Source organism: Oncorhynchus kisutch, linkage group LG1 (assembly GCF_002021735.2).
Source record: "Oncorhynchus kisutch isolate 150728-3 linkage group LG1, Okis_V2, whole genome shotgun sequence".
Taxonomy (NCBI): domain Eukaryota; kingdom Metazoa; phylum Chordata; class Actinopteri; order Salmoniformes; family Salmonidae; genus Oncorhynchus; species Oncorhynchus kisutch.
This window is the reverse complement of record NC_034174.2, coordinates 896,860-968,948: the sequence shown is the minus strand read 5'-3', so window position 1 is coordinate 968,948 and position 72,089 is coordinate 896,860. Positions and strand designations below refer to the sequence as shown.

At 44.3% G+C, this 72,089-nt stretch overlaps 1 protein-coding gene across 3 annotated transcripts; it reads right to left on the bottom strand.

The window, feature by feature from the left end:
* Nucleotides 1-18,307: 18,307 nt before the first annotated feature.
* On the bottom strand, nucleotides 18,308-58,635 carry acad9 (acyl-CoA dehydrogenase family, member 9). Of its 3 annotated transcripts, XM_031792155.1 has the most exons (17): nucleotides 58,157-58,635; nucleotides 57,765-57,858; nucleotides 57,540-57,641; nucleotides 57,279-57,385; nucleotides 57,082-57,182; nucleotides 55,955-56,033; nucleotides 55,650-55,824; nucleotides 51,275-51,348; nucleotides 47,764-47,839; nucleotides 47,483-47,673; nucleotides 44,726-44,854; nucleotides 40,841-40,920; nucleotides 39,767-39,893; nucleotides 34,769-34,846; nucleotides 30,819-30,947; nucleotides 20,181-20,253; nucleotides 18,308-18,802 (listed from the first exon to the last, which is right to left on the bottom strand). In XM_031792155.1, the coding sequence occupies exons 1-17, from the start codon at nucleotides 58,325-58,327 to the stop codon at nucleotides 18,702-18,704; spliced, it is 1,887 nt and encodes a 628-aa protein (XP_031648015.1). In that variant the 5' UTR covers nucleotides 58,328-58,635; the 3' UTR covers nucleotides 18,308-18,701. The 3 variants fall into 3 exon arrangements, with proteins under 3 accessions (XP_031648015.1, XP_031652334.1, XP_031656561.1); XM_031796474.1 differs by lacking the exon at nucleotides 34,769-34,846 and having other exon boundaries at nucleotides 58,157-58,603; XM_031800701.1 differs by lacking the exon at nucleotides 44,726-44,854 and having other exon boundaries at nucleotides 58,157-58,593.
* Nucleotides 58,636-72,089: the final 13,454 nt, after the last annotated feature.

The window sequence follows — 72,089 nt, the reverse complement described above, 5'->3', positions numbered from 1 at the left end:
CCATAGATGGGTTAGCTGACAACTTCATGGAAAGAATGTGCATGGGGAAGAAGTCAACGTGTTGTCATGACTCTGGATGGCCAGATTGCTAGCAAGAATTTGTTGATTCAGCTATTTCAGCCACACCCGTTGCGGACAGGTGTGTAAAATCAAGCACCCAGCCATGCAATCTCCATAGACAAACATGCTGCAAATACTGTGTCCAAAATACCAGTATTTTTTACTGCAGTAATCTTGCAGTGTAACTGCAGTTAGAGTGCAGTATAACTGCAGTTATTTTGCAATTACTGCATCTCCAAAATACCACAGTCGACTGCAGTTACTGCAATCTGTTTTTGTAAGGTAAGTGCTCAGTGACTTTCAACGTGGCATTGTCATAGGATGCCACCTTTCTAACAAGTCAGTTTGTCAAATTTCTGCTCTGCTAGAGCTGCCCTCTGTGAACTGTAAGTGCTGTTATTGTGAAGTGGAAATGTCTATGAGCAACAACAGCTCAGCCAGGAAGTGGTAGGCCACACAAGCTCACAGAAAGGGACCGCTGAGTGCTGAAGCGCGTAGTGCGTAAAAATCGTCTTAACTCGGTTGCAACACTCACTACCGAGTTCCAACTGCATCTGGGAGCAACGTCAGCACAAGAACTGTTCATCGGGAGCTTTATGAAATGGGTTTCCATGGCTGAGCAGCCGCACACAAACCTAAGATCACCATGCTCAATGCAAAGGGTCGGCTGAAGTGGTGTAAAGTTTGCTGCCATTGGACTCTAGAGCAGTGAAAACGTGTTCTCTGGAGTGATGAATCACGCTTCACTATCTGGCAGTCTGAAGGACAAATCTGGGTTTGGCGGATACCAGGAGAACGCTACCTGCACCAATGCATAGTGCCAACTGTAAAGTTTGGTGGAGGAGGAATAATGGTCTGGGGATGTTTTTCATGGTTCGGGCCCATTAGTTCCAGTTAAGGGAAATCTAAATGCTAATAATTACATTCTAGACTATTCTGTGCTTCCAACTTTGTGGCAACAGTTTGGGGAAGGCCTCCGTTGATATGATTTAAAATAAAATAGCATGTCAGTGTTGAGCTAAACTGAGTGAGCTCAACTGTGAACAGTCCCAAAAGTGGATTGACAGAAAACCAGACCATATAACCAGACCATATAATGGCGACTCGTACATTGTGCCCCTGGCCTGAGAGGATGTTAGTTCAACATGTAGCAAGCTGTAGTAACATTAGGCTAATGTTAACCAGCTGGCTAATTGTTGCCCATGAAAGGAAGTTAGGCTAGCTAGCAAGCATTTTAGCCAGGTAGCTTAGGACAACAAAAATTTAAAGCGTGTACTGTATGACAGAGTGATAGACCATTTCGTCAACATGAAAGAGAGGAGGATGGCATTGGCATTTTTCTACAAGTAGGATGAGTCAACATGTTTTTTCGACTTTCACACATAAATCAGTACCATGGACAGCCACATCATACGTGACCGACTGGCTCGATTCGGTCTTATGTAGCAAAATTTGAAATGGTGTTTTATACATTGGATAAAAGTAGACTGGTATATCAAATCAAATCAAATTTTATTTGTCACATACACATGGTTAGCAGATGTTAATGCGAGTGTAGCGAAATGCTTGTGCTTCTAGTTCCGACAATGCAGTAATAATCTAGCTAAGAATTCCAAAACTACTACATTATAGACACAGTGTAAGGGGATAAAGAATATGTACATAAAGATATATGAATGAGTGATGGTACAGAGCGGCATAGGCAAGATACAGTAGATGGTATTGAGTGCAGTATATACATATGAGATGAGTATGTAAACAAAGTGGCATAGTTAAAGTGGCTAGTGATACATGTATTACATAAAGATGCAGTAGATGATATAGAGTACAGTATATACATATACATATGAGATGAATAATGTAGGGTATGTAAACATTATATTAGGTAGCGTTGTTTAAAGTGGCTAGTGATATATTTGACATCGTTTCCCATCAATTCCGATTATTAATGTGGCTGGAGTTGAGTCAGTGTGTTGGCAGCAGCCACTCAATGTTAGTGGTGGCTGTTTAACAGACTTCACTACCCTCTGGAGAGCCTTACGGTTGTGGGCGGAGCAGTTGCTGTACCAGGCGGTGATACAGCCCGACAGGATGCTCTCGATTGTGCATCTGTAGAAGTTTGTGAGTGCTTTTGGTGACAAGCCGAATTTCTTCAGCCTCCTGAGGTTGAAGAGGCGCTGCTGCGCCTTCTTCACGATGCTGTCTGTGTGGGTGGACCAATTCAGTTTGTCTGTGATGTGTACGCCGAGGAACTTAAAACTTACTACCCTCTCCACTACTGTTCCATCAATGTGGATAGGGGGGTGTTCCCTCTGCTGTTTCCTGAAGTCCACAATCATCTCCTTAGTTTTGTTGACGTTGAGTGTGAGGTTATTTTCCTGACACCACACTCCGAGGGCCCTCACCTCCTCCCTGTAGGCCGTCTCGTCGTTGTTGGTAATCAAGCCTACCACTGTTGTGTCGTCCGCAAACTTGATGATTGAGTTGGAGGCGTGCGTGGCCACGCAGTCGTGGGAGTACAGGAGTACAGGAGAGGGCTCAGAACGCACCCTTGTGGGGCCCCAGTGTTGAGGATCAGTGGCGTGGAGATGTTGTTGCCTACCCTCACCACCTGGGGGCGGCCCGTCAGGAAGTCCAGTACCCAGTTGCACAGGGCGGGGTCGAGACCCAGGGTCTCGAGCTAGATGACGAGCTTGGAGGGCACTATGGTGTTAAATGCCGAGCTGTAGTCGATGAACAGCATTCTCAAATAGGTATTCCTCTTGTCCAGATGGGTTAGGGCAGTGTGCAGTGTTGTTGAGATTGCATCGTCTGTGGACCTATTTGGGAGGTAAGCAAATTGGAGTGGGTCTAGGGTGTCAGGTAGGGTGGAGGTGATATGGTCCTTGACTAGTCTCTCAAAGCACTTCATGATGACGGAAGTGAGTGCTACGGGGCGGTAGTCGTTTAGCTCAGTTACCTTAGCTTTCTTGGGAACAGGAACAATGGTGGCCCTCTTGAAGCATGTGGGAACAACAGACTGGGATAGGGATTGATTGAATATGTCCGTAAACACACCAGCCAGCTGGTCTGCGCATGCTCTGAGGGCGCGGCTGGGGATGCCGTCTGGGCCTGCAGCCTTGCGAGGGTTGACACGTTTAAATGTTTTCCTCACGTCGGCTGCAGTGAAGGAGAGTCCGCATGTTTTAGTTGCGGGCCGTGTCAGTGGCACTGTATTGTCCTCAAAGCGGGCAAAAAAGTTATTTAGTCTGCCTGGGAGCAAGACATCCTGGTCCGTGACTGGGCTGATTTTCTTTTTGTAATCCGTGATTGACTGTAGACCCTGCCACATACCTCTTGTGTCTGAGCCGTTGAATTGAGATTCTACTTTGTCTCTATACTGACGCTTAGCTTGTTTGATTGCCTTGCGAAGGGAATAGTTACACTGTTTGTATTTGGTCATGTTTCCGGTCACCTTGCCCTGATTAAAAGCAGTGGTTCGGGCTTTCAGTTTCACGCGAATGCTGCACGGTTTCTGGTTTGGGAATGTTTTAATCGTTGCTATGGGAACGACATCTTCAACGCACGTTCTAATGAACTCGCACACCGAATCAGCGTATTCGTCAATGTTGTTGTCTGACGCAATACGAAACATATCCCATTCCACGTGATGGAAGCAGTCTTGGAGTGTGGAATCAGATTGGTCGGACCAGCGTTGAACAGACCTCAGCGCCGGAGCTTCTTGTTTTAGTTTCTGTCTGTAGGCAGGGATCAACAAAATGAAGTCGTGGTCAGCTTTTCCGAAAGGAGGGCGGGGCAGGGCCTTATATGCGTCGCGGAAGTTAGAATAGCAGTGATCCAAGGTTTTTCCAGCCCTGGTTGCGCAATCGATATGCTGATAACATTTAGGGAGTCTTGTTTTCAGATTAGCCTTGTTAAAATCCCCAGCTACAATGAATGCAGCCTCCGGATAAATGGATTCCAGTTTGCAAAGAGTCAAATAAAGTTCGTTCAGAGCCATCGATGTGTCTGCTTGGGGGGGAATATATACGGCTGTGATTATAATCGAAGAGAATTCCCTTGGTAGATAATGCGGTCGACATTTGATTGTGAGGAATTCTAAATCAGGTGAACAGAAGGACTTGAATACCTGTATGTTGTTATGATCACACCACGTCACGTTAACCATGAAGCATACGCCCCCGCCCCTCTTCTTACCAGAAAGATGTTTGTTTCTGTCTGCGCGATGCGTGGAGAAACCAGTTGGCTGCACCGACTCCGATAGCGTCTCTCCAGTCTCAGCCTCCAGTATTTATGCTGCAGCAGTTTATGTGTCGGGGGGCTAGGGTCAGTTTGTTATATAAGGAGTACCTCTCCTGTCCTATTCGGTGTCCTGTGTGAATCTAAGTGTGCGTTCTCTAATTCTCTCTTTCTCTCTCTCTCTCGGAGGACCTGAGCCCTAGGACCATGCCCCAGGACTACCTGACATGATGACTCCTTGCTGTCCCCAGTCCACCTGGCCGTGCTGCTGCTCCAGTTTCAACTGTTCTGCCTTATTATTATTATTCGAACATGCTGGTCATTTATGAACATTTGAACATCTTGGCCATGTTCTGTTATAATCTCCACCCGGCACAGCCAGAAGAGGACTGGCCACCCCACATAGCCTGGTTCCTCTCTAGGTTTCTTCCTAGGTTTTGGCCTTTCTAGGGAGTTTTTCCTAGCCACCGTGCTTCCACACCTGCATTGCTTGCTGTTTGGGGTTTTAGGCTGGGTTTCTGTACAGCACTTTGAGATATCAGCTGATGTACGGCTATATAAATAAATTTGATTTGATTTGATCCAGTGAGCCATGTTTCCGTGAAGCAAAGAACGTTACAGTCTCTGATGTCCCTCTGGAATATTACCCTTGCTCGGATTTCATCAACCTTGTTGTCAAGAGACTGGACAATGGTGAGAAGAATGCTAGGGAGTGGTGCACGATGTGCCCGTCTCCGGAGTCTGACCAGAAGACCGCTCCGTTTCCCCCTTTTACGAAGTCGTTTTTTTCGGTCGCCGGCTGGGATCCATTCCGTTGTCCTGGGTGAAAGGCAGAACACAGGATCCGCTTCGCGAAAGTCATATTCTTGGTCGTACTGATGGTGAGTTGACGCTGCTCTTATGTTCAGTAGTTCTTCTCAACTGTATGTAATGAAACCTAAGATGACCTGGGGTACTAATGTAAGAAATAACACGTAAAAAACAAAAAACGGCATAGTTTCCTAGGAACGCGAAGCGAGGCGGCCATCTCTGTCGGCGCCAGACCGAGCAATATCGAAGAGTGTCACGCCCTGGTCTTAGTATTTTGTGTTTTCTTTATTTATTTTGGTCAGGCCAGTGTGTGACATGGGTTTTGTAGGTATTGGGATTGTGGTATAGTGGGGTTATCTAGAAAAGTCTATGGTTGCCTGAAGTGGTTCTCAATCAGAGGCAGGTGTTTATCGTTGTCTCTGATTGGGAACCATATTTAGGCAGCCATATTCTTTGAGTGTTTGGTGGGTGATTGTTCCTGTCTCTGTGTTTGTTTACACCAGATAGGTTGTTTAGGTTTTTGCGTTACGTTTCTTGTTTTGTATTGTTCGTGTTTATTCGTTTATTAAACATGTATCAAAATGACCACGCTGCATTTTGGTCCGCCTCTCCATCATCGGAAGAAAACCCTAACAAAGAGCCCTCACTGCTGCTTGTTCAGCCTACTTTTCCAAATGAATTGAGAATAAAAACAATCCATTATTTATTTGTCTGAAAGCGAACTAAAAAGCAGCATTCTCAAAGAGAGGACGGCCTTCACTTCAGCAACGATGAATTCATTAACGTCTTCGATGAAAATATCAAATTACTCCTCTTTAATCTGCGTATTTCTCCAAAAGCTGTCCTGAGTCTGCCCAGAACTGTCAGTACACACGCTTTTTTAATCCTATAAGTCTTTACTGAAGACTCATCTCTTCAGTTAGTCCTATGATTGAGTCTGGCCCAGGTGTGCGAAGGTGAAAGGCAAGGCACTGGAGTGACGAACCGCCCTTGCTGGCTCCCCTCTCTCCAATGGGATTCTCTGCCTCTGACCCTTACAGGGGTTTAGTCACTAGCTTACTAGTACTCTTCCATGCCGTCCCTAGGAGGGTACGGCAGGTCGTGCCAGGATTTTTTCGCTACACTCGACATGAGTGGGTTGAGTCTAACACTAACAACACCTGCTACCCTGTACATGTGACTATTAAACACTGTACCCTGTAATAACACCTGCAACACTGTACATGTGACTATTAAACACTGTAATAACACCTGTAACCCTGTACATGTGACTATAAAACACTGTAATAACACCTGTAACCCTGTACATGTGACTATTAAACACTGTAATAACATCTGTAACCCTGTACATGTGACTATAAAACACTGTAATAACACCTGTAACCCTGTACATGTGACTATTAAACACTGTACCCTGTAATAACACCTGTAACCCTGTACATGTGACTATTAAACACTGTAATAACACCTGCAACCCTGTACATGTGACTATTAAACACTGTACCCTGTAATAACACCTGCAATCCAGTACATGTGACTATTAAACACTGTAATAACACCTACAACCCTGTACATGTGACTATAAAACACTGTAATAACACCTGCAACCCTGTACATGTGACAATTAAACACTGTACCCTGTAATAACACCTGCAACCCTGTACATGTGACTATAAAATACTGTAATAACACCTGCAACCCTGTACATGTGACTATAAAACACTGTAATAACACCTGCAACCCTGTACATGTGACTATTAAAACACTAATAACACCTGCAACCCTGTACATGTGACTATTAAACACTGTACCCTGTAATAACACCTGTAACCCTGTACATGTGACTATAAACACTGTACCCTGTAATAACACCTGTAACCCTGTACATGTGACGATAAAACACTGTATCCTGTAATGACACCTGTAACCCTGTACATGTGACTATTAAACACTGTAATAACACCTGTAACCCTGTACATGTGACTATAAAACACTGTAATAACACCTGTAACCCTGTACATGTGACTATTAAACACTGTACCCTGTAATAACACCTGTAACCCTGTACATGTGACTATTAAACACTGTAATAACACCTGCAACCCTGTACATGTGACTATTAAACACTGTACCCTGTAATAACACCTGCAATCCAGTACATGTGACTATTAAACACTGTAATAACACCTACAACCCTGTACATGTGACTATAAAACACTGTAATAACACCTGCAACCCTGTACATGTGACAATTAAACACTGTACCCTGTAATAACACCTGCAACCCTGTACATGTGACTATAAAATACTGTAATAACACCTGCAACCCTGTACATGTGACTATAAAACACTGTAATAACACCTGCAACCCTGTACATGTGACTATTAAAACACTAATAACACCTGCAACCCTGTACATGTGACTATTAAACACTGTACCCTGTAATAACACCTGTAACCCTGTACATGTGACTATAAACACTGTACCCTGTAATAACACCTGTAACCCTGTACATGTGACGATAAAACACTGTATCCTGTAATGACACCTGTAACCCTGTACATGTGACTATTAAACACTGTAATAACACCTGTAACCCTGTACATGTGACTATAAAACACTGTAATAACACCTGTAACCCTGTACATGTGACTATTAAACACTGTACCCTGTAATAACACCTGTAACCCTGTACATGTGACTATTAAACACTGTAATAACACCTGCAACCCTGTACATGTGACTATTAAACACTGTACCCTGTAATAACACCTGTAACCCTGTACATGTGACTATTAAACACTGTCATAACACCTGCAACCCTGTACATGTGAATATTAAACACTGTAATAACACCTGCAACCCAGTACATGTGACTATAAAACACTGTAATAACACCTGTAACCCTGTACATGTGACTATAAAACACTGTAATAACACCTGCAACCCTGTACATGTGACTATTAAACACTGTAATAACACCTGCATCCCTGTACATGTGACTATTAAACACTGTAATAACACCTGCAATCCAGTACATGTGACTATTAAACACTGTAATAACACCTGCAATCCAGTACATGTGACTATTAAAACACTAATAACACCTGCAACCCTGTACATGTGACTATAAAACACTGTAATAACACCTGTAACCCTGTACATGTGACTATAAAACACTGTAATAACACCTGCAACCCTGTACATGTGACTATAAAACACTGTAATAACACCTGTAACCCTGTACATGTGACTATAAAACACTGTAATAACACCTGCAACCCTGTACATGTGACTATTAAACACTGTAATAACACCTGCATCCCTGTACATGTGACTATTAAACACTGTAATAACACCTGCAATCCAGTACATGTGACTATTAAACACTGTAATAACACCTGCAATCCAGTACATGTGACTATTAAAACACTAATAACACCTGCAACCCTGTACATGTGACTATAAAACACTGTAATAACACCTGTAACCCTGTACATGTGACTATAAAACACTGTAATAACACCTGCAACCCTGTACATGTGACTATTAAACACTGTAATAACACCTGCATCCCTGTACATGTGACTATTAAACACTGTAATAACACCTGCAATCCAGTACATGTGACTATTAAACACTGTAATAACACCTACAACCCTGTACATGTGACTATAAAACACTGTAATAACACCTGCAACCCTGTACATGTGACAATTAAACACTGTACCCTGTAATAACACCTGCAACCCTGTACATGTGACTATAAAATACTGTAATAACACCTGCAACCCTGTACATGTGACTATTAAAACACTAATAACACCTGCAACCCTGTACATGTGACTATAAAACACTGTAATAACACCTGCAATCCTGTACATGTGACTATTAAACACTGTACCCTGTAATAACACCTGTAACCCTGTACATGTGACTATTAAACACTGTACCCTGTAATAACACCTGTAACCCTGTACATGTGACTATTAAACACTGTACCCTGTAATAACACCTGCAACCCTGTACATGTGACTATTAAATACTGTAATAACACCTGTAACCCTGTACATGTGACTATTACACTGTAATAACACCTGCTACCCTGTACATGTGAATATTAAACACTGTACCCTGTAATAACACCTGCAACCCTGTACATGTGACTGTAAAACACTGTAATAACACATGTAACCCTGTACATGTGACTATTAAACACTGTAATAACACCTGTAACCCTGTACATGTGACTATAAAACACTGTACCCTGTAATAACACCTGTAACCCTGTACATGTGACGATAAAACACTGTAATAACACCTGTAACCCTGTACATGTGACTATTAAACACTGTAATAACACCTGCAACCCTGTACATGTGACTATAAAACACTGTAATGACACCTGTAACCCTGTACATGTGACTATAAAACACTGTAATAACACCTGTAACCCTGTACATGTGACTATTAAACACTGTACCCTGTAATAACACCTGCAACCCTGTACATGTGACTATTAAACACTGTAATAACACCTGTAACCCTGTACATGTGACTATAAAACACTGTACCCTGCAATAACACCTGCAACCCTGTACATGTGACTATTAAACACTGTAATAACACCTGTAACTCTGTACATGTGACTATAAAACACTGTAATAACACCTGCAACCCTGTGCATGTGACTATAAAACACTGTAATAACACCTGTAACCCTGTACATGTGACTATAAAACACTGTAATAACACCTGTAACCCTGTACATGTGACTATTAAACACTGTACCCTGTAATAACACCTGCAACCCTGTACATGTGACTATTAAACACTGTAATAACACCTGTAACCCTGTACATGTGACTATAAAACACTGTACCCTGCAATAACACCTGCAACCCTGTACATGTGACTATTAAACACTGTAATAACACCTGTAACTCTGTACATGTGACTATAAAACACTGTAATAACACCTGCAACCCTGTGCATGTGACTATAAAACACTGTAATAACACCTGTAACCCTGTACATGTGACTATAAAACACTGTACCCTGTAATAACACCTGTAACCCTGTACATGTGGCTATAAAACACTGTACCCTGTAATAACACCTGTAACCCTGTACATGTGACAATAAAACACTGTATCCTGTAATGACACCTGTAACCCTGTACATGTGACTATTAAACACTGTAATAACACCTGTAACCCTGTACATGTGACTATAAAACACTGTACCCTGCAATAACACCTGCAACCCTGTACATGTGACTATTAAACATTGTAATAACACCTGTAACCCTGTACATGTGACTATAAAACACTGTAATAACACCTACAACCCTGTACATGTGACTATTAAACACTGTACCCTGTAATAACACCTGCAACCCTGTACATGTGACTATAAAACACTGTAATAACACCTGCAACCCTGTACATGTGACTATTAAACACTGTAATAACACCTGTAACCCTGTACATGTGACTATAAAACACTGTAATAACACCTACAACCCTGTACATGTGACTATTAAACACTGTACCCTGTAATAACACCTGCAACCCTGTACATGTGACTATAAAACACTGTAATAACACCTGCAACCCTGTACATGTGACTATTAAACACTGTAATAACACCTGTAACCCTGTACATGTGACTATAAAACACTGTATCCTGTAATGACACCTGTAACCCTGTACATGTGACTATTAAACACTGTACCCTGTAATAACACCTGTAACCCTGTACATGTGACTATTAAACACTGTAATAACACCTGTAACCCTGTACATGTGACTATTAAACACTGTAATAACACCTGTAACCCTGTACATGTGACTATTAAACACTGTAATAACACCTGTAACCCTGTACATGTGACTATTAAACACTGTACCCTGTAATAACACCTGTAACCCTGTACATGTGACTATTAAACACTGTAATAACACCTGTAACCCTGTACATGTGACTATTAAACACTGTAATAACACCTGCAAGCCTGTATATGTGACTATAAAACACTGTAATAACACCTGCAACCCTGTACATGTGACTATAAAACACTGTACCCTGTAATAACACCTGTAACCCTGTACATGTGACTATGAAACACTGTATCCTGTAATGACACCTGTAACCCTGTACATGTGACTATTAAACACTGTAATAACACCTGTAACCCTGTACATGTGACTATAAAACACTGTATCCTGTAATGACACCTGCAACCCTGTACATGTGACTATTAAACACTGTACCCTGTAATAACACCTGTAACCCTGTACATGTGACTATTAAACACTGTCATAACACCTGCAACCCTGTACATGTGAATATTAAACACTGTAATAACACCTGCAACCCTGTATATGTGACTATAAAACACTGTAATAACACCTGCAACCCTGTACATGTGACTATTAAACACTGTAATAACACCTGCAACCCAGTACATGTGACTATAAAACACTGTAATAACACCTGCAACCCTGTATATGTGACTATTAAACACTGTACAATGTAATAACACCTGCAACCCTGTACATGTGACTATAAAACACTGTAATAACACCTGCAATCCAGTACATGTGACTATTAAAACACTAATAACACCTGCTACCCTGTACATGTGACTATTAAACACTGTACCCTGTAATAACACCTGCAACCCTGTACATGTGACTATTAAACACTGTACCCTGTAATAACACCTGCAACCCTGTACATGTGACTATTAAACACTGTAATAACACCTACAACCCTGTACATGTGACTATAAAACACTGTAATAACACCTGCAACCCTGTACATGTGACTATAAAACACTGTACCCTGTAATAACACCTGCAACCCTGTACATGTGACTATTACACTGTAATAACACCTGCAACCCTGTACATGTGACTATTAAACACTGTAATAACACCTGCAACCCTGTACATGTGACTATAAAACACTGTAATAACACCTGCAACCCTGTACATGTGACTATAAAACACTGTAATGACACCTGTAACCCTGTACATGTGACTATTAAACACTGTAAAAACACCTGTAACCCTGTACATGTGACTATTAAACACTGTAATAACACCTGTAACCCTGTACATGTGACTATAAAACACTGTACCCTGTAATAACACCTGTAACCCTGTACATGTGACGATAAAACACTGTAATAACACCTGTAACCCGGTACATGTGACTATTAAACACTGTAATAACACCTGCAACCCTGTACATGTTACTATAAAACACTGTAATAACACCTGCAACCCTGTACATGTGACTATAAAACACTGTAATGACACCTGTAACCCTGTACATGTGACTATTAAACACTGTAATAACACCTACAACCCTGTACATGTGACTATTAAACACTGTAATAACACCTACAACCCTGTACATGTGACTATTAAACACTGTACCCTGTAATAACACCTGCAACCCTGTACATGTGACTATAAAACACTGTAATAACACCTGCAACCCTGTACATGTGACTATTAAACACTGTAATAACACCTACAACCCTGTACATGTGACTATTAAACACTGTACCCTGTAATAACACCTGCAACCCTGTACATGTGACTATAAAACACTGTAATAACACCTGCAACCCTGTACATGTGACTATAAAACACTGTAATGACACCTGTAACCCTGTACATGTGACTATTAAACACTGTAATAACACCTGTAACCCTGTACATGTGACTATTAAACACTGTAATAACACCTGCAACCCTGTACATGTGACAATTAAACACTGTACCCTGTAATAACACCTGTAACCCTGTACATGTGAATATTAAACACTGTCATAACACCTGCAACCCTGTACACGTGAATATTAAACACTGTAATAACACCTGCAACCCTGTACATGTGACTATAAAATACTGTAATAACACCTGCAACCCTGTACATGTGACTATAAAACACTGTAATAACACCTGCAACCCTGTACATGTGACTATTAAACACTGTAATAACTCCTACAACCCTGTACATGTGACTATTGAACACTGTACCCTGTAATAACACCTGCAACCCTGTACATGTGACTATTACACTGTAATAACACCTGCAACCCTGTACATGTGACTATTAAACACTGTAATAACACCTGCAACCCTGTACATGTGACTATAAAACACTGTAATAACACCTGCAACCCTGTACATGTGACTATAAAACACTGTAATAACACCTGCAACCCTGTACATGTGACTATAAAACACTGTAATGACACCTGTAACCCTGTACATGTGACTATTAAACACTGTAAAAACACCTGTAACCCTGTACATGTGACTATTAAACACTGTAATAACACCTGTAACCCTGTACATGTGACTATAAAACACTGTACCCTGTAATAACACCTGTAACCCTGTACATGTGACGATAAAACACTGTAATAACACCTGTAATCCTGTACATGTGACTATTAAACACTGTAATAACACCTGCAACCCTGTACATGTTACTATAAAACACTGTAATAACACCTGCAACCCTGTACATGTGACTATAAAACACTGTAATGACACCTGTAACCCTGTACATGTGACTATTAAACACTGTCATAACACCTGTAACCCTGTACATGTGACTATAAAACACTGTAATAACACCTGCAACCCTGTACATGTGCCAATTAAACACTGTACCCTGTAATAACACCTGCAACCCTGTACATGTGACTATAAAATACTGTAATAACACCTGCAAACCTGTACATGTGACTATAAAACACTGTAATAACACCTGCTACCCTGTACATGTGACTATTAAACACTGTACCCTGTAATAACACCTGCAACCCTGTACATGTGACTATTAAACACTGTAATAACACCTGCAACCCTGTACATGTGACTATTAAACACTGTAATAACACCTACAACCCTGTACATGTGACTATTAAACACTGTACCCTGTAATAACACCTGCAACCCTGTACATGTGACTATAAAACACTGTAAAAACACCTGTAACCCTGTACATGTGACTATTAAACACTGTAATAACACCTGTAACCCTGTACATGTGACTATTAAACACTGTACCCTGTAATAACACCTGTAACCCTGTACATGTGACTATTAAACACTGTACCCTGTAATAAACACCTGTAACCCTGTACATGTGACTATTAAACACTGTACCCTGTAATAACACCTGTAACCCTGTACATGTGACTATTATACACTGTACCCTGTAATAACACCTGTGACCCTGTACATGTGACTATTACACTGTAATAACACCTGCAACCCTGTACATGTGACTATTAAACACTGTACCCTGTAATAACACCTGTGACCCTGTACATGTGACTATTATACACTGTACCCTGTAATAACACCTGTGACCCTGTACATGTGACTATTACACTGTAATAACACCTGTAACCCTGTACATGTGACTATTAAACACTGTACCCTGTAATAACACCTGTGACCCTGTACATGTGACTATTATACACTGTACCCTGTAATAACACCTGTGACCCTGTACATGTGACTATTACACTGTAATAACTCCTGTACATGTGACTATTAAACACTGAATCTAAATATCTGAATCCGAGCTGCCTCATGGATGGCGCCAACCCAGGGAAGCTGCAGGACATGCTAAAGGATCGACCAATGAAATACTTTCTCAGAAAGCCTGGCCTCACCTCACCAGCCTCTAGTCAGACAGTTTTCTCTGCTACCACATGGCAAGCAGTACCGGAGCGCCAAGTCTAGGTCCGAAAGGCTTCTTAACAGCTTTGTTGATGAGATCACGTTGTTTGCGCTGGGACCGTTCCTGGACCCGTCTGAGCTGGGACGACAACACCATCCCCCAACAACTTTCCTTCCACAACAAGCATCACGTCACGTACCCTCACAACCTTTAACATACAGACTAACATTATGTTCACAAGATAATCATAACAGTAGAGACATAAAGATGACTTCAAAAGTATCGATTAGAAATGGGAAATAGGGTCTGTAACCGATGGCTATAGGAGCCGTCTCAGGTCTATCCAGCCTAAAGGCCCATAATGCATAAGTGTGATGTCACTTCCTGCAGGGAGTTCCTGAAGCAGAGGTCCTTTCAGTACTAGAGGTTGGCTCCGCCCCTAACGGAAGAGGAGAGTCCATATCTACTAGAAACCCACCACCCCCTATGACATCAGACAGTCAGCCGGCCAATGACAGCCATCCAGGGATGTCACCTTGAGTCCCAAATGGCCCCTCATTCCCTACATGATGCACGACTTCGGAGACGCTATCGGAGTCGGTTGAGCCAGCTGGTTTCTCCAAGCATCGCGCCGACAGAAACAAACATCTTTCTGGTAAGAAGAGGGGCGGGGGCGTATGCCTTATGGCTAACGAGACGTGGTGTGGTCACAAAAGCATACAGGAACTCAAGTCCTTCTGTTCACCTGATTTAGAATTCCTCACAATCAAATGTCGACCGCATTATCTACCAAGGGAATTCTCTTCGATTATAATCACAGCCGTATATATTCCCCCCCAAGCAGACACATTGATGGCTCTGAACGAACTTTATTTGACTCTTTGCAAACTGGAATCCATACATCCTGAGGCTGAATTCATTGTAGCTGGGGATTTTAACAAGGCTGATCTGAAAACAAGACTCCCTAAATTGTATCAGCATATCAATTGCGCAACCAGGGCTGGAAAAACCTTGGATCACTGCTATTCTAACTTCCGCAACGCATATAAGGCCCTGCCCTGCCCTCCTTTCGGAAAAGCTGACCACGAATCCATTTTGTTGATCCCTGCCTACAGACAGAAACTAAAACAAGAAGCTCCCACGCTGAGGTCTGTTCAATGCTGGTCCGACCAATCTGATTCCACACTCCAAGACTGCTTCCATCACGTTGACTGGGATATGTTTCGTATTGCGTCAGACAACAACATTGACGAATACGCTGATTCGGTGTGCGAGTTCATTAGAACGTGAAGATGTCGTTCCCATAGCAACGATTAAAACATTCCCAAACCAGAAACCGTGGATTGATGGCAGCATTCGCGTGAAACTGAAAGCGCGAACTACTGCTTTTAATCAGGGCAAGGTGACCGGAAACATGACCGAATACAAACAGTGTAACTATTCCCTCCGCAAGGCAATCAAGCTAAGCGTCAGTATAGAGACAAAGTAGAATCTCAATTCAACGGCTCAGACACAAGAGGTATGTGGCAGGGTCTACAGTCAATCACGGATTACAAAAAGAAAACTAGCCCCGTCACGGACCAGGATGTCTTGCTCCCAGGCAGACTAAATAACTTTTTTGCCCGCTTTGAGGACAATACAGTGCCACTGACACGGCCTGCAACCAAAACATGCAGCCTCTCCTTCACTGCAGCCGAGGTGAGTAAAACATTTAAACGTGTGAACCCTCGCAAGGCTGCAGGCCCAAACGGCATCCCCAGCCGCGCCCTCAGAGCATGCGCAGACCAGCTGGCTGGTGTGTTTACGGACATATTCAATCAATCCCTATCCCAGTCTGCTGTTCCCACATGCTTCAAGAGGGCCACCATTGTTCCTGTTCCCAAGAAAGCTAAGGTAACTGAGCTAAACGACAACCGCCCCGTAGTGAGAATGCTGTTCATCGACTACAGCTCGGCATTTAACACCATAGTACCCTCCAAGCTCGTCATCAAGCTCGAGACCTTGGGCCTCGACCCCGCCCTGTGCAACTGGGTACTAGACTTCCTGACGGGCCGCCCCCAGGTGGTGAGTGTAGGCAACAACATCTCCACCCCGCTGATCCTCAACACTGGGGCCCCACAAGGGTGCGTTCTGAGCCCTCTCCTGTACTCCCTGTTCACCCACGACTGCGTGGCCACGCACGCCTCCAACTCAATCATCAAGTTTGCAGACGACACAACAGTGGTAGGCTTGATTACCAAAAACGACGAGACGGCCTACAGGGAGGAGGTGAGGGCCCTCGGAGTGTGGTGTCAGGAAAATAACCTCACACTCAACGTCAACAAAACTAAGGAGATGATTGTGGACTCCAGGAAACGGCAGAGGGAACACCCCCCTATCCACATCGATGGAACAGTAGTGGAGAGGGTAGCAAGTTATAAGTTCCTCGGCATACACATCACAGACAAACTGAATTGGTCCACCCACACAGACAGCATCGTGAAGAAGGCGCAGCAGCGCCTCTTCAACCTCAGGAGGCTGAAGAAATTAGTCTTGTCACCAAAAGCACTCACAAACTTCTACAGATGCACAATCGAGAGCATCCTGGCGGGCTGTATCACCGCCTGGTACGGCAACTGCTCCGCCCACAACCGTAAGGCTCTCCAGAGGGTAGTGAGGTCTGCACAACGCATCACCGGGGGCAAACTACCTGCCCTCCAGGACACCTACACCACCCGATGTCACAGGAAGGCCATAAAGATCATCAAGGACCACAACCACCTGAGCCACTGCCTGTTCACCCCGCTATCATCCAGAAGGCGAGGTCAGTACAGGTATATCAAAGCTGGGACCGAGAGACTGAAAAACAGCTTCTATCTCAAGGCCATCAGACTGTTAAACAGCCACCACTAACATTGAGTGGCTGCTGCCAACACACTAACTCAACTCGTCACTTTAATAATGGGAATTGATGGGAAATGTAAAATATATCACTAGCCACTTTAAACAATGCTACCCAATATAATGTTTACATACCCTACATTATTTATCTCATATGTATACGTATATACTGTACTCTATATCATCTACTGCATCTTTATGTAATACATGTATCACTAGCCACTATAAACTATGCCACTTTGTTTACATACTCATCTCATATGTATATACTGTACTCGATACCATCTACTGTATCTTGCCTATGCCGCTCTGTACCATCACTCATTCATATATCTTTATGTACATATTCTTTATCCCCTTACACTTGTGTGTATAAGACAGTAGTTTTGGAATTGTTAGTTAGATTACTTGTTGGTTATTACTGCATTGTCGGAACTAGAAGCACAAGCATTTCGCTACACTCGCATTAACATCTGCTAACCATGTGTATGTGACAAATAAAATTGGATTTGATTCGATTCGACTTATTGTTCAGGGAACAGAGTACCATTTCGGACCAACATCCGACTGAAACCACACTATGAATACAAGAAGCACTTTGGATGAAAGAAATCAACACTTTAATAGAATAAATGGCCAGTAACCTACAACCACTGTTCACTTCAACCAAAGTACCATCAGTAAAACAAGGTCATTATATTCAATCGTAGTTATAAATGATATACAGAATTAAATGAACATCATATCAAGAGTTGCTTCAGAACTGAGGAGTTAGTTATTGCTAGTTAACAATACAAAAGTAGAGGCATGTAGCCATGGATGGAAATTTAGGGTCACAGGACCCCGAGGTCAGTCTCTAGTGGCCCCCTAATGCCTTTACAGTGCCCCACTTTTAGGTTGCTACATATGGCTCTGGCCCAAAGTAGTGCACTGCATAGGGAATAGGACACCATGTTTCCTCCAGTCAGAGTTCTGTTATTCTGTTCAGGTTCTAGAAGGTTCTGTCCAGAGGGTGGGAACAGACATAGGTTCTCTTCTCCAGAACCTCCCTGGCGATCTTCTTAATGTTCTCATCTTGGTTCTCAGGTGAGTCTGAAACAAAATAACATTCATTAGCCTACACACAAACTACCTTAATTACACACACACACTAGCCTACAACTATTGATCTGATAAAACAATATACAGATGTTTTTTCTCTGAGGACGTTGTGTAGACGATTTTCTTTCTGACAGACGTTGTGTAACCGATTCTCTCTCTCTCTCTGAGGACGTTGTGTAACCGATTCTCTCTCTCTGAGGACGTTGTGTAACCGATTCTCTCTCTCTCTCTCTGAGGACGTTGTGTAACCGATTCTCTCTCTCTCTCTCTGAGGATGTTGTGTAACCGATTCTCTGTCTCTCTCTGAGGACGTTGTGTAACCGATTCACTCTCTCTCTCTCTCTGAGGACGTTGTGTAACAGATTCTCTCTCTCTCTCTCCGAGGACGTTGTGTAACAGATTCTCTCTCTCTCTCTCCGAGGACGTTGTGTAACCGATTCTCTCTCTCTCTCTGAGGACGTTGTGTAACCGATTCACTCTCTGAGGACGTTGTGTAACCGATTCTCTCTCTCTCTCTGAGGACGTTGTGTAACCGTTTCTCTCTCTCTCTGAGGACGTTGTGTAACCGTTTCTCTCTCTCTCTGAGGACCTTGTGTAACCGATTCTCTCTCTCTGAGGACCTTGTGTAACCGATTCTCTTTCTGAGGACGTTGTGTAACCGATTCTCTCTCTGAGGACGTTGTGTAACCGATTCTCTCTCTGAGGACCTTGTGTAACCGATTCTCTCTCTGAGGACGTTGTGTAACCGATTCTCTCTCTGAGGACCTTGTGTAACCGATTCTCTCTCTCTGAGGACGTTGTGTAACCGATTCTCTTTCTGAGGACGTTGTGTAACCGATTCTCTTTCTGAGGACGTTGTGTAACCGATTCTCTCTCTGAGGACGTTGTGTAACAGATTCTCTCTCTCTGAGGACGTTGTGTAACCGATTCTCTCTCTGAGGACGTTGTGTAACCGATTCTCTCTCTGAGGACGTTGTGTAACCGATTCTCTCTCTGAGGACGTTGTGTCACCGATTCTCTCTCTGAGGACGTTGTGTAATTGAAACAAAACATATATGAGAGTTCACAAATTATAATAGCTGCGACAATTATATGTTAATATATGGATCACACGTGATGCTGTGACTGGCTGGCTGTGTATTGAGGTCACCGAGCCGACAAGGAAAAAAAAAACTTCCAATGAGCCCTTGAGCAAGGCACTTAACCCTAATGGCTCCAGGGTCACTGTTGGAGGTGTCAGGGATAGTTGGGATAATGCAAAAATACACGAGTACATGTGTGAACTAGGATAAATGTAAGCACCCCACAATGACCTCATCAAAAGTAGTGCACTATAAAGGGAATAGGGTGCCGACTCTGTCCTACTCACTCCTCTGTAGCTGAGTTAGCCAGTAGTTGTTCTTGAAGAAGGCGTCGGTGCAGAACGTGTTAGCCAGCAGCACCTAGAACAATAGAAGCTCTCACATAGTTCATCAGAATATGAGGAAGGCAAACAATTAAACAACCAAAACTAAATGGAAGAAATCATACTACGCTGTTGATTAGTGTAGCAACCAATAAGCTTCAAGACATATGAATAATAAAACACAAAATATTACCATGTTGTTAGATCCTACTGCATGTTTTATTCTATTTTATTTACCCTTTATTTAACTAGGCAAGTCAGTTAAGAACAAATTCTTATTTTCAATGACGCCCTACCCCCACGCTGGGCCAATTGTTCGCCACCATATGGGACTCCCAAACACGGCCGGATGCGATTCAGCCTTACTGATACAGTATACTTCCTGATACAGCGGTAATATTGATACTGTATACATACTGATACAGCGGTAATATTGATACTGTATACATACTGATACAGTATACTTCCCGATACAGCGGTAATATTGATACTGTATACATACTGATACTGTATACTTCCTGATACAGCGGTAATATTGATACTGTATACATACCGATACAGCGGTAATATTGATACTGTATACATACTGATACTGTATACTTCCTGATACAGCGGTAATACTGATACTGTGTACATACTGATACGGCGGTAATACTGATATTGTATACATACTGATACTGTATAATTCCTGATACAGCGGTAATATTGATACTGTATACATACTGATACTGTATAATTCCCGATACAACAGTAATACTGATACTGTATACATCCTGATACAGCGGTAATATTGATACTGTATACATACTGATACAGTATACTTCCTGATACAGCGGTAATATTGATACTGTATACATAATGATACTGTATACTTCCTGATACAGCGGTAATATTGATACTGTATACATAATGATACAGTATACTTCCTGATACAGCGGTAATATTGATACTGTATAAATAATGATACTGTATACTTCCTGATACAGCGGTAATATTGATACTGTATACATACTGATACTGTTTACTTCCTGATACAGCTGTAATATTGATACTGTATACATAATGATACTGTATACTTCCTGATACAGCGGTAATATTGATACTGTATACATACTGATACTGTTTACTTCCTGATACAGCTGTAATATTGATACTGTATACATAATGATACTGTATACTTCCTGATACAGCGGTAATATCGATACTGCAGACATACTGATACTGTATACAGCGGTAATATTGATACTGTATACATACTGATACAGTATACTTCCTGATACAGCGGTAATATTGATACTGTATACATACTGATACAGCGGTAATATTGATACTGTATACATACTGATACTGTATACTGTATACTTCCTGATACAGCGGCAGCGTAGCCTAGTGGTTAGAGCGTTGGACTAGTAACCGGAAGGTTGCGAGTTCAAACCCCCGAGCTGACAAGGTACAAATCTGTCGTTCTGCCCCTGAACAGGCAGTTAACCCACTGTTCCCAGGCCGTCATTGAAAATAAGAATATGTTCTTAACTGACTTGCCTGGTTAAATAAAGGTTAAAAAAATAAAATAAAAATAAAAAATATTGATACTGTATACATACTGATACAGTGGTAATATTGATACTGTATACATACTGATACTGTATACTTTCTGATACTGTGGCAATACTGATACTGTATACATACTGATAGTGTATACTTCCTGATACAGTGGTAATATCGATACTGCAGACATACTGATACTGTTTACTTCCTGATAGTGGTAATATTGATACTGTATACATCCTGATACAGAGGTAATATTGATACTGTATACATACTGAGTGTATACTTCCTGATACAGTGGTAATATTGATACGGTATACATACTGATACTGTATACTTCCTGATACAGCGGTAATATCGATACTGCAGACATACTGATACTGTATACAGCGGTAATATTGGTACTGTATACATACTGATCCTGTACACTTCCTGATACAGCGGTAATATCGATACTGCATACATACTGATACTGTATACTTCCTGATGCAGTGGTAATATTGATACTGTATACATACTGATACTGTATACTTCCTGATACAGTGGTAATATGGATACTGTATACATACTGTTCAAAATGGCGCTGGAAGAAATGGCAGCAGTTTTACGGGCGCCCAACCAATTGTGCTATAATCATTTTTTCCCCGCGTTATTTGTAACTTATTTTGTACATAATGTTTCTGCAACCGCATAATGTTTCTGCAACTTATGACAGAAAAGAGCTTCTGGATATCAGGACAGCGATCACTCACCTCGGATTAGACAGACTTTTTCTACAACAACGACGATGCACAAGACATTCTCCAAACACCCCACAGGACCCACATCCCCGTTATTTGCAAGAGGAAGCGACGCAGGTACAGAGGACAAAGAGCCGGATGCCTGGTCAGGACCCGGAGAAGGCGAGTGGGAAAGCTGCCTTTACCATCAATATTACTCGCCAACGTGTAATCATCGGACAATAAATTAGATGAGGTTCGATCCCGGATATCCTACCAACGGGACATCAAAAACGAATATCCTATGTTTCACGGAATCGTGGCTGCATGACGACATGGATATTCAGCTAACGGGATATACGCTGCACCGGCAGGATAGAACAGCACACTCCGTAAGACGAGGGGGGGGCGGTCTATGTATATTTGTAAACAACAGCTGGTGCACGAAATCTAAGGAATTCTCTAGATTTTGCTCACCTGAAGAAGTATATTGTGATAAATTGCAGGCCACACTACTTGCCTAGCGAGTTCTCAGCTTTTCGTGGCTGTTTATTTAGTACCACAGACAGATGCTGGCACGAAGACCGCACTCTGTCAGCTGTATAAGGAAATAAGCAAACAGGAAACCACTCACCCAGAGGCGGCGCTCCTAGAGGCCGGAGACTTTAATGCAGGGAAACCTAAATCAGTTCTACCAAATTTCTATCAACATGCTAAATGTGCAACCAGAGGGAAAACAATTGTAGATCACCCGTACTCCACACACAGAGACGTGTACAAAGCTCTCCCTCGCCTTCCATTTGGTAAATCCGACCGCAACTCTATCCTCCTGATTCCAGTGACCTGGTCTATAAAAAAAGTGGTCATATGAAGCAGATGCTAAGCTACAGGACTGTTTTGCTCTGACAGACTGGAACATGTTCTGGGATTCTTCCAATGGCATTGAGGAGTACACCACATCAGTCAATAGGTGCATTGAGGACGACATCCCCACAGTGACTGTACGTACATACCCCAACCAGAAGCCATGGATTACAGGCAACATTCGCACTGAGCTAAAGGGTAGAGCTGCCGTTTTCAAGGTGCGGGACTCTAACCCGGACGCTTACAAGAAATCCTGCTTTGCCCTGCGACGAACCATCAAATAGGCAAAGCGTCAACACAGGGCTAAGATTGAATCATACTACACCGGCTCCGACGCTCACTTCTATGCTTGCTTCGAGGCAAGCAAGACTGAAGAATGCATGAGAGCATCAGCTGTTCCAGGTGACTGTGATCACGCTCTCCGTAGCCGACGTGAGTATGACCTTTAAACAGGTCAACATACACAAGGTTGCGGGGCCAGACGGATTACCAGGACGTGTGCTCCGGGCATGTGCTGACCAACTGGCAGGTGTCTTCACTGACATTTTCAACATGTCCCTGGTTGAGTCTGTAATACCAACATATTTCAAGCAGACCACCATAGTCCCTGTGCCCAAGAACACAAAGGCAACCTGCCTAAATGACTACAGACCCGTAACGTTCACGTCCGTAGCCATGAAGTGCTTTGAAAGGTTGGCAATGGTGCACATCAACACCATTATCCCAGAAACCCTAGACCCACTCCAATTTGCAATCCGCCCAAACAGATCCACAGATGATGCAAACTCTATTGCACTCCACACTGCCCTTTCCCAACTGGACAAAAGGAACACCTATGTGAGAATGCTATTCATTGACTACAGCTCAGCATTCAACACCATAGTACCCTTAAAGCTCATCACTAAGCTAAGGAACCTGGGACTAAACACCTCCCTCTGCAACTGGATCCTGGACTTTCTGACGGGCCACCCCCCAGGTGGTGAGGGTAGGTAGCAACACATCTGGCATGCTGATCCTCAACACTGGAGCTCCCCAGGGGTGCGTGCTCAGTTCCCTCCTGTACTCCCTGTTCACCCACGACTGCATGGCCAGGCACGACTCCAACACCATCATTAAGTTTGCAGACGACACAACAGTGGTAGGCCTGATCACAGTCAACGACGAGACAGCCTATTAGGAGGAGGTCAGAGACCTAGCCGTGTGGTGCCAGAATAACAACCTATATCTCAACATAGCCAAGACTAAGGAGATGATTGTGGACTCCCGAGCACGCCCCCATTCTCATCGACGGGGCTGTAATGGAGCAGGTTGAGCGCTTCAAGGTCCTTGGTGTCCACATCAACAACAAACTAGAATGGTCCAAGCACACCAAGACAGTCGTGAAGAGGGCACGACAAAGCCTATTCCCCCTCAGGAAACTAAAAAGATTTGGCATGGGTCCTGAGATCCTCAAAAGGTTCTACAGCTGCAACATCGAGAGCATCCTGACTGGTTGCATCACTGTCTGGTACGGCAATTTCTCGGCCTCTGACCGCAAGCCACTACAGAGGGTAGTGCATACGGCCCAGTACATCACTGGGGCTAAGCTGCCTGCCATCCAGGACCTCTACACCAGGCGGTGTCAGAGGAAGACCATAAAAATTGTAAAAGACCGCAGCTACCCCAGTCATAGGCTATTCTCTCTACTACCGCATGGCAAGCGGTACCGGAGCGCCAAGTCTAGGACAAAAAGGCTTCTCAACAGTTTTTACCCCCAAGCCATAAGACTCCTGAACAGGTAATCAAATGGCTACCTGGACTATTTGCATTGTGTGCCCCCCCCAACCCCTCTTTGACGCTGCTGCTACTCTCTGCTTATGATATATGCATAGTCACTTTAACTATACATTCAAGTACATATGTACATTCTACCTCAATTGGGCAGACGAACCAGTGCTCCCGCACATTGGCTAACCGGGCTATCTGCATTGTGTCCCACCACCCACCACCCCCTCTTTTACGCTACTGCTACTCTCTGTTCATCATATATGCATAGTCACTTTAACCATATCTACATGTACATAGTACCTCAATCAGCCTGACTAACCGGTGCCTGTATATAGCCTCTCTACTGTTATAGCCTCGCTACTGTATATAGCCTCAATACAGTTCTAGGTTCTCTACTGTATATAGCCTCGCTAACGTATATAGCCTCGCTACTGTATATAGCCTCGCTACTGTATATAGCCTCGCTACTGTATATAGCCTCGCTACGGTTATAGCCTCTACTGTATATAGCCTCTACTGTATATAGCCTCTACTGTATATAGCCTCTACTGTCCACTGGCTCCAGGTCATCTATATGTCTTTGCTAGGTAAAGCTCCGCCTTATCCCAGCTCACTGGTAACGATAACACCCACCCGTAGCACGCGCTCCAGCAGGTATATCTCACTGGTCATCCCCAAAGCCAACATCTCTCTGGCCACCTTTCTTTCCAGTTCTCTGCTGCCAGTGACTGGAACAAATTGCAAAAATCACTGAAGCTGGAGACTTTTTTCCCCTCACTAACTTTCAACATCAGCTATCTGAGCAGCTTACCGATTGCTGCAGCTGTACACAGCCCATCTGTAAATAAATCTTGTCGATTTTAATTCAATTATACCTTCCGGTAACCTGCCTCACCCAATGTGATACGGAATCGCTATTATTTTTAATTTTTAGAACACATTCAAGAACCTCCAGAAGCTAACCAGCTAACTAGCTACAAGCTATTTAGTCATTGTTAGCCACTGCTAGCGGCTTTTACCTTCTGCACAGCCAGCCATTTTTTAAAACCTGGATAATACTCGCCAGTCTAGCTTCCCTGCCCCATCCACCGCTGCCCCCTGGACACTGATCACTTGGCTACATAGCTGATGTATACTGGACTGTCCATTAATCACGGTACTCCATTCTGCTTGTTTATGTTTTATCTGTCGGCCCCAGCCACTCTCAGGCTCTGTGTGTAGTTAATCCGACCCTCCCTGCCTAGTCAACGCCATTTTACCTGCTGTTGTTGTGCTAGCTGATTAGCTGTTGTTGTCTCACCTACTGTTTTAGCTACTGTTTTAGCTAGCTCTCCCAATTCAACACCTGTGATTACTGTATGCCTCGCTGTATGTCTCTCTCAAATGTCAATATGCCTTGTATACTGTTGTTCAGGTTAGTTATCATTGTTTTAGTTTACAATGGAGTCCCTAGTTCCACTCTTCATACCCCTGATACCTCCTTTGTCCCACCTCACACACATGCGGTGACCCCACCCATTACAACCAGCATGTCCAGAGATACAACCTCTCTTACCATCACCCAGTGCCTGGGCTTACCTCCGCTGTACCCGCACCCCACCATACCCCTGTCTGCGCATTATGCCCTGAATATATTCTACCATGCCCAGGAATCTGCTCCTCTTATTCTCTGTCCCCAACGCTCTAGGCGACCAGTTTTGATGGCCTTTAGCCGCACCCTCATACTACTCCTCCTCTGTTCCGTGGATGATGTGGAGGTAAACCCAGGCCCTGCATGTCCCCAGGCACCCTCATTTGTTGACTTCTGTGATCGAAAAAGCCTTGGTTTCATGCATGTCAACATCAGAAGCCTCCTCCCTAAGTTTGTTTTACTCACTGCTTTAGCACACTCTGCTAACCCTGATGTCCTTGCCGTGTCTGAATCCTGGCTCAGGAAGGCCACCAAAAATTCAGAGATTTCCATACCCAACTATAACATTTTCCGTCAAGATAGAACTGCCAAAGGGGGAGGAGTTGCAGTCTACTGCAGAGATAGCCTGCAAAGTAATGTCATACTTTCCAGGTCCATACCCAAACAGTTCGAACAACTAATTTAGAAAATTACTCTCTCCAGAAATAAGTCTCTCACTGTTGCCGCCTGCTACCGACCCCCCTCAGCTCCCAGCTGTGCCCTGGACACCATTTGTGAATTGATCGCCCCCCCATCTAGCTTCAGAGTTTGTTCTGTTAGGTGACCTAAACTGGGATATGCTTAACACCCCGGCAGTCCTACAATCTAAGCTAGATGCCCTCAATCTCACACAAATCATCAAGGAACCCATCAGGTACAACCCTAAATCTGTAAACAAGGGCACCCTCATAGACATCATCCTGACCAACTGGCCCTCCAAATACACCTCCGCTGTCTTCAATCAGGATCTCAGCGATCACTGCCTCATTGCCTGTATCCGCTACGGAGCCGCAGTCAAACGACCACCCCTCATCACTGTCAAACGCTCCCTAAAACACTTCTGTGAGCAGGCCTTTCTAATCGACCTGGCCCGGGTATCCTGGAAGGACATTGACCTCCTCCCGTCATTTGAGGATGCCTGGTCATTCTTTAAAAAGTAACTTCCTCACCATTTTTGATAAGCATGCTCCGTTCAAAAAAATGCAGAACTAAGAACAGATATAGCCCTTGGTTCACTCCAGACCTGACTGCCCTCGACCAGCACAAAAACATCCTGTGGCGGACTGCAATAGCATCGAATAGTCCCCGCGATATGCAACTGTTCAGGGAAGTCAGGAACCAATACATGCAGTCAGTCAGGAAAGCTAAGGCCAGCTTCTTCAGGCAGAAATTTGCATCCTGTAGCTCCAACTCCAAAAAGTTCTGGGACACTGTGAAGTCCATGGAGAACAAGAGCACCTCCTCCCAGCTGCTCACTGCACTGAGGCTAGGTAACACGGTCACCACCGATAAATCCATGATTATCGAAAACTTCAACAAGCATTTCTCAATGGCTGGCCATGCCTTCCGCCTGGCTACTCCAACCTCGGCCAACAGCTCCGCCCCCCCCCGCAGCTACTCGCCCAAGCCTCTCCAGGTTCTCCTTTACCCAAATCCAGATAGCAGATGTTCTGAAAGAGCTGCAAAACCTGGACCCGTACAAATCAGCTGGGCTTGACAATCTGGACCCTCTATTTCTGAAACTATCCGCCGCCATTGTCGCAACCCCTATTACCAGCCTGTTCAACCTCTCTTTCATATCGTCTGAGATCCCCAAGGATTGGAAAGCTGCCGCAGTCATCCCCCTCTTCAAAGGGGGAGACACCCTGGACCCAAACTGTTACAGACCTAAATCCATCCTGCCCTGCCTATCTAAGATCTTCGAAAGCCAAGTCAACAAACAGGTCACTGACCATCTCGAATCCCACCGTACCTTCTCCGCTGTGCAATCTGGTTTCCGAGCCGGTCACGGGTGCACCTCAGCCACGCTCAAGGTACTAAACGATATCATAACCGCCATCGATAAAAGACAGTACTGTGCAGCCGTCTTCATCGACCTTGCCAAGGCTTTCGACTCTGTCAATCACCATATTCTTATCGGCAGATTCAGTAGCCTCGGTTTTTCGGATGACTGCCTTGCCAGACAGAGTTCAGTGTGTCAAATCGGAGGGCATGCTGTCCGGTCCTCTGGCAGTCTCTATGGGGGTGCCACAGGGTTCAATCCTCGGGCCGACTCTTTTCTCTGTATATATCAATGATGTTCCTCTTGCTGCGGGCGATTCCCTGATCCACCTCTACGCAGACGACACCATTCTATATACTTCCGGCCCGTCCTTGGACACTGTGCTATCTAACCTGCAAACGAGCTTCAATGCCATACAACACTCCTTCCGTGGTCTCCAACTGCTCTTAAAACGCTAGTAAAACCAAATGCATGCTTTTCAACCGTTCGCTGCCTGCACCCGCACGCCTGACTAGCATCACCACCCTGGATGGTTCCGACCTTGAATATGTGGACATCTATAAGTACCTAGGTGTCTGGCTAGACTGTAAACTATCCTTCCAGACTCATATCAAACATCTCCAATCGAAAATCAAATCTAGAGTCGGCTTTCTATGCCTCCTTCACTCACGCCACCAAACTTACCCTAGTAAAACTGACTATCCTATCGATCCTCGACTTTGGCGATGTCATCCAGCAAACTGGATGCAGTTTATCACAGTGCCATCCGTTTTGTCACTAAAGCACCTTATACCACCCACCACTGGGACCTGTATGCTCTAGTCGGCTGGCCCTCGCTACATATTCGTCGCCAGACCCACTGGCTCCAGGTCATCTACAAGTACATGCTAGGTAAAGCTCCGCCTTATCTCAGTTCACTGGTCACGATGGCAACACCCATCCAGCAGGTGTATCTCACTGATCATCCCTAAAGCCAACACCTCATTTGGCCGCCTTTCGTTCCAGTTCTCTGCTGCCTGTGACTGGAACGAATTGCAAAAATCGCTGAAGTTGGAGACTTTTATCTCCCTCACCAACTTCAAACATCTGCTATCTGAGCAGCTAACCAATCGCTGCAGCTGTACATAGTCTATCGGTAAATAGCCCACCCATTTTTACCTACCTCATCCCCATACTGTTTTTATTTATTTACTTTTCTGCTCTTTTGCACACCAATATCTCTACCTGTACATGACCATCTGATCATTTATCACTCCAGTGTTAATCTGCAAAATTGTAATTATTCGCCTACCTCCTCATGCCTTTTGCACACAATGTATATAGACTCCCCCTTTTTTTCTCTACTGTGTTATTGACTTGTTAATTGTTTACTCCATGTGTAACTCTGTGTTGTCTGTTCACACTGCTATGCTTTATCTTGGCCAGGTCGCAGTTGCAAATGAGAACTTGTTCTCAACTAGCCTACCTGGTTAAATAAAGGTGAAATAAAAAAATAAATTTAAAAAATGGCCGTAGTTCCTGAGCCCTATAGAGATAGTGTATAGTACACTACTACCTCATGGCCGTAGTTCCTGAGCCCTATAGAGATAGTGTATAGTACACTACTACCTCATGGACGTAGTTCCTGAGCCCTATAGAGATAGTGGCGTGAAAAAGTATTTCCCCCCTTTCTGATTGTCTCTTTCTTAAAAATATTCTTTTATACTGAATGTTATCAGATCTTCAACCAAAACCTAATAATAGATAAAGGGAACCGGAATGAACAAATAACACAAATGTGACACTTATTTAATTTAATAAACAAAGTTATGCAACACCCAATTCCCCCATGTGAAAAAGTAATTGCCCTCAATAACTGGTTGTGCCACCTTTAGCTGCAATGCCTGTTGATCAGTCTAACACTGCTGTGGGGAATTTTGGCCCACTCTTCCATGCAGAACTGCTTAACTCAGTGACACCAGAACTGCTCGTTTCAAGTCCTGCAACATCTCACTTGTGATTAGGTCTGGATTAGGCCATTCCAAAACTTCAAATTAGTTGCTTTTTAGCCATTTTCATGTTGACTTGATTGTGTGTTTTGGATCATTGTCATACACCCAGTTGAGCTTCAGCTCACAGAGGGATGGCCTGACATTCTGAGGTTCTTAATGTGGAATGCAGTGTTTGGCTTTCACATGGTCAACATCAGAAAGGGGGGAATACATTATGACACTGTATATCAACAAGATGGTGATAGTATAGTACAGTATTACCTCATGGTCGTGGTTCCTGAGCCCTATAGAGATAGATCTACTAGATCGTGATAGGACGGCTGTCATGGCGTACAGGTTGATCAGGACGTCAGCAACACGCTTCAGGATCAGCTGCTCCTCTACTATTGTCTGGAGGAACAGAAAGACACATTCTGAAACTATTCAGACCCCTTCACCTTTTCCACATTTAGTTACTTTACAGCTTTATTCTAACGTGTATTATTATTGTACCTTTATTTCAACAACAGACTGAGACAAAGGTCTCTTTCACAGCTGGGCCCTGCGTATACATGTTTCCACATACAGTTTAGGTACAATGATTAAGAAACTACACAAGACAAACAAGACCATCACAGATAACACAAATAAATACAGCACCAGATTACATTTACACAGGTTATTCCCCTAACAGGATATTCCCCTAACAGGTTATTCCCCTAACAGGTTATTCCCCTAACAGCACAAGAACTTGTATTACCCAAAACAGTTACAAGCAATACAAAAATCCTCCAATAAATGTTTAAAATGGGCGACAGGGGGACAAGAGTCTCAAGTTTAAGTTTAGTCTGCAGGCTCTTCCATAGGCAAGGAGAATAACAGGAAAAGGCAGCGATACCCAACTCTGTGGAAATCACATGGGCCTCAAGTGTAATCCATGCTTGAGACCTGGTTTTAGGAATTCTACTTCTAATATTGATGAGTGATGATAAATAAGAAGGTAGCTTATTCAGAAGTGATTTATAGACAAACATGAGAGCATGTTGTTCTCGTCTCACGGACAGCGAAGTCCAACCCACATTATGATATAAAACACAGTGGTGAGTTCTGTAGCCAGCACCCGTAATAAACCTGAGTGGTGAGTTCTGTAGCCAGCACCCGTAATAAACCTAAGTGCGCAATGATAAGCAGCATCCAGCGATGTAAGTGTTGATGCCGTAGCATGCATGTAAATAATATAATAACAGACATAAAAGTAGCTTGCACAATTTGTCTTGTATTTGTAGAGGACAAACATGTCCTTTTTCTATAGAGGAAGCCTAACTTGATTTTTAGCTGTTTACAAAGTTCGTCAATATGCATTTTAAAAGACAGTTCATCATCCAACCATGTCCCTAAGTATTTATATGCAGAGACCTGATTAATTTGAGAACCATCTAAGCTCGTAAGTGCAGGTGTATTTTCAACCAACTTTTTGAACTTTTTTGAATCATAAAATGTGTTTTCTTTGCATTTAAAACAAGTCTCAGCTGTATAAAAGACCCTTGTAATATCTTAAAATCTGTCTCCAATAGTGATAATGCTTGGTCAGCCGTTGAAGTGATAGAGTACATGACAGTGTCATCAGCATATAAATTAATTTGACACTCTCATCACCGATATTGTTTATGTAGAGAGTAAACAGTAATGGACCAAGTATAGAACCTTGTGGGACCCCTTTAACCAACTCCAACGGCCCTGACTGGATGCCGTCGACTCTTATTCGTCGATACTTATTTTCCACCATAATTTGCAAATAAATTCATAAAAATCCTACAACGTGATTTTCTGGATTTTTTTTCTCATTTTGTCTGTCATAGTTGAAGTGTACCTATGATGAAAATTACAGGCCTCATCTTTTTAAGTGGGAGAACTCGCACAATTTGTGGCTCACTAAATACTTTTTTGCCCCACTGTATGTATGTATGTATGTATGTATGTATGCATGCATATGAGCAAGATGCAAAGTATTGGTCCCGTGTTTCATGAGCTGAAATAGAAGACCCCAGAAATCTTCCATACGCACAAAAAGCTTATTTTACTCAAATTTTGTGCACAAATTTGTTTACATCCCTGTTAGTGAGCATTTCTCCTTTGCTAAGATAATCCATCCACCTGACAGGTGTGGCATATCAAGAAGCTGATTAAATAGCATGATCATTACACAGGTGCACCTTGTGCTGGGGACAATATAAGGCCACTCTAAAATGTGCAGTTTTGCTGCCTGCAGGCATGTCCACCAGAGCTGTTGCCAGAGAATTTAAATGTTAATTTCTCTACCATAAACCACGTGTAACCACGCCAGCCCAGGAACTCCACATCTGGCTTCTTGCAGGATCGTCTGAGAGAGTGCTGAGGAGTATTTCTGTCTATAATAAAAGCTCTTTTGTAGAGAAAAACTCATTCTGATTGGCTGGGTCTGGCTCCCCAGTGAGCAACACCAGTTGAGAACCAATGCAACACTTTCCCCTGCAATAAACCCTTACATTCAAAATGGATTCAATTCATTTTTTCCCCACACCCATCTACACACACACACACACACACACACACACACACACACACACACACACACACACACACACACACACACAAGCCCATAATAACAAAGTGAAAACATGTTTTTGACATGTTTGCAAATATATTAAATTCAATACAGAAATAGCTCATTCACACCCCCGAGTGTAATAGTGTATTCACACACCCGAGTCAATACATGTTAGAATCAGCTTTGGCAGAGATTACAGCTGTGAGTCTTTCTGGGTCTCTAAGAGCTTTCCACACCTGGATTGTACAATATTTGCACATTATTCTTTCTTAAATTCTTCAAGCTCTGTCAAGTTGGTTGTTGATCATAGACAGCCATTTTCAAGTCTTTACATAGATCTTTAAGCTGATTTAAGTCAAAACTCAAACTCAGCCACTCAGAAACCGTCAATGTCATCTTGGTAAGCAACCCCAGAGTAGATTTGGCCTTGTCTGGAGAAGCAACCGAAGTAAGACCCTTCCGAGAGGGAGCAGCATCGTCCAGGTTTGGCATGGGGAAGGCAGTCATTGTAAATAATATTTTTTTCTTAAATGACTTGCCAGGTTAAATAAAAAAATATCCACAACATCATAGCCTGTACAGTATAAAAAATATTCCAAAACATACATCCTGTTTGCAATTTTAATTTAATTTGACCTTTATTTAACCAGGCAAGTCAATTAAGAACACATTCTTATTTTCAATGACGGCCTGGGAACAGTGGGTTAACTGCCTGTTCAGGGGCAGAATGACAGATTTGTACCTTGTCAGCTCGGGGGTTTGAACTCGCAACCTTCCGGTTACTAGTCCAATGCTCTAACCACTAGGCAACGCTGCCGCCCCAATAAGGCATTGAAGTAAAACTGCAAATGTGGATTTATGTTGGATTTGCCCCAACATAATACATCACTGAGTACCACTCCATATTTTCAAGCATGGTGGTGGCTGCATCATGTCATGGGTATGCTTGTTATCGTAAGGACTGCAGAGTTTTTAAGGATACAAATTAACAAAAATGGATCTAAGCAAAGGCAAAATCCTAGAGGAAAACCTGGTTCAGTCTGCTTTCCACCAGACACTGGGAGATTCACTTTTTAGCAGGACAACCGGAGTGGCTGAGTTAAAGTTTTGACTTAAATTGGCTTGACAATCAATGGGAAGACCTGAAAATGGTTGTCTAGCAATGATCAACAAACAATTTGACCGAACTTGATTCATTTTTAAAAGAATAAATAGGCAACTGTTGCACAATCCAGGTGTGGAAAGCTCTTACGGAGTTTTTCCTAGACCCCATGCTTCTACATCGGCATTGTTTGATGTTTGGGGTTTTAGGATGGGTTTCTGTATAGCACTTTGTGACATCAGCTGATGTAAAAAGGGCTTTATAAATACATTTGATTGATTGATTATCCTTACCCAGAAATACTCACAACTGGAATCGCTGCCAAAGGTGATTCTAACATGTATTGACTCAAAGATGTGAATACTTATGTAAATGAGATGTTTCCGTATTTAATTTTCAATACATTTGAAATGTCCAAAAACACGTTTTTACTTTGTCATTATGGGGTAATATGTGTAGATGGGGGAGAATTGTTTTTCTTTAATCTATTTTGAATTCAGGCTGTAATGACAAAATGTGGAATAAGTCAAGGCTATAATGTACCTTTCCATATCTGTACAGCAGGTTCTCCACTGTGGAGCCAAAATGGGCCACATTCTGCTCCAGTTTCTTGGCACTGTCCTGGGAGAGAATAGGGGACAGGGAAACTATGACTTTATTTATACATTCCATTCACTCATTAGATCATGGTTTCCCAACCCTCTCCTCGGCCACCTCAGACTTTTTAGCATTTTGTTTTAACCCTAAACAGGCCTACCTGATTCAATTAGTCAAAGGCTTGATGATTAGTTGACTAATTGAATCAGGTGCACCAGTTTAGGGTTAAAACAAACACGCGGAACGTCTGGGATGCCCGAGGAGAGGGTTGGGAAACTCTGCATTAGATCCTTCCCACCGAAGTGACAGAATGGTTCTAAAACAACATGTGACAGAATGCAGGGTTTGTACTGACAGTGGCAAGTCAAATTCAAGGACATTCAAGTACTTTTTCAAGCAATAATATTTATTTTCAAGGACCATGAATTTGTAAATGTTACTATTATTCAACTGTTTCTAGTCGCTTCCGACTGGCAGCTTTAGTGTCGCCGGTCTGGAGAATGGCAAGTGGGCTGTGTGAGGAAAACGGCAGGAGCACGGGAATGGCAGGAGCACGGCTGCTGCTTGATAAAGCGTAATATTGCGGGTGCCCCAAGAATGAGGCAATTGGCAAAAAAGCTCTGAAGGTTGTTGCAAAGAAAATGTCACAATGTAGAACTGGTGCCAGCACAGGATGCAGCGTTGTCTTTTCCCCTTCATGAGGCTCTTCGGGGCCAGTTCACCCACTCGCAATGTCAGTCTGACACGTTTTGCACCTTACACCATGTTTCATGCGCTGAAATAAAAGATCCCAGAAACGTTCCATTTGCACAAAACGCAGAATTTAAAAATCAACATTTGCCCATCATTTTAGCTATCGATGTGACGCTTGGTGGCACCTAATCAGTCTGTTTAGTACCGGTCTTGTCCAAGTGACAGTGTGGGTGGAATGAGCGAGCTCGCCTGAAACACCTGAGGAAATAAAACGTGGTAGGTCTGCCTGGAAATTAATTCGCAAGATCAATACATTTTACTAATACTTTCAAGTACCAACTTTGCATTAAAGACCAAAATTGGTTAAAGAAAATTGTGATAAATGAAACTGGTAAATATTTTTACTTAAGGACCAAAATATTGACAGCTGTGCCATATGAATGTAAAATAGTTGGGAAGAGATTGTCGATGTACCGATTCCAAGGCATATGAATTGACACGCAAAACACCAGATTCAAAACGTAGAATTTTTCTATTTAAATTATACAATATTCTTGCAACCAATCTTCCCTGCTCTGCAGCTTTTGCTGTGAGGAGGAGGAGTCACTAGATCATTTATTTTGGTACTGTCCATATGTAGCTCGTTTTTGGTCACAGGTCCAGGAATGGCTGAAGAATTGCAATATATACCTAGAGCTATGCAAATAGTCTGGGTAGACATTTGAGTAGCTGTTCAGGAGTCTTATGGCTTGGGGGTAGAAGCTGTTTAGAATCCTCTTGCACTTAGACTTGGTGCTCCGGTACTGGTTTCCGTGCGGTAGCAGAGAGAACAGTCTATGACTAGGTTGGCTGGAGTCTGACAATTTTTAGGGCCTTCCTCTGACATCTCTTGGTATAGAGGTCCTGGATGGCAGGAAGCTTGGCCCCGATGATGTACTGGGCCGTACGCACTCCCCTCTGTCGTGCCATGCGGTCAGAGGCCGAGCAGTTGCCGTACCAGACAGTGATGCAACCCGTCAGGATGCTCTCGATGTTGCAGCTGTAAAACCCTTTGAGAATCTCAGGACCCATGCCAAATCTTTTCAGTCTCCTGAGGGGGAATAGGTTTGTCGTGCCCTTTTCACGACTGTCTTGGTGTGCTTGGGCCATGTTAGTTTGTTGGTGATGTGGACGCCAAGGAACTTGAAGCTCTCAACCTGCTCCACTACAGCACCGTTGATGAGAATGGGGACATGCTCGTTCATCCTTTTCCTGTAGTCACAATCATCTCCTTTGTCTTGATCACATTGAGGGAGAGGTTGTTGTCCTGGCACCACATGGTCAGGTCTCTGACCTCCTCCCTATAGGCTGTCTCATCATTGTCGGTGATCAGGCCTATCACTGTTGGGTCATCGGCAAACTTAATTGTTATTGTTTACTCCAATTGGGGGAGGGGGTGGTAGGGTTTGTGGGGAACAATAAGGGAAGGTATATTCTTTAAAAAGTGTGTTCAAAAGTTTGGGGTCACTAAGAAACATCCACATGCCATTGGAACACAGGAGTGATGGTTGCTGATAATGGGCCTATGTAAATATTCTGTTTCCAGCTACAATAGTCATTTACAACATTAACATTGTCTACATGTATTTCTGATAATTTTGATGTTATTTTAAATGGACAAAAAATGTGGACATTTCCAAGTGACCCCAAACGTTTGAACAGTAGGGTATATATTTACCTCCAAAAATATGGAGGAGGGAAATGATGCAGACAATTATATTGATGAAAGCAACAATCTATGCTCAATATTAAAGCTGATCCACCCACTAAAAGAAATAATTTAAAAAACATAAAAATAAAATAACATGAGAAAATGTCTAACTTTATCCCCATTTCAAGGTATTCCAGTACGTCATTTAGACAGGGCTTGACCACTGCTGAGTTCACTAGATAAGGGCTCTTCTTAACCAGACTAAATTATGGGACTTACGGGGATCATCAACTAGAATGTTGCAGGATGATTTTTTCTTGAGCAGATGGTCAGAACATAAATACAAATTATTTGTAGAGTGCAAATTGACAGCAAGAAGCCCAAACCCAATATAATATTTGACTAAAACAATCATTTCAAACCTTGCTTACATTAGTATACGATCACAAATATCTCCCATGTGTGGGAATACTTTGGAACAGATTTTCCCAAAATTGTATCACTTGGAGCTTATTTTTAACAGTACTTTAGGTCCAACAATTACACAAATAAAATAACCAGCGGGCCAAATCCGGCCAGTGGGTCACCAGTTAGGGAACCCTGACTTATGGTAACAACGTGTACAGTAAGCCTGTGGGGATCAATAAGGTTCAAAACAATTCCGCCACACTAGGATGTTCCAGCCATATTTATAGTATTATATGCACAGTACATTCAGAAAGTAATCAGACTCCTTGACTTTTTCCACAGTTCCATTTTAGAATAAGGCTGTAATGTATAAAATATTTTTCCGGCCTCATCAATCTACACACAATACCCCATAATGACAAAGCCAACACAGTTTAAGTTTTTGCAAAATGTTAAAAAAACTGGAAAAAAAGAAACTAATCTACATACAGTACAAGTCAATAGTTGACACACCTACTCATTCCTATTTTCTACATTGTAGAATAATAGTGAAGACATCAAAACATTGAAATAACACATATGGAATCATGTAGTAACCAACAAAAAAAAAAAAGTGTTTAAACATATCAAAACATATTTTATATTTGAGATTCTTTGCCTTGAGAGCTTTGCACACTCTTGGCATTCTCTCAACCATCTTCACGAGGTAGTCACCTGGAATGCATTGCAATTAACAGGTGTGCCTTGTTAAAAGTTAATTTGTGGAATTTCTTTCATTCTTAATGCGTTTGAGCCAAATCAATAGTGTTGTGACAAGGTAGGGCTGGTATACAGAAGACAGCCCTATTTGGTAAAAGACCAAGTCCATATTATGGTAAGAACAATTCAAATAAGCAAAGAGAAACGACAGTCCATCATTACTTTAAGACATGAAGGTCAGTCAATCCGTTTCTTCAAGTGCAGTCGCAAAACCATCAAGCGCAATGATGAAACTGGCTCTCATGAGGACCACCACAAGAAAGGAAGACCCAGAGTTACCTCTGCTGCAGAGGATGTTCATTAGAGATACCAGACTCAGAAATTGCAGGCCAAATAAATGCTTCACAAAAGTTCAAGAAACAGACCCATCGCAACAACTGTTCAGAGGATACTGCATGAATCAGGCCTTCGTGGTCGAATTGCTGCTAAGAAACCACTAATAAAGGATATCAATAAGAAGAAGATACTTGCTTGGACCAAGAAACACAAGCAATGGATATTAGACCGGTTGAAATCTGTCCTTTAGTCTGATGTGATTTTTTTTTTTAGGTTTTTGGTTCCAACCGCTGTGTCTTTGTGAGATGCAGAGTAGGTGAACGGATGATCTCCGCATGTGTGGTTCCCACTGTGAAGCATGGTGGTGAAATGGTGTGGGGGTTCTTTGCCGGTGACACTCAGTGATTTATTTAGAATTCAAGGCACATTTAACCAGCATGGCTACCACAGTATTCTGTAGCGATACACCATCCCATGTGGTTTGCGCTTAGTGGGGCTATCATTGGTTTTTCAACAGGACAATGACCCAACACACTTCCAGGCTGTGTAAGGGCTATTTGACTGTGAGTATGCAACCTAGACAACGCAGGAGTGGGTTCGGGACAAGTCTCTGAATGTCCTTGAGTGGCCCAGCCAGAGCCCGGACTTGAACCTGATCTAACATCTCCGGAGAAACCTGAAAATAGCTGTGACGCTTCCTATTCAACCTGACAGAGCTTGAGAGGATCTGCAGATAATTTATTTTGAGAAACTCCCCAAATACAGGTGTGACAAGCTTGTAGCGTCATACCAAAGAAGACTCAAGGCTGTAATCGCTGCCAAAGGTGCTTCAACAAAGTACTGAGTAAAGGGTCTGAATACTCAAGTAAATGTGATAGTTTATTTTTACAAATTTGCACATAAAAACATTTTGCTTTGTCATTATGGGATATTTATGAGATTGATGAGGGGGAAAAAAACAATTTAATCTATTTTAGAATAAGGCTGTAACGTAACAAAATTAAGAAAAAGTTAAGGGGTCTGAATACTTTCCGAATGCACTGTAGTACTGCATATGAGGTACGTACTGTCCCATTCAGTCCCAGGGTTAGGGGTTATAGGTTAAATAAGGTACGCACCGCCAGACCAGGATGCACCACTCCATCCATCCCAGTCAGTCCAAGGTCCACCTTCCTCCCCAACGCGTCTCCCAACTTCCTGCCCAACATCTCAAAGGCCACACCCACATTCCCCTTCTTCATCTCCCTGATTGGACAAGGCAGAGAGACAGATGACAATTTCAGAATGTTACAGATAGAAATGTAATGAATTGAGCTGATATATATATATATATATATATACACACACACACACACACACACACACACATACATACACACAAGAGTATGTGGACCCCCCTTCAAATGACTGGATTCGGCTATTTCAGCCACACAAGTTGCTGACAGGTGAATAAAATCTAAACCAGCCATGCAATCGCCATAGTATAACACTGGCAGTAGAATGGCCTTACTGAAGAGCTCTGTGAATTTCAACGAGGTCCATACAGAAATGTTTTGTTGAGATCGTGTGGAAGAACTTGACTGGCCCGCACAGAGCCCTGACCTCAACCCCATCGAACACCTTTGGGATGAATTGGAACGCAAACTGTGAGCCAGGCCTTATTGCCCAACATCAGTGCCCGACCTCACAAATGCTTGTGGCTGAAGTCTCTGCAGCAATGATCTAGTGGAAAGCCTTCCCAAAAGAGTGGAGGCTGTTATAGCAGCAAAGGGGGGAACAACTCCATATTAATGCCCATGATTTGGGAATGAGATGTTTGACGAGCACGTGTCCACATACATAAGTCATGTAACTTATCTTAAAAAGGTGCCATATGCAGAAATCACACCACCATTTCATGGTCGCTAAAATTGTAATAGTTCGCCTAATTTCAGTTTGTGACAAAACAAGCAAGTATAGTGTGGAGAATCAGTGTACCATCTAAACCTCTGTGAAATATGTTTTCCATCACCAATAATAGTATTTTCAGCTGTTTGAAGCTGGTGTACAAAACCAAAAGATGAAAAAAAAAAAAGAAATAGAAAAAAATAGAACAGATCTACCGATTCTTAGACTTGCTTTCAATGCGAATGCCAGATCTATAACTCACATTTCTATATGAATTTGGTCAGGTCGTCTAAAAAGTTACTTACTTGATTTTGCCTGTCAGTATTTTTCCAGCATACTGCATCCCAGTCAGAGCTATGTACATCCTCAGGATCTCATTGGTGCCCTGAAGAGACAGAACACAACGTCAAGTTAAGACCTCTTCATAACTACAATCTTCATATCTCCAGGGAGATTCAGAGCCTTCAGAAAGTATTCACACCCCTTCACTGATACAGAAGGGGTGGCGCAGTGGTTAAGGGCGCTGTACTGCAGCGCCAGCTGTGCCATCAGAGTCCCTGGGTTCGCGTCCAGGCTCTGTCGTAACCAGCCGCGACCGGGAGGTTCGTGGGGCGACGCACAATTGGCCTAGCGTCGCCCGGGTTAGGGAGGGCTTGGTCGGTAGGGGTGTCCTTGTCTCATCGCGCACCAGCGACTCCTGCGCTAACCAAGGTGGCCAGGTGCACAGTGTTTCCTCCGGCGCATTGGTGTGGCTGGCTTCCGGGTTGGATGCACGCTGTGTTGTGTATCGGAGGACGCATGACTTTCAACCTTCGTCTCTCCCGAGCCCGTACGGGAGTTGTAGCGATGAGACAAGATAGTAGCTACTACAACAATTGGATACCACGAAATTGGGGAGAAAAAGGGGTAAAATTCAAAAAATTAATGAATTAATTCATTTTAAAAAAAAGAAGAAAGTATTCACACCCCTTGACTGGTACAGAGCCTTCAGAAAGTATTCACACCCCTTGACTGGTACAGAGGCTTCAGAAAGTATTCACACCCCTTGACTGGTACAGAGCCTTCAGAAAGTATTCACACCCCTTGACTGGTACAGAGCCTTCAGAAAGTGTCATTAATAACAAAGAGATATTCAGGTTGGAAAACCTCCCTGGTCTTTGTGGTTGGAAAACCTCCCTGGTCTTTGTGGTTGGAAAACCTCCCTGGTCTTTGTGGTTGGAAAACCTCCCTGGTCTTTGTGGTTGGAAAACCTCCCTGGTCTTTGTGGTTGGAAAACCTCCCTGGTCTTTGTGGTTGAATCCATGTTTGAAATAGCTGAAGGCAGCATAAATAGATCAATATCTGAGGGGAATTTGTTAGTCAACTTAGATACATGTAGCTTACTTGTTGCCCTAGAAGACTAAATAAACCCTTGCTCAGCACAATAATGTAATAGATCGATAAAATTAATGCTTCAATCTAGTTGACATCGGTAAAGTTCTCTCTGTCATCTTTCGTGGAGCAAAGACATTTAGGGACCGGGGAGAAAACACAATAACACCAACAAAAAATATAAATAAATAAACAATTCGGGAAATATTTTCAGAGCAAAATGTCCAAAACGACATCAGTTTGACCGGTTAAGGAGAAAGAAAGCTGTGAAAACGACCCAACGTGTTTCTAATAAAATATACATTAAAGCCGAACTGAAATCTTATGTGGTTGAAATACTATCAGTGTTTATGATGAAGACAGAACCTCTACAGAAGGTATCTAACTGAGCATTGCATTCTCTCAAGATAAATAAATAAATCATATTTCTCCACTCCTGTTCCCGAGTCATAACGTTGCCAACATTTGGTGTATCATTTTACAGTAATACATGCTTAATTCTGCAGGAGTTAATATTAAGGCCATGTGAGACGTTACAGACCTACAGTCAGTGTCCAGATTTCAAGTGTCCATTTAACCCATCTGAACATGTCATTCCCTTGACATGCCATAGGCCTATCTGAATCATCACACATAACATAGCCAGCACTGCTGTCATCCTCTTTTACTAGTTCACCACATAACATAGCCAGCACTGCTGTCATCCTCTTTTACTACTTCACCACATAACATAGCCAGCACTGCTGTCATCCTCTTTTACTACTTCACCACATAACATAGCCAGCACTGCTGTCATCCTCTTTTACTACTTCACCACATAACATAGCCAGCACTGCTGTCATCCTCTTTTACTACTTCACCAAATCTTTCCCAAACATTATTTTTCTGGTCCTCCCCTCAAACTCTTCTTTCACAGTGTTTATCTTATTGAATTAAACTTCAACAATGTACAGTGGGGCAAAAAAGTATTTAGTCAGCCACAACTGTGCAAGTTCTCCCATTTAAAAAAATGAGAGAGGCCTGTAATTTTCATAATAGGTACACTTCAACTATGACAGACAAAATGAGGGAAAAAAAAATCCAGAAAATCACATTGTAGGATTTTTTTATGAATTTATTTGCAAATTATGGTGGAAAATAAGTATTTGGTCAATAACAAAAGTTTCTCAATACTTTGTTATATACCCTTTGTTGGCAATGACAGAGGTCAAACATTTTCTGTACAAGGTTTTCACACACTGTTGCTGGTATTTTGGCCCATTCCTCCATGCAGATCTCCTCTAGAGCAGTGATGTTTTGGGGCTGTTGCTGGGCAACACGGACTGGCTAGGCCACTCCAGGACCTTGAAATGCTTCTTACGAAGCCACTCCTTCGTTGCCCGGGCGGTGTGTTTGGGATCATTGTCATGCTGAAAGACCCAGCCACTTTCATCTTCAATGCCCTTGCTGATGGAAGGAGGTTTTCACTCAAAATCTCACGATACATGGCCCCATTCAGTCTTTCCTTTACACAGATCAGTCGTCCTGGTCCCTTTGCAGAAAAACAGCCCCAAAGCATGATGTTTCCACCCCCATGATTCTATTTTGGTTTCATCTGACATTCTCCCAATCTTCTTCTGGATCATCCAAATGCTCTCTAGCAAACTTCAGACGGGCCTGGACATGTACTGGCTTAAGCAGGGGGACACGTCTGGCACTGCAGGATTTGAGTCCCTGGCGGCGTAGTGTTTTACTGATGGTAGGCTTTGTTACTTTGGTCCCAGCTCTCTGCAGGTCATTCACTAGGTCCCCCGTGTGGTTCTGGGATTTTTGTGATCATTTTGACCCCACGGGGTGAGATCTTGCGTGGAGCCCCAGATCGAGGGAGATTATCAGTGGTCTTGTATGTCTTCCATTTCCTAATAATTGCTCCCACAGTTGATTTCTTCAAAACAAGCTGCTTACCTATTGCAGATTCAGCCTGGTGCAGGTCTACAATTTTGTTTCTGGTGTCCTTTGACAGCTCTTTGGTCTTGGCCATAGTGGAGTTTGGAGTGTGACTGTTTGAGGTTGTGGACAGGTGTCTTTTATACTGATAACAAGTTCAAACAGGTGCCATTAATACAGGTAACGAGTGGAGGACAGAGGAGCCTCTTAAAGAAGAAGTTACAGGTCTGTGAGAGCCAGAAATCTTGCTTGTTTGTAGGTGACCAAATACTTATTTTCCACCATAATTTGCAAATAAATTCATAAAAAAAATCATACAATGTGATTTTCTGGATTTTTTTTCTCATTTTGTCTGTCATTGTTGAAGTGTACCTATTATGAAAATTACAGGCCTCTCATCTTTTTAAGTGGGAGAACTTGCACAATTGGTGGCTGACTAAATACTTTTTTGCCCCACTGTACTTAAACAAACAAAACAAAAAGTTTTCTGCCTGTTCCCAAAATCATTATTTGGCTCTGCAGGCTATTGGGCCCACGTACAGTTAAGCACTAAAGTTTAGGCATATGCACTAATACCAGATAGCCTAAAATAATGAAGGAGAACCCACAATGTAGCCTATAGATATAAATTAATGTATTTATGGTATTGTTTCTCTTTACTCGACCCGCTCGCCACCCACCTACCCGCCCTTCAGCCACACAATAGTTCAGGACCCCCGAACCCGTACGCCCCATGGATAGAACCGCAGGGACTGCGAGTTATGAGTCAACCCGCAAATCACTAGTATCTAGTCTGTCAAGGTGGACATCCGCCCTCTGGTGGACACTACATGGTTAACGCTGTATAACTCGCTGTTATTAAAAGGAGAAATACTACACTGTGTGCGTGATACCTCGAAGATGAGCAGGATACGGCAGTCTCTGAGGTAGCGTTCGTAGGGATAGTTCTTAGTGTAGCCCAGCCCTCCTAGAACCTGCAGAGCCTCAGACACACAGATCCAGCCTCCCTCAGAGCTGAACACCTACAGAGAGAGAGGTAAGCAAAGACACAGACAATAAGGTACTCTGTCATGCAACTAGTCATGAAACTTGTGTAGTGTAACCGTAGTGTGTCTATATTGTAGTGCGTCTACAGGAGTGACAGCAGTGCGTCTACGGGAGTGACAGCAGTGCGTCTACGGGAGTGACAGCAGTGCGTCTACGGGAGTGACAGCAGTGCGTCTACGGGAGTGACAGCAGTGCGTCTACGGGAGTGACAGCAGTGCGTCTACGGGAGTGACAGCAGTGCGTCTACGGGAGTGACAGCAGTGCGTCTACGGGAGTGACAGCAGTGCGTCTACGGGAGTAAAAGCAGTGCGTCTACGGGAGTAAAAGCAGTGCGTCTACGGGAGTAACAGCAGTGCGTCTACAGGAGTAACAGCAGTGCGTCTACAGGTGTAACAGCAGTGCGTCTACAGGTGTAACAGCAGTGCGTCTACAGGTGTAACAGCAGTGCGTCTACAGTGTAACTGCAGTGCGTCTACAGTGTAACAGCAGTGCGTCTACAGTGTAACAGCAGTGCGTCTACAGTGTAACAGCAGTGCGTCTACAGTGTATCTATAGGTGTAACAGCAGTGCGTCTATAGGTGTAACAGCAGTGCGTCTACAGTGTAACAGCAGTGTGTCTACAGTGTAACAGCAGTGTGTCTATAGGTGTAACAGCAGTGTGTCTATAGGTGTAACAGCAGTGTGTCTATAGGTGTAACAGCAGTGTGTCTATAGGTGTAACAGCAGTGTGTCTACAGTGTAACAGCAGTGTGTCTATAGTGTAACAGCAGTGTGTCTATCATCCAGAAGACGGGCTCAGTACAGGTGCATCAAAGCTGGGACAGAGACGGGAAAAAGTGCTTCAATCTCATGGCCATCACTGTTAAATAGCCATCACTAGCCGGCTACCACCCGGTTACTCAACCCTGCACCTTAGAGGCTGCTGCCCTTTATACATAGATATGGAATCACTGGCCACATTAATAATGGAACACTGGTCACTTTAGTAATGTTCACATACTGCTTTGCTCATTTCATATGTATATACACACACTGTACTCCACTCCGACATTGCTCGTCCTAATATTTATAAATTCCATTATTTTACTTTTAAATGTGTGTATTGTTGGCAATTGTTACTGCACTGCTGGAGCTAGGGACACAAGCATAATGTTACACCTGCAATAACCTGCTAAATATGTGTATGTGACCAATTCAATTTGATTTGTACTCAAAGCATGCTAGCAAGTGTCTTCACTGACATTTTCAACCTCTCCCTGACCGAGTCTGTAATACCTACATGTTTCAAACAGACCACCATAGTCCACGTGCCCAAGAAAGTGAAGGTAACATGCCTATATGATTACCACCCTGTAGCACTCACGTTGGTAGGGGTAGGGGAGTTCAACAACACATCCGCCACGCTGATCCTCAACACTGGGGCCCCTCAGGGGTGTGTGCTTAGTCCTCTCCTGTACTCCCTGTTCACCCACGACTGCATAGCCAATCAAGACTCCAATACCATCATTAAGTTTGCTGACGACAACACAGACAACGATGAGACAGCCTATAGGAAGGAGGTCAGAGACCTGGCAGTGTGTTGCCAGGCCAACAAAATCTCCCTCAATGTGAGCAAGACAAAGGAGCTGATTGTGGACTACAGGAAAAGGAGGGCCGAACAGGCTCCCATTAACATTGACGGGGCTGAAGTGGAGCGGGTTGAGAGTTTCAAGTTCCTTGGTGTCCACATCACCAACGAACTATCATGGTCCAAACACACCAAGACAGTCGTGAAGAGGGAACGACAAAACCTTTTCCCCCTCAGGAGACTGAAAACATTTGGCATGGGTCCGGTTTCAACTGTTGTGCCTGCGGCTATGGAACCCTGACCTGTTCACCAGAGGTGCTACCTTTCCCAGACCTGCTGTTTTCAAATCTCTAGAGACAGCAGGAGTGGTAGAGATACTGTCAATGAACGGCTATGTGATTATTATTATTTGACCATGCTGGTCATTTATGAACATTTGAACATCTTGGCCATGTTCTGTTATAATCTCCACCCGGCACAGCCAGAAGAGGACTGGCCACCCCACATAGCCTGGTTCCTCTCTAGGTTTCTTCCTAGGTTTTGGCCTTTCTAGAGAGTTTTTCCTAGCCACCGTGCTTCTACACCTGCATTGCTTGCCGTTTGGGGTTTTAGGCTGAGATATCAGCTGATGTAAGAAGGGCTTTATTTGATAAATAGCAGTAATAACAGCAACAGTATTACAGCAGTAACAACGGTAACAGTAGTAGTAACAGCAGTAGCAGTATTAGTAGTGTTAGTAGTTGCACCAGTTTGTAGTAGTAGCAGCAGTATTAGTAGTAGTTGCAGCAGTATTAGTAGTAGTTGCAGCAGTATTAGTAGTAGTTGCAGCAGTATTAGTAGTAGTTGCAGCAGTATTAGTAGTAGTTGCAGCAGTATTAGTAGTTGCAGCAGTATTAGTAGTTGCAGCAGTATTAGTAGTTGCAGCAGTATTAGTAGTGTTAGTAGTAGCAGTAGTAATTTTAGTAGCAGAACCAGTAGTAGTTTTAGTAACAGTAGTAGCAACACCCACACCACAGTATAGTGGTAGAAAAAGTACCTTAACCATAGCAGCCTCTAGAGAACAGTCAGGGACCCCAGGTCGATCCATCATCCCAGCCGTCAGGTACGCCATGCTCTCCATCACAAATGCATTCTGGGCCATCACCGCAAACTTCTCTTGGATCATCCCAAACTCACTGAGGTTCTTACCAAACTGTTTCCTGCTGCCAGCGTACTCTGCTGTCATCTCTGGAGAGGGAGACAAGACATCACCATTATCATCATCATTACTATAACCATAATCATGATTATGAGCTTCTCACACTCTACAGCTTATACCGATGAGTTTCTTGATCATTCCAGAGCCGGCGCTGCCCATACTGAACCTGCCAGAGTTGAGGATGTTCATCGCTACCTGGATAATGACACATACAAAGATTCAGTAAAGGTTTGAGTGAAAACACGTGTACAAAGATATGGTAAACCATTCAAAACTAAATGGTGACAGTTAACCGTAGCACCAATACACCATGCAAATGACACAGAAAGGAGCCTTGTAGGCTTTTTGAATGTTCTTCAAATGGGCAAAAACGTAGCGCAATGGTCTTCAGCGTAAAAACACAAGGCACCTAACATGTCGTTTTTTTTCTCTATGCTCATGATCCATTTCCCTGCGGACATAGGACAGACAGTGGTCGGAGCACAGGACAGACAGTCGGTGGTCGGAGCGCAGGACAGACAGTCGCAGGACAGACAGTCAGAGCGCAGGACAGACAGTCGTGGTCGGAGTGCAGGACAGACAGTCGGAGCACAGGACAGACAGTCGGTGGTCGGAGCGCAGGACAGACAGTCAGAGCGCAGGACAGACAGTCGGTGGTCGGAGCACGTCTCTGGAGCCGCTGAGCATCTATTAATCCTGCTGTAGGACTCATTGCGGACAGACAGTTGGTGGTCGGAGCGCAGGACAGACAGTCGGTGGTCGGAGCGCAGGACAGACAGTCGGTGGTCGGAGCGCAGGACAGACAGTCAGAGCGCAGGACAGACAGTCAGAGCGCAGGACAGACAGTCAGAGCGCAGGACAGACAGTCAGAGCGCAGGACAGACAGTCAGAGCGCAGGACAGACAGTCGGAGCGCAGGACAGACAGTCGTGGTCGGAGCGCAGGACAGACAGTCGGAGCACAGGACAGACAGTCGGTGGTCGGAGCGCAGGACAGACAGTCAGAGCGCAGGACAGACAGTCGGTGGTCGGAGCACGTCTCTGGAGCCGCTGAGCATCTATTAATCCTGCTGTAGGACTCATTGCGGACAGACAGTTGGTGGTCGGAGCGCAGGACAGACAGTCGGTGGTCGGAGCGCAGGACAGACAGTCGGAGCGCAGGACAGACAGTCGGAGCGCAGGACAGACAGTCGGAGCACAGGACAGACAGTCGGTGGTCGGAGCGCAGGACAGACAGTCGGTGGTCGGAGCGCAGGACAGACAGTCGGTGGTCGGAGCGCAGGACAGACAGTCGGAGCGCAGGACAGACAGTCGGAGCGCAGGACAGACAGTCGGAGCGCAGGACAGACAGTCGGAGCGCAGGACAGACAGTCGGAGCGCAGGACAGACAGTCGGAGCGCAGGACAGACAGTCGGAGCGCAGGACAGACAGTCGGAGCGCAGGACAGACAGTCGGAGCACAGGACAGACAGTCGGTGGTCGGAGCGCAGGACAGTCGGTGGTCGGAGCGCAGGACAGACAGTCGGTGGTCGGAGCGCAGGACAGACAGTCGGTGGTCGGGGCACAGGACAGACAGTCGGGGCACAGGACAGACAGTCGGAGCGCAGGACAGACAGTCGGTGGTCGGAGCACGTCTCTGGAGCCGGTGAGCATCTATTAATCCTGCTGTAGGACTCATTGCGGACAGACAGTTGGTGGTCGGAGCGCAGGACAGACAGTCGGTGGTCGGAGTGCAGGACAGACAGTCGGTGGTCGGAGCGCAGGACAGACAGTCGGAGCACAGGACAGACAGTCGATGGTCAGAGCGCAGGACAGACAGTGGTGGTCGGAGCGCAGGACAGACAGTCGATGGTCAGAGCGCAGGACAGACAGTCGTGGTCGGAGCGCAGGACAGACAGTCGGTGGTCGGAGCGCAGGACAGACAGTCGGTGGTCGGAGCGCAGGACAGACAGTCGTGGTCGGAGCGCAGGACAGACAGTCGTGGTCGGAGCGCAGGACAGACAGTCGGTGGTCGGAGCGCAGGACAGACAGTCGATGGTCGGAGCGCAGGACAGACAGAGCGCAGGACAGACAGTCGTGGTCAGAGCGCAGGACAGACAGTCGGAGCGCAGGACAGACAGTCGGTGGTCGGAGCGCAGGACAGACAGTCGATGGTCGGAGCGCAGGACAGACAGTCAGAGCGCAGGACAGACAGTCGGTGGTTGGAGCACAGGACAGACAGTCGGAGCGCAGGACAGACAGTCGGAGCGCAGGACAGACAGTCGGAGCGCAGGACAGACAGACAGTGGTCGGAGCACGTCTCTGGAGCCGTTGAGCATCTATTAATCCTGCTGTAGGACTCATTGCGGACAGACATTCGGTGGTCGGAGCGCAGGACAGACAGTCGGAGCACAGGACAGACAGTCGGTGGTCGGAGCGCAGGACAGACAGTCGGTGGTCGGAGCGCAGGACAGACAGTCGATGGTCAGAGCGCAGGACAGACAGTCAGAGCGCAGGACAGACAGTCAGAGCGCAGGACAGACAGTCAGAGCGCAGGACAGACAGTCAGAGCGCAGGACAGACAGTCAGAGCGCAGGACAGACAGTCAGAGCGCAGGACAGACAGTCGTGGTCGGAGCGCAGGACAGACAGTCGGAGCGCAGGACAGACAGTCGGTGGTCGGAGCGCAGGACAGACAGTCGGTGGTCGGAGCGCAGGACAGACAGTCAGAGCGCAGGACAGATAGTCAGAGCGCAGGACAGACAGTCGGCGGTCAGAGCGCAGGACAGACAGTCGGCGGTCAGAGCGCAGGACAGACAGTCGGCGGTCAGAGCGCAGGACAGACAGTCGGCGGTCGGAGCACAGGACAGACAGTCGTGGTCGGGGCACAGGACAGACAGTCGTTGTCGGAACGCAGGACAGACAGTCGGCGGTCGGAACGCAGGACAGACAGTCGGCGGTCAGAGCACAGGACAGACAGTCGGCGGTCAGCGCGCAGGACAGACAGTCGGCGGTCGGAGCACAGGACAGACAGTCATGGTCGGGGCACAGGACAGACAGTCGTGGTCGCGGCACAGGACACACAGTCGGAGCACAGGACATACAGTCGGAGCACAGGACACACAGTCGGAGCGCAGGACAGACAGTCGGTGGTCGGAGCACAGGACAGACAGTCGGTGGTCGGAGCACAGGACAGACAGTCGGTGGTCGGAGCACGTCTCTGGAGCCGCTGAGCATCTATTAACCCTGCTGTAGGACTCATTGCGGTCAGCACTAGTAGGTCAAACGAACGACTAAAATTAACAAGTCACTCAGAAAAACTAATCAGGGGCTCCCGAGTGGCGCAGTCTAACGCACTGCATCTCAGTGCAAGAGGCGTCACTACAGACCCTGGTTCGATTCCAGGCTGTATCACAACCGGCTGTGATTGGGAATCCCATAGGGTGGCACACAATTGGCCCTGCGTCGTCCGGGTTAGAGATTGGCCGGGGTAGGCCATCATTGTAAATATGAATTTGTTCTTAACCGACTTGCCTAGTTAAATAAAGGTTAAATAAAAGTTTTAAAAATGACTCTCCAGCTTGTGAAAAAAAGATGTTGAAAAATAACTGCACATCAATAGCATATAACAGAGGGGAAAGGGAAGTGACATCACCTTGAAGCCTCCTCCTACTTCTCCTATTACATTCTCCACAGGGACTGGACAGTTGTCAAATGACACTTCACATGCTGGGGGACAGAAACACATCAGTTATAGCCCAGTGAATGGTACACAGGGATTTCCCTTGGCTGACTGACAGCTACAGTTATCTTGTTTACAATACTTTTAAATAATTGAAGAGTGAATGAGTTCACACAAGGAGAACAGGTATTATTGGTCTCTGCAGTTATATATATATATTGGATCCCCTGATGCCCTGTTTTACCTCTGGCTTTCCGTGATTACCTCTAGACTAGGCTAACACCAACACAAGTACTGTCATTTACTCCACTAGGCTAACAACAACAACAATTAGTTCTTTACTGACTTGCCTAGTTAAATAAAGGTCAATAATAAATCAAATAACTGCTAGACCCCCCTAATGCCTAGATGTGATCTTACTGTTAGACCCCCCTAATGCCTAGATGTGATCTTACTGTTAGACCCCCCTAATGCCTAGATGTGATCTTACTGCTAGACCCCCCTAATGCCTAGATGTGATCTTACTGCTAGACCCCCCTAATGCCTAGATGTGATCTTACTGTTAGACCCCCCTAATGCCTAGATGTGATCTTACTGTTAGACCCCCCCCTAATGCCTAGATGTGATCTTACTGTTAGACCCCCCCCTAATGCCTAGATGTGATCTTACTGTTAGACCCCCCCTAATGCCTAGATGTGATCTTACTGTTAGACCCCCCCTAATGCCTAGATGTGATCTTACTGTTAGACCCCCCCTAATGCCTAGATGTGATCTTACTGTTAGACCCCCCCTAATGCCTAGATGTGATCTTACTGTTAGACCCCCCCTAATGCCTAGATGTGATCTTACTGTTAGACCCCCCTAATGCCTAGATGTGATCTTACTGTTAGACCCCCCTAATGCCTAGATGTGATCTTACTGTTAGACCCCCCTAATGCCTAGATGTGATCTTACTGTTAGACCCCCCTAATGCCTAGATGTGATCTTACTGTTAGACCCCCCTAATGCCTAGATGTGATCTTACTGTTAGACCCCCCCTAATGCCTAGATGTGATCTTACTGTTAGACCCCCCCTAATGCCTAGATGTGATCTTACTGTTAGACCCCCCTAATGCCTAGATGTGATCTTACTGTTAGACCCCCCTAATGCCTAGATGTGATCTTACTGTTAGACCCCCCTAATGCCTAGATGTGATCTTACTGTTAGACCCCCCTAATGCCTAGATGTGATCTTACTGTTAGACCCCCCTAATGCCTAGATGTGATCTTACTGTTAGACCCCCCTAATGCCTAGATGTGATCTTACTGTTAGACCCCCCTAATGCCTAGATGTGATCTTACTGTTAGACCCCCCTAATGCCTAGATGTGATCTTACTGTTAGACCCCCCTAATGCCTAGATGTGATCTTACTGTTAGACCCCCCTAATGCCTAGATGTGATCTTACTGTTAGACCCCCCTAATGCCTAGATGTGATCTTACTGTTAGACCCCCCTAATGCCTAGATGTGATCTTACTGTTAGACCCCCCTAATGCCTAGATGTGATCTTACTGTTAGACCCCCCTAATGCCTAGATGTGATCTTACTGGTCGACCCCCTAATGCCTAGATGTGATCTTACTGTTAGACCCCTCTAATGCCTAGATGTGATCTTACTGTTAGACCCCCCCTAATGCCTAGATGTGATCTTACTGTTAGACCCCCCCTAATGCCTAGATGTGATCTTACTGTTAGACCCCCCCTAATGCCTAGATGTGATCTTACTGTTAGACCCCCCCTAATGCCTAGATGTGATCTTACTGTTAGACCCCCCCTAATGCCTAGATGTGATCTTACTGTTAGACCCCCCTAATGCCTAGATGTGATCTTACTGTTAGACCCCCCTAATGCCTAGATGTGATCTTACTGTTAGACCCCCCTAATGCCTAGATGTGATCTTACTGTTAGACCCCCCTAATGCCTAGATGTGATCTTACTGTTAGACCCCCCTAATGCCTAGATGTGATCTTACTGTTAGACCCCCCTAATGCCTAGATGTGATCTTACTGTTAGACCCCCCTAATGCCTAGATGTGATCTTACTGTTAGACCCCCCTAATGCCTAGATGTGATCTTACTGTTAGACCCCCCTAATGCCTAGATGTGATCTTACTGTTAGACCCCCCTAATGCCTAGATGTGATCTTACTGTTAGACCCCCCTAATGCCTAGATGTGATCTTACTGTTAGACCCCCCTAATGCCTAGATGTGATCTTACTGTTAGACCCCCCTAATGCCTAGATGTGATCTTACTGTTAGACCCCCCTAATGCCTAGATGTGATCTTACTGTTAGACCCCCCTAATGCCTAGATGTGATCTTACTGTTAGACCCCCCTAATGCCTAGATGTGATCTTACTGTTAGACCCCCCCTAATGCCTAGATGTGATCTTACTGTTAGACCCCCCTAATGCCTAGATGTGATCTTACTGTTAGACCCCCCTAATGCCTAGATGTGATCTTACTGTTAGACCCCCCTAATGCCTAGATGTGATCTTACTGTTAGACCCCCCTAATGCCTAGATGTGATCTTACTGTTAGACCCCCCTAATGCCTAGATGTGATCTTACTGTTAGACCCTCTAATGCCTAGATGTGATCTTACTGTTAGACCCCCCCTAATGCCTAGATGTGATCTTACTGTTAGACCCCCCCTAATGCCTAGATGTGATCTTACTGTTAGACCCCCCCTAATGCCTAGATGTGATCTTACTGTTAGACCCCCCCTAATGCCTAGATGTGATCTTACTGTTAGACCCCCCCTAATGCCTAGATGTGATCTTACTGTTAGACCCCCCCTAATGCCTAGATGTGATCTTACTGTTAGACCCCCCTAATGCCTAGATGTGATCTTACTGTTAGACCCCCCTAATGCCTAGATGTGATCTTACTGTTAGACCCCCCTAATGCCTAGATGTGATCTTACTGTTAGACCCCCCTAATGCCTAGATGTGATCTTACTGTTAGACCCCCCTAATGCCTAGATGTGATCTTACTGTTAGACCCCCCTAATGCCTAGATGTGATCTTACTAGACCCTAATGCCTAGATGTGATCTTACTGTTAGACCCCCCTAATGCCTAGATGTGATCTTACTGTTAGACCCCCCTAATGCCTAGATGTGATCTTACTGTTAGACCCCCCTAATGCCTAGATGTGATCTTACTGTTAGACCCCCCTAATGCCTAGATGTGATCTTACTGTTAGACCCCCCTAATGCCTAGATGTGATCTTACTGTTAGACCCCCCTAATGCCTAGATGTGATCTTACTGTTAGACCCCCCTAATGCCTAGATGTGATCTTACTGTTAGACCCCCCTAATGCCTAGATGTGATCTTACTGTTAGACCCCCCTAATGCCTAGATGTGATCTTACTGTTAGACCCCCCTAATGCCTAGATGTGATCTTACTGTTAGACCCCCCTAATGCCTAGATGTGATCTTACTGTTAGACCCCCCTAATGCCTAGATGTGATCTTACTGTTAGACCCCCCTAATGCCTAGATGTGATCTTACTGTTAGACCCCCCTAATGCCTAGATGTGATCTTACTGTTAGACCCCCCTAATGCCTAGATGTGATCTTACTGTTAGACCCCCCTAATGCCTAGATGTGATCTTACTGTTAGACCCCCCTAATGCCTAGATGTGATCTTACTGTTAGACCCCCCTAATGCCTAGATGTGATCTTACTGTTAGACCCCCCTAATGCCTAGATGTGATCTTACTGTTAGACCCCCCTAATGCCTAGATGTGATCTTACTGTTAGACCCCCCTAATGCCTAGATGTGATCTTACTGTTAGACCCCCCTAATGCCTAGATGTGATCTTACTGTTAGACCCCCCTAATGCCTAGATGTGATCTTACTGTTAGACCCCCCTAATGCCTAGATGTGATCTTACTGTTAGACCCCCCTAATGCCTAGATGTGATCTTACTGTTAGACCCCCCTAATGCCTAGATGTGATCTTACTGTTAGACCCCCCTAATGCCTAGATGTGATCTTACTGGTCGACCCCCTAATGCCTAGATGTGATCTTACTGTTAGACCCCCCTAATGCCTAGATGTGATCTTACTGTTAGACCCCCTAATGCCTAGATGTGATCTTACTGTTAGACCCCCCTAATGCCTAGATGTGATCTTACTGTTAGACCCCTTAATGCCTAGATGTGATCTTACTGTTAGACCCCCTAATGCCTAGATGTGATCTTACTGTTAGACCCCTTAATGCCTAGATGTGATCTTACTGTTAGACCCCCTAATGCCTAGATGTGATCTTACTGTTAGACCCCTTAATGCCTAGATGTGATCTTACTGTTAGACCCCCTAATGCCTAGTTTATCTTCTGGTTTTCCACTGGTGATCCCTCCGAAGGCTCGCTCTACGATGAAGGCAGTGATCTTATCTTTCTTCACTCCATCCTCTCCTACCACCTCCGTACGAGCAAACACAGTCATCAGGTCTGCAAACCCCCCGTTTGAGATCCAGATCTGGACAGAATGGAAATACAGTCACACAACTGTCCTTCAGACTGAATCATCACAAACTCAAAGTACCAACAGCAGTTAGCGAACACATGACTGACAGGCAAAACACAGGTAGGAGGATAATGTGTCTCACCTTTGACCCATTGAGCAGGTATGTTTTCCTGTCTTCTGATAGGGTGGCTTTGGTCTGAATGGACGCAGCATCACTCCCACTGAAACATACAGGATCCACATGAAACAGTCAGATTCAGAGAACATGACAAAACCAAGCTTTAAAATACACAACCACTTCTGACATTTGTTGGTATAACAAAAGTTGGAATGCTTTTCAGTGGCAAAAAAACAGCTTTACGGCAAACAGATCCAGAAGATGTGACTGGTCGAAAAGCAGAATGATGTCATCCAGAGTTGGTTCAGGATGGTAATGATTTCAGCAGGTTGTGTTTTATATTTCACCTTTATTTAACCAGGTAGGCCAACAAGTTCTCATTTACAACTGCGACCTCACCAAGATAAAGCAAAGCATTGCAACACAAACACAGAATTACACATAAACAAATGTACAGTCAATAACACAATAGAAAAATCTATGTAGTGTGTGCAAATGTAGTAAGATAAGGGAGGTAAGGCAATAAATAGGCCATAGTGGTGAAATAATTACAATTGAGCAATTAAACACTGGAGTGTTGCAGTAGGTTCGTACTGTACCTACCATGCTCAGTGGGACAGAAGGCTGTGCTGCAGTAGGTTCCTACTGTACCTACCAGGCTCAGTGGGACAGAAGGCTGTGCTGCAGTAGGTTCGTACTGTACCTACCATGCTCAGTGGGACAGAAAGCTGTGCTGCAGTAGGTTCGTACTGTACCTACCATGCTCAGTGGGACAGAAGGCTGTGCTGCAGTAGGTTCGTACTGTACATACCATGCTCAGTGGGAAAGAAGGCTGTGTTGCAGTAGGTTCTTACTGTACCTACCAGGCTCAGTGGGACAGAAGGCTGTGCTGCAGTAGGTTCGTACTGTACCTACCATGCTCAGTGGGACAGAAGGCTGTGCTGCAGTAGGTTCGTACTGTACCTACCATGCTCAGTGGGAAAGAAGGCTGTGCTGCAGTAGGTTCATACTGTACCTACCATGCTCAGTGGGAAAGAAGGCTGTGTTGCAGTAGGTTCTTACTGTACCTACCAGGCTCAGTGGGACAGAAGGCTGTGCTGCAGTAGGTTTGTACTGAACCTGCCAGGCCCAGTGAAACAGAAGGTATGTACCTGCCAGGCTCAGTGAGACAGAAGGCTGCTACATGTTCTCCTGAAGCCAGCTTGGGGAGATATTTAGCCTTCTGCTCCTCACTACCGGCTATCAGGATCCCCTAACATACAGCAAGACATCACAGGTTCACAAACAGCAGTAACATACAACACAGATAAAAAGAAAGCCTTGAGTCTATCGGTGCAGGACTCTTTACCTTGAGTCCGATGGCTTGGTGGGCAGCCAGTGTAACTGCTATGGATCCATCCAGAGAGATGATCTCTCCTAGTCGGGCATACATGGTGTTGGACAGACCCAGGCCACCTAGGAAGAGACAGGAAGTTATGTTGAGTGGCGTCATGTTACAATGTGTGTCCACAAGATGGTCTCTGATACAGTATGAAGACCTTACCAGCGATAGGCCTAATGTTTGTTGCACAGGCTGTGACCTGTTCTCCTCTGATATTAAACTCCTCACCATACTCCTCAGGCACCTGGATACCGAACAGTCCCAGCTCCTTCAGTCCGTTCAGAGTCTCTGGAGGAATCTTAGCTTCATGGTCGATACGCTTGGAGTCCACTGAAATACGAGGACAGGTCTCAGAATACAACACTGGAACACAGTCTGAAGGTCTATTAGAATATAACCACACTTTGAATATGAGTCTTGTATAAGGACAGCAGTCTCTTCTCTCAGTCTCACCCTCTTCAGTGAAGAATTTCTCTACCGGAGCAACAAACGAGTTGATCTCCTCCAGCTCTTCATTTCCAATCTCTGGATAGGGGAAGCACTCTGCCTGGAGGAGAGACACACAATACGAATCAGATACTTGGTTGATTTATCCTTCTGGGCTATTATGACAAGCTAGCTACTGGCTTTTAGGATTTTCTCATTGTCTTTCAAGGCAAAAAATGGCTTGCCTCTGGCGAGAGGTGACAGCTGACAACAATGGAAAGATGGCTATGGGTGGCTCTAACTTACAATAACTGAGCAAGCTATCACATATTTCTTAGACAGTACGGGTAAATCAACATTGTATTCCTTATCTAGAATTAAAAAAGCATAATACATAAACTAGCTAGCTAGTCGCTTACTTTGTTTACTTTGCCAAGGAACAGGTCCTTGGCGTAGGCCAGATTCCTAGCATGAGTTCTGATGGTTCGGTGAGGTAAGGTGACTTCTTTCGTCGCATGTCTTGCGTTAGATGTTAAAATCTTTCCAAATTGAACAGATTTGGATAAAGCTATAAGTCTGTTGATATTCATTGTCCTGTCAAATTTTCACCTCAACCAGACTTCTGCTGCTTCCGAAAATGGGTTAAAAGCAGGTTGAAATATGGTCGAAGCTATCTGGGATCCATGGTACGTCCCGACACTGACGTCACCCGTTGAAGTAGACATTTTAAACGGTTACGGTAAGGGTTAAGGTTAGGTAAGGGTTTTGGCTTCGGTTAGGATACGGTTAGGAGTTAAGGTCAGGGTTAGGAGTTAGGGTATGGACGCGCCAAGTATACCGAATAGCCCTAACAGTAGACTAAGGTTGGGATACCTTTCACCTCATTCTGTCTCATACTGATGACGTAAAATGGGCGTTTCGTAATGATTCAGCTGCCTGCAATTCTTCATTAAATCACTGGAGGGGACTGTTTCGTCAGGAACAAAATGTACATGAAAGTGCTCAGGGTCTGCTAAAAAACAATGGACACATTTCTGTATACCGCACATCTATAATGAACAAAAATATAAACACAACATGCAACAATTTAATAGAGTTTACTGAGTTACAGTTCATATATTGGAAATCAGTAAATTGAAATCAATTCATCAGTCCATAATCTATGAATTTCACATGACTAGGAATACAGATATGCATCTGTTGCTCACAGATACCTTAAAAAAAAGGTAGGGGCGAGGATCAGAAAACCAGTCAGTATCTGGTGTTACCACCATTTGCCTCATGCAGTGTAACACATCTTCACATAGAGTTTAGTAGGCTGTTGATTGAAGAGGAGTGGGACAACATTCCACAGGCCACAATGGCTGTGCGAAGTTGTTGGATATTGGTGGGAACTGGAACATGCTGTCGTACACGCGTTGATCCAGAGCATCCCAAACAACCTCAATGGGTGACATGTCTGGTGAGTATACATGCAACAGCTCTGGTGAACATTCCTGCAGTCAGCATGCTAATGGCACGGCCAACTTGAGACATCTGTGGCATTATGTTGTGTGACAAAACTGCACATTTTAGAGTGGCCTTTTATTTCCCCAGTACAAGGTGCACCTGTGTAATGATCATGCTGTTTAATCAGCTTCTTGATATGCCACATATGATTGGCAAGATTGATTATCTTGGCAATGGAGAAATGCTCACTAAAAGGGATGTAAACAAATTTGTGCACAAAATCTGAGAGAAATAAGCTTTTTGTACATATGAATCATTTCTGAGGTCTTTTACTTCAGCACATGAAATATGAGATCAACACTTTACAATACAACCTTAACGTGAAATGCGTACTTACAAGCCCTTAACCAACAATGCAGTGAAGAAAAATAAGAGTTAAGAACATATTAACTAAATTGAAAGTAAAAAAATAAAAGAGCAACAAAATAACGAGGCTATATACAGGGTGTACCGGTAACGAGTCAATGTGCAGGGGTACAGGTTAGTCGAGGTAATATGTACATGTAGGTGGGGTTAAAGTGACTATGCATAGATACAGTAAGTAGCATCAGCGTAAAAAAAAAGGGGAGGGGGGCCATTTGATGAGCTTTTCAGCAGTCTTATGGTTTGGGGGTAGAAGCGGTCAAGAAGCCTTTTGGAACTAGAAGTTTTAGGCCTCCTCACTCGCACACACTTTTTCAGTTCTGCCCACAAATTTTCTATAGGATTGAGGTCAGGGATTTGTGATGGCCATTCCAATACAATGACTTTGTTGTCCTTAAGCCATTTTGCCACAACTTTGGAAGTATACTTGGGGTCATTGTCCATTTGGAAGACCCATTTGCAACCAAGCATTAACTTCCTGACTGATGTCTTCAGATGTTGCTTCAATATATCCACATAATTTTCCTGCCTCATGATGCCTTCGATTTTGTGAAGTGCACCAGTCCCTCCTGTGGCAAAGCACCCCCACAACATGATGCTGCCACCCCGATGCTTCACGGTTGGGATGGTGTTCTTCTTCCCACTTTTTCCTCCAAACATAACGATGGTCATTATGGCCAAACAGTTCTATTTTTGTTTCATCAGACCAGAGGACATTTCTCCAAAAAGTAAGATCTTTGTCCCCATGTGCAGTTGCAAACCGTAATCTTTTTTATGGCGGTTTTGGAGCAGTGGCTTCTTCCTTGATGAGCGGCCTTTCAGGTTATGTCGATATTGGACTTGTTTTACTGTGGATATAGATACTTTTGTACCTGTTTCCTCCAGCATCTTCACAAGGTCCTTTGCTGTTGTTCTGGTATTGATTTGCACTTTTTGCACCAAAGTATGTTCATCTCTAGGAGACAGAACGCATCTCCTTCCTGAGCGGTATGACGGCTGAGTGGTCCCATGGTATACTTCAGGCATTTGGAAATTTCTCCCAAGGATGAACCAGACTTATGGAGGTCTCCCCAAAAAATTCTGGGGTCTCGGCTGATCTCTTTGATTTCCCCATGATGTCAAGCAAAGAGGCACTGAGTTTGAAGGTAGGCCTTGAAATACAGGTACACCTCCAATTGACTCAAATTATGTCAATTAGCCTATCAGAAGCTTCTAAAGCCATGACACTTTCTGGAATTTTCCAAGCTGTTTACTTAGTGTATGTAAACTTCTGACCCACTGGAATTGTGATACAGTGAATTATAAGTGAAATAATCTGTCTGTAAAAATTACTTTTGTCATGCACAAAGTAGATGTCCTAACCGACTTGCCAAAACTATAGTTTAACAAGAAATTTGTGGAGTGGTTGAAAAACAAGTTTTAATGACTCCAACTTAAGTGTATGTAAACTTCCGACTTCAACTGTAGTCTCGCTATTATTATTTTACTGCTGCTCTTTAGTAACTTGTTACTTTTATCTCTTATCCGATTTTTTTTGAAACTGCATTGTTGGTTAGGGGCTCGTAGTTTAGTTTCTTAATTCAACCATTTTAAAAACAAGCACACAAAACTTGAAAAAAGCCATACATGCACATGAATAAAATCATGGAGGATAACACACAATAAAGTCTGGGACTTATTTCCATTGTTAAATCACGGAGGATAACACACAATACAGTCTGGGACTTATTTCCAATGTTAAATCATGGAGGATAACACACAATACAGTCTGGGACTTATTTCCATTGTTAAATCACGGAGGACAACACACAATACAGTCTGGGACTTATTTCCATTGTTAAATCATGGAGGATAACACACAATACAGTCTGGGACTGATTTCCATTGTTAAATCATGGAGGATAACACACAATACAGTCTGGGACTTATTTCCATTGTTAAATCATGGAGGATAACACATAATACAGTCTGGGACTTATTTCCATTGTTAAATCATGGAGGATAACCCACAATACAGTCTGGGACTTATTTCCATTGTTAAATCATGGAGGATAACACACAATACAGTCTGGGACTTATTTCCATTGTTAAATCATGGAGGATAACACACAATACAGTCTGGGACTTATTTCCATTGTTAAATCACGGAGGATAACACAATACAGTCGGGGACTTATTTCCATTGTTAAATCACGGAGGATAACACAATACAGTCTGGGACGTATTGCCATTGTGGTCCTCTTGAGACAAGATGGCTGGACAAGTTCCAACACAGTATGGCAGTGAAATAATAAAACTAAAACAGAGAAGAACATCTATCTCATCATTCCAGTTACATCATAGGGGTTATTCATATGGGCACAGAAGACAAACATTTTAAAGCTGCCCAGAGAGGACATTGTTTTTATGGGCAGAGGCAACTCATTTGTAAGTAAGCATTTCACTGTAAGGTAGAGTAAAAATAGATTGCCTGTTCGTTTCATACCGGTTGTATTCTGCGCATGTGACTAATACAATTTGATTTGGATTTGAAACGAACAGGCTTTCTATTGTTGCTCTATTATAGTGGCCACTATAGTAGACATCGAGCAAGGCTACATGTGTGCAAAAATAACATTCACTGAGTAAAAAAATGGAATAATCCCCCCCATTCACACACAAGTGTTACTGTTAAGTTCAACATAACAAAATCATTATTTTAGGGCTACACTGCACATTATTACATTGTACACTTTCTGCCTGTGGACATCTGTTCTACAATGTGCCATCAGAGCATAAGACCCTTTGTTGGCATAATTGATCTCTTTCAGGCAGAGAGTAACACCTGACAACCCTTTTATCCACTGTATTGAAGAAGTGAGAAAGAGGGAACGTGTGTGTTGTTCCATTCACCTCTATAGAGGCATCCAGCTTAAACCAGGTGAGGCTCCAGCTACACTTGTTTAACAAGCAACGCCTCATTTTCACCTAATTCTCTCATTCTGAAAATTAACCACATACTGTAGAGGGAAAACATTAGTTCACAGATAATAGTTAGTTCGTTAGCTAACTATAACTAGTTAACATTTCACACAGTGCACGGTCCAGTAAGCAACTAACACGTTATAACTTGAGGAACGGCAAGGAGTCGTATAATGCTACCAGTTAATACTATAGCAAATTGGTTCGGTTACTAATGTCAGCTCATCTGATGTTGTAACGTTCGCTGTCTGACTTTATTTGCCAGCCAATTTTCACACCATAAACTCAATTATTTGATCAGATGAGTAGGCTAATGTTGCTCAACATTTCTCTGGTTAGCTAACAGATCATTAGATCCAGCTACTATAGCAAGATACATAACAATGCTAACAAAACTTGTTCCACCACACTTTCTCCCTCACCTCAAACTAGTACACAGCGTTGTACCAGATCTTCAGTTTCTTGGCAATTTCTTGCATGGAATAGCCTTCATTTCTCAGAACAAGAACAGACTGACGAGTTTCAGAAAATATATTTTTGTTTCTGGCCATTTTGAGCCTGTAATCGAACCCACAAATGCTGATGCTCCAGATACTCAACTAGTCTAAAGAAGGCCAGTTTTATTGCTTCTTTAATCAGAACAACAGTTTTCAGATGTGCCAGCATAACTCTTTTGCAGTTTTCTAATGATCAATTAGCCTTTTAAAAGTATACATTTGGATGAGCTAACACAACGTGCCATTGGAACACAGGAGTGATGGTTGCTGATAATGGGCCTCTATACATCTATGTAGATATTATTATTATACATTTTTTTAATCTGCCATTTCCAGCTACAATAGTCATTTACAACATTAACAATGTCTACACTGTATTTCTGAACAATTTGATGTTCTTTTAATGGACAAAAAAATTGCGTTTCTTTCAAAAACACGGAAGCCAAAACTTTTGAGCATTAATGTATATGTGGGTATGTGTATGTATTGTAATGACCTGACTAGATCATAAAGAAACAATTGTCCAGACAGAGGGTTGAGTTTACGAATTGACGGTTTATTAAACCAACTTTACACAGGCTACTGTTTGGCCGTAGCCCACGCCAAATAAACGAAAGATACCCCACAAGCCAACCATGACCTTCTCTTGTGAGGCCAGACGTAAGAGAGAGAACAAAGGCTAAACCTGGTCTTAACTTCCAATCCCCCTCCACGCCACTCCGCCAGGATGCCCGGCATCAGAACATTCCAGTCATTCCTGTGATTGGCAGATAGCAGGTTGATTGGCATGTCGGACCCAGCAAACACTGGGTACTGGTAAGTACAACACAACCACCTACTAGCCTAACACATAACACACAGCTGTCTGTGCGGGTCGCTACAGTATGTATATATATTTATATTTTTTCCTTTTCTTTCAAAAACAAAGACATTTCTAAGTGACTCCAAACTTTTGAACAGTAGTGTAACTCTAAACCAAAATGGAACATGCAGAAAATACATTTCTGAAGCAACAGAAATATACCTTGTCCCCCCCCCCTCAATCTACACACAATAACCCATAATGAAAAAGCAAAAACTGGTTTAGACATTAATTTATATAAAATTAAAATTAAAGAAATATCCCAATTACAAAAGTATTCAGACCCTTTACTTAGTACTTTGTTGAAGCACCTTTGGCAGCGATTACAGCCTAGAGTCTTCTTGGGTATGACGCTACAAACTTGGCACACCTGTATTTGGGTAGTTTCTCACATTCTGTCAGGTTGGATGGGGAGCGTCACTGCACAGCTATTTTCAGGTCTCTCCAGAGATGTTCGATCGGGTTCAAGTCCGGGCTCTGGCTGGGCCACTCAAGGACATTCAGAGACTTGTCCCGAAGCCACTCCTGCGTGATCTTGGCTGTGTGCTTAGGATCATTGTACTGTTGGAAAGTGAACCATCACCCCATTCTGAAGTCCTGAGTGCTCTGGAGCAGGTAGTACAGTATAGCCTCAGCTAGTCAGCCCCTAGTACAGTATAGCCTCAGCTAGTCAGCCCCTAGTACAGTATAGCCTCAGCTAGTCAGCCCCTAGTACAGTATAGCCTCAGCTAGTCAGCCCCTAGTACAGTATAGCCTCAGCTAGTCAGCCCCTAGTACAGTATAGCCTCAGCTAGTACAGCAGGTAGTTGGTTTTGAGAGAGGGCCTTGACAGAATGATAACCATGCCACAGAACTCTATACATTTATCAATGATACATGTTCCAACCAGGGTCCCTTGACACAGAGGCAAGTACGCTAACCCTAACCAAGATAGACAACTCTAGAGATTCTGAAAGGTTGTTCTAGTGTGGATATGAATGGAGGCTATGGTCATAACAGAGAACAGAAAAACATGGCTGCCTGAGAGTAGTTGTTCTGCTGGTCAGGGAAGGCAATAGATTGTACAGTTATCTTCTGATCAGGGTAAAATCACTACCCCACAACAATACAATCTACTACCTCACAACGCCTCAGCAGATAGACAATGATTTCATAATGTACTTTATTGATTTCTTCCTGTTCATTCTCAAAACACCACAGCAAATGTGTTCAGAATATTATCTTTTACAATGACCATAAGAGGAGATTGACTGTAGTATCCTTGGTGGTTGACACATTGAGAAAGACAGTAGGTTGTACAGTTATCTCCCAGTGTAGGTGTAACCCTAAAACTATCCAACCTACTACCTCATCCCACTGAGCAGAGGAAACAGCAGAGGAACCGTGGCACCTGGTCTGATCCACCTCACAGCATCTGTTGAGAGAGAGACTGGATAGTAATACTGCCACTTTTAGGATCAATTCCATCATAACAACAACAACAACAAAAATTCTACATTGTTACCTTAGCCTTATTCTAAAATTTATTTAAAAAAAATGTATATTCAACCTACACATTATACCCCATGATGACAAAGCAAAAACAGGTTTAGAAATTTGAGCAAATTGGTCCTTTTGTTATTTTCAGAATTCAGGGGAGAGGGATTTGAGAGGAACCTTTTATTCAGCTAGTTGTATGTATTATTTTGGGTGTGTTTTGAGACCGGTTGTGAACCAAGGTTTCTAGAACCCTTCTGTTGCTCTCTTACATGGTTTAACTAAGGGAAAGCAGTGGTGAAATACAGAGTTGAAAGATGAGAAAGTCTGGTAAGCAGTCCACATCGGTGTAACGGCGTTCTTCGTTTGTTGAAAGAGAGTCGGACCGAAATGCAGCGTGGTGGTTACTCATGTCTTTAATGAAAATAAGTGCGATACATGAAATAACTATAAATACGAAAACAACAAACGGAACGTGAAACCTAATACAGCCTATCTGGTGAACACTACACAAAGACAGGAACAATCACCCACGAAAGACAAAGCGAACTCAGGCTACCTAAATACGGTTCCCAATCAGAGGCAACGAGAAGCACCTGACTGCTGATTGAGAACCGCCTCAGGCAGCCAAGCCTATAAAACACCCCTAATCAGCCGCGATCCCAAATACTACAAACCCCAATACGAAACACAACACACAAACCCATGTCACACCCTGGCCTGAACAAATAATTAAAGAAAACACAAAATACTAAGACCAAGGCGTGACAGAACCCCCCCCCCCCCCCCAAGGTGCGGACTCCCGGACGCACCTCAAAACCATAGGGAGGGTCCGGGTGGGCGTCTGTCCATGGTGGCGGCTCCGGCTCGGGACGTGGACCCCACTCCATAAATGTCATAGTTCCTCCCCTTCGCATCCTGGGATAATCCACCCTCGCTGCCGACCTTGGCCTAATAGTCCTCACCCAGAACCCCACAGAACTGAGGAGCAGCTCGTGACTGAGGGGCATCTCGGGACTGAGGGACAGCTCGGGACTGAGGGGCAGCTCGGGACTGAGGGGCAGCTCGGGACTGAGGGGCAGCCCGGAACTGAGGGGCAGCTCGGGACTGAGGGGCAGCTCGGGACTGAGGGGCAGCTCGGGACTGAGGGGCAGCCCGGAACTGAGGGGCAGCCCGGAACTGAGGGGCAGCCCGGAACTGAGGGGAAGCCCAGTACTGAGAGGAAGCCCAGTACTGAGAGGAAGCCCAGTACTGAAATGAAGCTCAGGTAGGTAGTAGGCTCCGGTACATCCTGGCTGGCTGGCGGATCTGGAAGATTCAGGTTGACTAGCAGATCTGGAAGAATCTGGTTGACTGGCAGATCTAGAAGATCATGGCTGACTGGCGGATCTAGCTGCTGTATGCAGACTGACAGCTCTGACTGCTCCATGCAGGCTGACAGCTCCTTGCAGACTGGCAGCTCTGGCTGCTTCATGCAGACTGACATCTCTGGCTGCTTCATGCAGACTGACAGCACCCTGCAGACTGGCAGCTCCTTGCAGACTGGCAGCTCCTTGCAGACTGACAGCTCCTTGCAGACTGACAGCTCCCTGCAGACTGACAGCTCTGACTGCTCCATGCAGGCTGACAGCTCCTTGCAGACTGACAGCTCCTTGCAGACTGGCAGCTCCTTGCAGACTGGCAGCTCCTTGCAGACTGGCAGCTCCTTGCAGACTGGCAGCTCCTTGCAGACTGGAAGCTCCTTGCAGACTAACAGCTCCTTGCAGACTGGCAGTTCCCTGCAGACTGGCAGCTCCTTGCAGACTGACAGCTCTGGCTGCTTCATGCAGACTGACAGCTCTGACTGCTCCATGCAGACTGGCAGCTCCTTGCAGACTGACAGCTCCTTGCAGACTGACAGCTCCCTGCAGACTGACAGCTCTGACTGCTCCATGCAGGCTGACAGCTCCTTGCAGACTGACAGCTCCTTGCAGACTGGCAGCTCCTTGCAGACTGGCAGCTCCTTGCAGACTGGCAGCTCCTTGCAGACTGGAAGCTCCTTGCAGACTGGAAGCTCCTTGCAGACTAACAGCTCCTTGCAGACTGGCAGCTCCCTGCAGACTGGCAGCTCCTTGCAGACTGACAGTTCTGGCTGCTTCATGCAGACTGACAGCTCTGACTGCTCCATGCAGACTGGCAGCTCCTTGCAGACTGACAGCTCCTTGCAGACTGGCAGCTCCTTGCAGACTGACAGCACCCTGCAGACTGACAGCTCCTTGCAGACTGACAGCTCCCTGCAGACTGACAGCTCCCTGCAGACTGGCAGCTCCTTGCATACTGGCAGCTCCTTGCAGACTGACAGCTCTGGCTGCTTCATGCAGACTGACAGCTCTGACTGCTTCATGCAGACTGACATCTCTGACTGCTCCATGCAGACTGACAGCTCTGACTGCTCCATGCAGACTGACAGCACCCTGCAGACTGGCAGCTCCCTGCAGACTGGCAGCTCCTTGCAGACTGACAGCACCCTGCAGACTGGCAGCTCAGGCTGCTTCAAACAGGCAGGAGGCTCCGGCAGCGCAGGAGAGGAGGAAGGCTCTGGCTGCGCTAAACAGGCGGGAGACTCCGACAGCGCAGGAGGGAAGGAAGGCTCTGGCTGTGCTGAACAGGCGGGAGACTCCGACAGCGCAGGAGAGGCGAGGCGCACTGTAGGCCTGATGCGTGGTGCGGGCACTGGTGATACTGGAGCGAGGACACGCACAGGAAGCCTGGTGCGGGGAGCTGCTACCGGAGGACTGGTGTGTGGAGGTGGCACAGGATGTGCAAGGCTAGGGATGTGCACAGGAGGCCTGGTGCGTGAGGCTGGCACCAACTTCACCAGCCAACTAACACGCACCTCAGGACGAGTATGGAGCGCTAACTCAGGTGCCATCAAATCCCCGACACGATCCGTCGGACGAATATGATATCTATAGCACCAAGCTAGCAACTCCCTCATTACTCTCCACTCCACTTTCCCCATTAACTCCTTCACAGTCTCTGCTTCGCTCACCTCTAACACCGGCTCTGGTTCTGGTCTCCTCCTTGGCTCCTCACGATAAACAAGGAGAGTTGGCTCAGGTCCATCTCCTGACTCAGCCACTCTCCCTCTGAGCCCCCCCCCAATAAATTTTTGGGGGTGACTCTCGGGTTTCGCTCTGCGCCGCCGTGTCTGTTTCTCCAACTCCATTCGCCTATAGCCTTCTTCGCACTGTTCCAGCGAATCCCATGCGGGCTCCTGCACTCTCTCTGGGTCGGCCGCCCACCTGTCGATTTCTTCCCACGTCGTATACTCCATGCCATTGCTGTCCATAACGTCCTCCTTTCGCTTTTCCTGCGGTCGCTGCCTGTAACCACGCCGCTCGGTCCGTATGTGGTGGGTGATTCTGTAACTGCGTTCTTCGTTTGTTGAAAGAGAGTCGGACCGAAATGCAGCGTGGTGGTTACTCATGTCTTTAATGAAAATAATTGCGATACATGAAATAACTATAAATACGAAAACAACAAACGGAACGTGAAACCTAATACAGCCTATCTGGTGAACACTACACAAAGACAGGAACAATCACCCACGAAAGACAAAGCGAACTCAGGCTACCTAAATACGGTTCCCAATCAGAGGCAACGAGAAGCACCTGACTGCTGATTGAGAACCGCCTCAGGCAGCCAAGCCTATAAAACACCCCTAATCAGCCGCGATCCCAAATACTACAAACCCCAATACGAAACACAACACACAAACCCATGTCACACCCTGGCCTGAACAAATAATTAAAGAAAACACAAAATACTAAGACCAAGGCGTGACAATCGGGCTGATTATAATTTTATTTATAAACAATATCAATCAACCTCTTAAAGCGCTCCCAATTACTTTAGTTCAATATTCTAGATTTAATGCTACTAATCATTCCCATCTGTTCATTTCCAGCTGCCAAAGAGAAGTGGAAAGTTGGAAAGTGGTCACAAATGTCAGCATAAAGAATACCTTTATCAGCCACATTATTCAATGAATAGGAGAGAGTATGATCAATAAGGGAGGCAGCTGAACAGGTCAATCTGTTGGCGTATAGGTGAGGGGATAGGGATATATGGTGTATGAACTATTCAGAAAGTCATGTCAATCTGTGGGCGTTTAGATGAGGGGATAGGGATATATGGTGTATGAACTATTCAGAAAGTCATGTCAATCTGTGGGCGTTTAGATGAGGGGATAGGGATATATGGTGTATGAACTATTCAGAAAGTCATGTCAATCTGTGGGCGTATAGATGAGGGGATAGGGATATATGGTGTATGAACTATTCAGAAAGTCATGTCAATCTGTGGGCGTTTAGATGAGGGGATAGGGATATATGGTGTATGAACTATTCAGAAAGTCATGTCAGTCTGTGGGCGTATAGATGAGGGGATAGGGATATATGGTGTATGAACTATTCAGAAAGTCATGTCAGTCTGTGGTTCTCACATTTAAATATATTTATGTTGTAATCACACAACAGAAAACACTTTTTTATCTTCATTATTAATCAAATCCAAGGTTGATGCAAGGATATCAATGAAAATACCAATGTCAGAAATGTGTGACCGACAGATGCATCCAATTACCACCAAGAAATGAACAGGAGGGAATTTATATGAAAAGAGATTCAACATCTATGTTATCAGATGTAAGTGTGAGGTCCTCTCTTAAAAAAATTAAAATGTTTATGAACAAAAATGGACCCTCCTCCTCCCAATCTTTGTGCTATCTAACCTCCAAACGAGCTTCAATGCCATACAACACTCCTTCCGTGGCCTCCAACTGCTCTTCAACGCTAGTAAAACCAAATGCATGCTTTTCAACCGTTCGCTGCCCACACCCGCACGCCCGACTATCATCACCACCCTGGATGGTTCCGACCTAGAATATGTGGACAACTATAAATACCTAGGTGTCTGGCTAGACTGCAAACTCTCCTTCCAGACTCATATTAAAACATCTCCAATCCAAAATCAAATCAAGAGTCGGCTTTCTATTTCGCAACAAAGCCTCCTTCACTCATGCCGCCAAACTTACCCTAGTAAAACTGACTATCCTACCGATCCTCGACTTTGGCAATGTCATCTCTTCCAACAGTTTATGTGTCGGGGGGCTAGGGTCAGTTTGTTATATCTGGAGTACTTCTCCTGTCTTATCCGGTGTCCTGTGTGAATCTAATTCTTTCTTTCTCTCTCGCTCTCTCGGAGGACCTGAGCCCTAGGACCATGCCTCAGGACTACCTGGCATGATGACTCCTTGCTGTCCCCAGTTCACCTGGCGGTGCTGCTGCTACAGTCTCAACTGTTCTGCCTGTGATTATTATTACTTGATCCTGCTGGTAATTTATGAACATTTGAACATCTTGGCCATGTTCTCTTTTCGCCACCCCTTATAGCCTGGTTCCTCTCTAGGTTTCTTCCTAGGTTTTGGCCTTTCTAGGGAGTTTTTCCTAGCCACCGTGCTTCTACACCTGCATTGCTTGCTGTTTGGGGGTTTCTGTACAGCACTTTGAGATATCAGCTGATGTACGAACAGCTATATAAATACATTTTATTTGAAATTTTATTTGAACACGCTACTCAGCAAACTGGATGCAGTCTATCACAGTGCCATCCGTTTTGTTACCAAATCACCTTATACCACCCATCACTGCGACCTGTATGCCCTCACTACATATTCGTCGCCAGACCCACTGGTTCCAGGTCATCTATAAGTCTATGCTAGGTAAAGCTCCGCCTTATCTCAGTTCACTTGTCACGATAACACGTTCCAGCAGGTATATCACACTGATCATCCCCAAAGCCAACACCTCATTTGGCCGCCTTTCCTTCCAGTTCTCTGCTGCTCATTCCAGCAGCGTGTGTTTGGTCATGAGGTTAGGTGAAACACATGGAATACTAACCCAAATATGGAGACTGACTGTAGGGCTATACCCTCTCACATATAGACTAATATAATATTAACCCCTGCGAAATTATACAACAAATGTTAACTTTGTCTCGGGAACAGGTGTGGAGAAATAGGATTTCTTTCAGCATCTCTTGAGAAAAGGTGAATGCGAGTGTGATCTTTGACACTTATGCAAGCAGACCACATAAAATATGCACCCAAGACAAACTGTCTTATCAGAAACGTGTTTCTTAGTTCTCAACTTTCAATTTCCTTAAAACCAGTCAAACTGATGATATTTGGACATTTTGCACAGGAACAATCTTTCCACTGTTGGAGTTCATGCTTTTTCTCCCCGGTCCCTAAAGGAAACAAGTCAACTTCACCGGTGTTAACTAGATTACTAAACACATTCATTAGATCAATGTAAGACAATCTGGTGAAAACAAATTTATTTAGTCTTCTAGGCCACAAGTTAAGACACAGCTTCTCTTCAATGTATCTAACTATAGTTGACAAACAAATGGCCTACCAAATGTCCCAAGATATATGGCTTACCAAATGTCGGAAATTCTAAGCAGAAATGTATCTAAATTAGGGGTGAAAGCAGCCTAAGCCAGTAGGATATACGGTCCAGTACAGTGTAAAATTCTAAATAATGATGGAATTATTATGGTGGATGGAACTGCGCAGGTATAGCCTACTTTTTTCAGTGATTGGTTTGCCCAATCAGATTGAAACATCACAACACCCAT

Bases quoted from the DNA above. Each gene is read 5' to 3' on its own strand.
- acad9 (XM_031792155.1), bottom strand. From the start codon at position 58,327: ATGAATATCAACAGACTTATAGCTTTATCCAAATCTGTTCAATTTGGA. The intron at 57,386-57,539 runs GTGAGGAGTTTA...GTCTCTTCCTAG, and splicing joins CCAGGTGCCTGAGGAGTATG to GTGGCCTGGGTCTGTCCAAC. The intron at 30,948-34,768 runs GTACATTATAGC...CTGTTCCTCCAG, and splicing joins TGCTGTACAGATATGGAAAG to ACAATAGTAGAGGAGCAGCT.